At 44.3% G+C, this 69,768-nt stretch overlaps 2 protein-coding genes across 2 annotated transcripts; both read left to right on the top strand.

The window, feature by feature from the left end:
- Positions 1-1,458: 1,458 nt before the first annotated feature.
- On the top strand, positions 1,459-53,585 carry CAST (calpastatin). The gene is made up of 30 exons (XM_054517958.1): positions 1,459-1,542; positions 6,550-6,615; positions 14,167-14,238; positions 29,980-30,039; positions 34,306-34,356; positions 34,625-34,681; positions 34,910-35,026; positions 36,049-36,141; positions 36,677-36,778; positions 37,333-37,413; positions 37,504-37,557; positions 38,170-38,265; positions 38,411-38,506; positions 39,209-39,307; positions 40,456-40,539; positions 41,234-41,281; positions 43,297-43,401; positions 43,697-43,792; positions 44,193-44,294; positions 45,286-45,369; positions 45,857-45,904; positions 46,063-46,158; positions 46,692-46,790; positions 47,537-47,638; positions 48,679-48,771; positions 49,215-49,268; positions 49,676-49,765; positions 50,622-50,701; positions 51,827-51,893; positions 52,386-53,585. Exons 1-29 carry the CDS (start codon positions 1,507-1,509, stop codon positions 51,882-51,884), a joined length of 2,319 nt encoding a protein of 772 aa, XP_054373933.1. The 5' UTR covers positions 1,459-1,506; the 3' UTR covers positions 51,885-51,893; positions 52,386-53,585.
- A 2,135-nt stretch (positions 53,586-55,720) lies between these two features.
- LOC118699183 (M-phase inducer phosphatase 2-like) lies at positions 55,721-60,264 on the top strand. The gene is given in 15 exon segments (XM_054517981.1): positions 55,721-55,824; positions 55,999-56,111; positions 56,410-56,455; positions 56,665-56,706; positions 57,092-57,128; positions 57,240-57,332; positions 57,411-57,701; positions 57,704-57,883; positions 58,041-58,214; positions 58,320-58,415; positions 58,753-58,815; positions 58,912-59,010; positions 59,438-59,571; positions 59,667-59,778; positions 59,935-60,264. Coding segments are annotated over 15 exon segments (1,698 nt in total). The 3' UTR covers positions 60,049-60,264.
- The last annotated feature ends 9,504 nt before the right edge of the window (positions 60,265-69,768 follow it).

The following is a 69,768-nucleotide window of genomic DNA, read 5'->3' on the forward strand; positions in this document are numbered from 1 at the left end:
AGGGAAGCAGCTGAGGAGCACTCCCTAAAGACTGGGACACTTTTCCTTCTTTCTTCTTCAGACAGGGCCTCCTGACCCACGGATGTGCTCAGGAGCTGCTGCTGTTACCCCTTCAGAGTAGTGCAACTCCTCCAACAGCTGTTCTGTGGGAACCCAGGAAATTCCCTGGAAGACTCGAGCCCCTGTCTGGGGGAGTCCTTGGCACAGAGCCCAGAACCCTGTGCCTTTGATTTAGCCCTTGGAAAAAAACAGTTACCAGCCTTGTGTGAAGAATTACAAGCCGCGAAAGTTAAAGTAGAATGATAGTGAATTTATCACTGGGTGAAAAATAGATATTTTGGGGTTTTTAGAATGGGGGTTCACATAGCAAGATGGAGGAATCGGGGCATGACCAGCCTTTCTCCTTATTCTTCTTGGCCTCCCTCTTCTGCTGTGGTGCTGACACTTTTAGATTGGTTTAGAGTAAAAGCTCACTGTTCAACATAAGTGATAAGTATTGGAAAGTAATCATAAATATTGTACATGTAGTTTTTCGTATAAAATATAACACCACCCCGGGGGAGGAAGAGGGCCTCTGTCTGTCCTGCTGAGGGGACCTCAGCAAGAAAGAAGAAAAAATTTTAGAAATAAGATTCAATAAACAACCTTGAGACTGAGAAATGAAGAGTTCTGACTCCTTCTTCAACCGCCAAGCTGAGAAAAAAGACTTTTTAACTTATCTCAGGGTCACAGTGACCAGCTAGAGACCCTGAGACTGTTCCACCCACCCAGCCTGAGCCTGGGGTTCCCTGGCACAGAACACCCCAAACTCTGACTCCATTTACTGCACACAACCTGGCAAGACAAACTCGCCAAACTGTGCCCATTCCTGCACACAATTCCTGTGTTTTCCATTTTATAACCTGACCTGCAACACCTTGTATGTGAGGGTTAGCACCACACCAAGCCACGGGATGCGCGGCCAACTTCCAAACCAGCCGTGTTTGTTTCTGTGGTGGGAACGAGCCGAGAAGCTGGGGTGGCACAGCTCTAGGGGAGCTGGCACAGGAGCCAGAGGCTGGTGGAGGAGCCAGGGTGCCCAGGGTGGGGAAGGAGGCACTCGTAGGAACAGGGTTTCCAGTTTGGAGGCAAGCTGGCAGAGGAGCCGGTGGAGGAGCCGGGTGTCGGAGGAGCCCCAAGCACCCTCCGCCCGGCTCCATCTCGGGGGAAGGACAAAATCCTCGCTGGGGGCTACCATGGAGCCTGAAGCCGCCTAGGTTCGGCTGTGGACACCCAAACGCTTTCCCAAGGGGAATCACTTTCGTGAGGAGGAGAAGAAAATCTGCGCGCTCCTCCCGCCAGCCCTCTCAAAACAACGCTATTTTAAAGAAAACTCACTCTCGCCACGGCGGCCCCCCTCGTTCCCCCGTCCCGGCTCTGCCCCGGCAGGAAGGGGAGGGACCCGCGGCCGCTCCAGCCGCCCGTGGAGCTGCGGGACGCCGGGAGCCGCTCCTGCCCGGGATCGGCATGTCCGGGACGGGCTGGCAGCCGCTGCCCGCGGCGGTAAGGCGGGCTCGGGGATGCGGGGAGGGCTCTGCAGAGGAGGAGGAGGAGGAGGAGGAGGAGGAGGGCGGCGATGCCGCTCCGGCTGCCCCCGGTGCCCCGCGGGCCCGGCGGGGGAGCGGCTCCGCGCCGGCACCGCCCTGGGCGCGTCCCGGGCCGGGCCGGGCCGGGCCGGGCCGGGCAGTGCCGGGCAGGGCGGGCAGGAGGAGCAGCCGCAGCGCCATGGCTTTCGCCCGCTGGTGGTACGCCATGGTGAGTGCGGGGGAAAGCCCCGGTGGGGAGCCGGGAGCCCCGCGGGGTGGGGCGGGCGGGATGCTCCGATGCTCCCCATGCTCCCGCCGCTCCCCAGCGATCGGGATGGAGAAGGGGGTATGGAAAGGGGCTGTGGTGCGGATGGAGGCGAGACAGCGCCTTAAAAAAAAAAAAAAAAAAAAAAAAAAAAAAAAAAAAAGTGGTTCGGGTCAGCGGTGCGCTCCAGCATCCCATCCGCTGTCAGGAAGCGACACAGAAAACTGGGGGTGTTGGTGCTGTTAGCAGTTTTGTTCGTCTCCCGAGTAACGCAGGGTCGCGGGGTGATGAAACCGCGCTAGAAAGAGTAAGACGGGATTTTTGTGTGGGAATGTTCCTGTTTTGGGAAGAGCTGCGCTGCGCCTTTTCCCAGGAGCGTGCTCTTCGCGGCAGGTGGGTGGCGGCGGGGCTGCCGTCCCTTGCCTGATCCTCCCCGAGCAAACCACAGCGCTCTGACGGCTCCGTGTGGTTTGGGTGGACTTGGGTCGCTGCTTGTTACTTTGACGAACCCGCGATTGCTTTAAAAGACTTTTAAAAGCCTTTAAGAAACTTTTATGACACGTTACACATAGGAGGAAGCAGCTCGCCTCTGTGTGGAATGGTGAGAGGAAAAAAAAAAAGTTTGCATTCTGTTAAAGTTTTACAGAAAGCGTGTGTTGTGAAATGTTGGTTTCAGAGAAAATATCACTTTAATGCATTTCCTAAATATGTGTTCAGGAAGATGAAACCTCTTGAAGTGATAACTGTACTTTTAAGTTGCTCCATGCAGCTTGGATCAGTTTTCAGGGATCAGTCATTGTGTCAGGTCAAATCAGTGTGGTGGAGGTGGCACAAAATCACAAAGGGAAAAGTTTGAAAATTACTGCACAAAGCTATGGAATGGATTTAAAAGGCCTCCTTAGCTCTGTGTCATTGCATCCAGGGGAAGAAAAGATACCAAGATGTGGCTCTGTGTGATTGGGTAAGAAAACTGCTCCCACAGCTGCTCCTTTGGGAACCCCTGGCTGTGGTTGTTGGCACTTGGGACTGGAGTCCTCTCCCGTGCATGGGGAGGTAGGGGAGGCAGGAGAGGAGGGTGAGAGGGACAGACATAAAGGAGATTAAGGTTTTTACTGGCTGGTGTATTTAAAGCTGGGGTTGGATGCAATGAGAATCTGGATTTCACCTTTCCATTCTTCACCTGGCTTGATTGTAACTCCCCTGGCAACGCCTTGCATCTGACAGTTTTCCAAGCAGTGCCAAAGATCTCTGACTTCCTCCCAGTTCCAGCTGAGAGCGAAAGTCAGATTCCCATCTCCTCAAATGTCTGTAATGCTGAGTTGATTGACTTTAGCTGAGAATCTTGCAAGACTTCACTTCTCACCCAGTTACTGCACGTCCTCCCAGATGCTGTGCAGTGGCCTTAAACCAAAGGCTTGTTAATGCCTTCTAAATCTCCTGAGGTTTAGAAGGAATTTCTTGCAAGCAAAGCCTTCAGTGAGGGTTGGTTTTTTTGTGCACATAGGTGTCTGTTCAGTTGTTAGTAATTTTCTCTGTGCTTTTTCACCAGTTGCTCTCTAGTTTGTGAATGCTGTTTGAGTCAGAAATTTAAAGGTGTGTCTTAATAGTGTGGTGACATTTTTGTGCACTTTAGAACAGGATGAAGATCTCAGGGTAAACCTTCTTGCTCATGACACTTATGTATTTTTGTGAACATGTGATTATGGGTAGGATTGTGTGGTTTTGTTTTTTTTTTTTTTTTTTTTAGTTAGTAAGGTTGGAAAATATTTTGAGCCAGCTTAAAAGCTACAAGGAATTGTTAGCTCATGAGTTAAACTAAAATTGTCACTTCAGCTGTACGCCCACTGTTGATGTGAGAGAGCTGGAGCTGCTCTGATCCACTGCCTTCGTTATGAATCTGAATCTTTGGCACTGTAAGGGAAGATGGGAGGGAGAGGAAAAGGAAAGAATGCCCAAAGAAAAAGTCAGCTTGTCATCAAGAGTTGTGAATATGAATGAGCAGTGGATGTGCACTGTCCCACAAAACCTGAGCTTAGCCTTCTGACTAAGCAGATTGATTTACTGCCTGTTTCTTTTGTTCCTGTTGTTTTTTGTTGTTTGTTTTTTGGAGGCTTTGTGTTTGTTTGGTGGTTTTTTGGTTTGATTTTTTTATTTTTATTTTTGTTTGGTTTGGTTTGGTTTTGTTGTTTTGATGGTTGTTTGTTTGTTTTTGTTTTTATTTTATTTATTTTTGTATATTTAATTTGTTAGTGGAGGGCTCGAAGCTGGAAAATCCAGATAAGAAAAGAGCTGTTAAGGGCATTATTAAATGGGGTCCCTCATCATACCCTACGCATCAACTCTTCAGGGAACCAGCATGATTTCCTCAGGTGTAGTGTGAAGCTGTGCTTTCCCAGGTTACCTCTTCAGGACAGGACAGAACAGGACAGACTTTCCTGCAAGGCAGAACCTTCACAGGCTGTTTTATTGTCTGAGGCCAGGGAATGAATTATCAAGGCTCTGTGTGTACACAGTGCATTACTCAACTTACTGGAAAAAAAAAAAAACGACCCAAACCAAAACAAAACTACTTTGGTCTGACCATATGTGCTTTGTTCCCTAAGTTGGAATAAATATATTTGGCCTCTGAGTCAAACTCTCTTTATTTTAGATGCTGTTTGGCATTGCCTTCTGGAGGGAAGATGTCATGCTTTTAGCGTCTCTCTGACTTGAGTTTAGGGGTAGCAAGGTTGTGGTCCTTGTCCTCATCTGTTCTGCATCCTCTCTGGGCACTGAAGCTGCCCTGGGGTCCCTCAGGGAGGTGTTCTGCCTGAGGCTGAGGGAATCCTGCCAGTCCCCTTCCATCCCTCCCTCCTTCTAGTCCTGGGTCTGGATGCTCTTTGGGTGCCAAGGTCCTGTCTGCTGTGGGTTTCTTTGGTGTGAAGATGAGGAGGTGGACTTAGGGAGGAAGGGTAACACAGATTCAGCCCTGATAAAGGCCTGGCATGCTCAGTAAGAAGCAAGTATTTAGTTCCTACACTCCCTGCTTGGTTTAGTAAAAAAAACACAACTAGAGACCCTACACTTCAATTGGTGTCACTGCTTTTAAAGCCATGTCTGAATTTGAAGAAGGAAACAAATGCAAGCAAGATAATAGCTGGATTATTATAATTATTATTATTAATTAATAGCTGGAGTCAGGATAATACTTGATTTTTGGAGCATTTTGATGCTGAGGGTGTCCATGCAAAAAGAGAGCCTGACCAGCAGAGTTCTCCTTTAACTCCTGAGCCTTATGGCAGTGCTGGCTCTGAAATTCCTGTTCTGTGAGCAACAGGAGACTCACTGGCACTGCTCTTACTGATATGTGTGCAATGTGCTTTTATTGTAGAAGTAAAAAGCACAGATAGCTGGGTAAATTGTGCCTCTACTGGAAGTGCTATTATGGAGCAGTGAATCAATTAATCTCTTACCTGAATAGACAACCAATGGGGCTTGTTTTTCCTCTGAAGAGGCACATTTGGAACATGACTGTAGCATTTTCAATTTTAAAACTCGTTGAGTGTCTTAGTCATAACCAAACTCATTTTAAAAACTTGAATTGTTAGAGGTTGTCCAAAACAATTACTGAAATTTTTGTTGCTGTAGTATTTTTTTTTCAGCCTGCGTTTTCTCCTGCTGATGTGCTGGAACTGATTTCTGCTGAAGATAGTGCAGTGATACATGGATCATTGCTTTCTCCCTATAGCCATGTAAAGAAAAATCTGCAGGAACTCATTACTTAGTGGATTAGCAGGCTCTACCTCCTGCTGCTCAGTCCCGAAAACAGAAGGGAATAAATGGGTCTTGAATCATCTCCTGTCTTTACTTAACGAAACAAACCAGACGTGAATCCTCCCTCCCAGATGTCTCAGTTGCTGTGAGAAGTTGCATCAGCTGAGATACTAGAGGGTAACTGTATTATGTTGCCTTTTATTTTGATTTATGCTTTTTTGCTTTTATTATTTTTGAAAAGAGATGTTTTGAGGGACAATATTCACCACTTTTCAGAGATGCAGACACTTCCAGCATGCTGGATACCAGTGAACAAAATGTGTCTTTCTTTGCATTGCTGCACATGGAAAGCTGCTGGTATTATACATCAGGTTAAGTGAAAGGAAGAGCAGACAAAAGATGCAGGACGTTCAGGGATCCTCAAAAAACTGTATTTCCTAACGTGCATCTGTGCCTGAGCTGTTGGAGCATTTATTTTTTTTCCTGTATCAGCACCAGAATTACAGCAATCATGGTAACAGCTTTCTTTCAGGCGAGGAGGGCTGGGCATAACAAACATTTCAGTGTGTCTGAGGGGAATTCAGATGTTGGAGTGGATTGCACACACCATGTTGGTGCCTCTGAGAGCTGTTTGAAGCCTGTGGTTCGGACATTTCCAAAACAAGCACTGGAGAGTGTTTTGCTGGTGAGGGATGAGTGATAAGCTGAATATCTTCCAGAACTTTTCACAAGAACAGTCATGTACAGCCCTAAGTGCCATGACCTTATGCCTGATTTCTCTTGAAGTTATCCAGCAGGCTATTTTAGAAATCCTCTCCATTAGTGAGAAGAAAAACTTTAAATGTTCCCTGCTGTCATTTTGTGGTAGCTGAAAGGAATCATCCTTGCACTAAGAAGTTTGAGAATTTCTTTGTGTGGAAGATAAGACTTAAGGTCTAAATACACATCTATCTTCTCTGTTCACAGCATGGCGACAAGAAGGCAAATGAAGCTTCTTCCAAGGCAGGAGAGAAGAAAGCAGAAGTGGAAGAGGTAAATCCAAGTGTTTGAATATATTAAGAAAAGTTGGCAATGAATTTCCTCCTATGCTGATTTTTGCCTTTTGATAGCAAAGTGGTAGTTTTTGGACAATAAACTGGTGACTCCAGACAGTCATTATTCATCCCAGAAATGTTTAGTTTTGTCTCATGCTGCTGAGCAGCCTACTGGGAATGGGTTTTTTTTTGGCTCTGTTCATATTTTACCTAATACTTAGTATCCGTGGAAGTTACCTCAGTGAGGTGCCTGCTGTGCAGTGCTGGTACAGTGTGGGACACAGCAGATGGCCCTGGTACTTCAGCTGCCCAGAAGCACAGGTGAAGGGAGTGCACCCTGATGCTTTCCACCTGATGGTTCATCCATCCTCAGCAGAAGCTGTGTGGGAAATAACTTTGCCTGATCCTGTTTGACTGCACTGCAAATCAGGGTCAGTGAATGCTTTTGTTACAGTCCTCTGAAGTAGATGATTCAAGCAATTGCTTTTCTTTCCTGTCCAGAAAGCAAGGAAAACTTCTCCAGCCTGAGAATATGTTCCACCTTTCCTCTCCAGACAACTTGTGCAAATACCATTGTACATTTATGCAATCTTGGTTTAATGCCATATTCTTTGACTGCACATTGTTCTTCCTATTAGAGAAGTGCTGACATTTTCTTGTGGGAAGGGTGGGAGTTGAGGCCTGTAGTTCAGAGTTCTGGGGTTAATGTTTCTGACCTCTTATTGAGAAGATCTGTTTCTAGCAAAAACAAGACTCTTACCAAAATTTATTGTCTGGATACTTCTGCTTTTTGAGTCCTTAGAATACTGCATGTATGTTTCCTCTTGTGAATTTCTTCATGTGTTTTATTTGTTCCATGCACTCTGCAGTCCTTCAAAGTGGAAATAGATCAAAAACCTCTTCCAGAGACCCACTGAGGGGCATTGACTCCACTGTGACTCACACCTACCTCCAAAACACTCTGATTTGTTAAGCAGTTGAGGAAACAACTCAGAAGCTTTCAACAGTTTTCCCAAGAGTCGGCAATAATACATTTTTTGTTTAAAAGTCAGAGATAATACCTATAGTCTTCAATTTTTGAGGCATAAATTTATAATGTATCTGTCGAGAGCTTTGGGCAATGTTGTCTAGAATATTGAGTTTGTTCACCTGCCTACTAGAAAAGGTTCGGCATTAGAGAAATTACAAGAAAATATTGATGTCTTTGAGGAGTTTGTATCCATACTGAAAGGGAAACAGTAAAATCAGTATGGTTGTTCTTTACTCAGAAGTAACAGCAGACAACTCTTGTCTCTCAGATTCTTTGGGTATACAGTGCTGAGGGGGTGAGAGAAGGAGGGCGGAGCTTTGAAAACCAAATTTAGGAAGGGCCTGACACTGCTTTGAGTGGGAGATGCCAGTCAGCCACAGCATCAAGAGGAACTCTGCATCAATACTGTCAGGTTGTGGAAGAGGCTTCTTAACCCTTTCTTCTTAAAGAGAAGGGAGACTTAAAAGTAGACTGAAGAGAACACAGCAGGTTTGCTGTAGATAGAAACTTGTACAGTTATGTAATTGAAAAAAAATAAGGGCAGTTCTTCATCAGTGTAGATGTCAATAAAAGTGATAAAAGTGTATGTGCTGTGTTGTATTAGGCATTTCTCCAGGACAAAAGCTCAAGTCATAGGGATCTGTCTTAAAATCTTGATGTCTTGGTTGTTAGAACCTTACATTTATTGAGTTCACCTTCTGAGGAGAATCAGACAATTGCTGAAAATCTTGGGAAAAAAACCAGCTGAGAATCTCATTTCAGCTGTACTGAAATGTTTTTATTCCTTGTGGGTGTTTGAATGGGGGAAAGTGGAAAATGGAAAAATAGAAACTTCCACAGACAGTGAGGGATTTGATCTGCAGCCTTAGAATAAGCTGAGATTGATGTAAAAATAAAGTACACAGACATTAAGCAGTGAAAGTATAACCTTATGTTTCTGTAGTTGTAAGTGCCTTGAGTAAGTAAGAAACTGTATTGATAAGATGGTGAAGGGTTTATAGTGTAGTAATGTAATTGTATAGAGTAAACTGAGTTTAGAAGTTATAATAGAAACATGTGTAGGTGTGATAGTAGCCCATTGGATAAAAGGACACTCGTTGCAACAGAAGTAGAAGGGATAGGTTAAAAATGCAAAATAAACTTCGTAAGTTTAAACTAAGTTATAATAGAAGAGTTACAATATAAACTAAGTTAAAATAAGTAGTTATATAAGAAGTTAAGTTGTAATAAGAAGGATAAGTTAAAATAGAAGAGTTATAATATAAACTAAGTTATAATAGAAACATGTGTGTAGGTGTGATAGTAGCCTATTGGATAAAAGTACACTCGTTGCAACAGAAATAAGTAAAAGTGATAGGTTAAAAAGCAAAATAAACTTTGTAGCAAGTGCCCATTGGATTAGAAAGTTATGTATGGCCTTGTAACAAAGAACTTGTGACTACTTTGAGCTATGGCCAATGGCTTGCTCTTTAAAATCTCACAGCCTTTGAGACTGATGTTTATCTGGGCAATAAATCGTTCTTAGCCCAACTGTAGTCCCATCCCTTCAAATAAAAGCACCGATAATAATAGGGGAGGTGTTAACAGAAGAGAAATGCTGGCTGTTGCAATTGCTGGTTGCTCATGCAGGTGAAGCTGTGGCATATTGCTGCAGCTGGGATGCAGCTGCCACCCAGCAGAAGTGAGTGGTGTGCTGCAGGTTTCCCAGATCTGTCCCTCTGTTCTCTCACTCTGATGGGACATCGTGGACCTGAGCCAAGGTGTTTGCAGCATGCCATTGCAAAGGGCATGGAATGGTAAATTTCCTTTCTTCCCCTTGCTTCCTTGTGTTCCAAAGCTTTTAGCAGTTTGTCAGCATGTGAGGGACAGCTGGTGTGGCTTCATCTTATTCCCCATCTGGGCATTGTCTTCAGCTTACCTATGTGTGTGCCTTTCTACCAATTTCAGATCACTTCCACTTTTGAGGCCATTGGGGCTCGAGTGCTCTAGAAGCTCTTGGATGCTAAAATATAAATGCTTTCAAGAGTAGGTGGCACAAAATCACTGAAGAAAATCCCAGGATGGTTTATAAAATACACTGAACCAAGAAATCCCTGGCCCACAGATTGAGTCTGGAAGAGTATTTAGAAGAAACATCAACATAGACCTGAACTGTTTTTTACATCACTGGTTTTGTTTTCTTTCCTATCTGCTGCTGACCACTACTAGAGACAGGGGAGTGATAAAACTTATCCAAACTTAGGGAGGCAGGCCTTGCACTGTGGTGAGGCACATGGTCCTGCTGTCCCAACCTTGCTGCCTGTCACAGGGCTGTCCTTGGGGCACAGGGTGTTCTGCTGCACAGCCACATGAAATTCATAAAAATAGAGCAGAACAAGTGCTCACACTGTGTGTGGCTGTGCTCTGAAACCCCCCTGCTCTGTGCTGATCCATGTTAATAATATGGAGAAAGATCTGTTCTCTTTTTACTGTCGCAGAGGGAAATGCCAGGGAGAGATTCTGTGTCTGTGCAAAAGCCCAGCCTGTGCATGGCTGCTGTCTGGATGTGGAAATGTGATGGTAAAAAGGAAGACAGAGTCATATATTGTAGGAATTGGAAGCCCCAGCTTAGAGTGAGGCCATATTTCACCAGGTATGGTGTGAAACAGGACCCTCTTTAATGTGTCCTGGCATTTTGAGTTGTACTTTACAGGAATGTAGGCAGGAACCTGTGCTGCTTCTTCAGCTCATTGTTCTTTACTTATCAGGAAATGTATTCTTTACTTTGAAAGGATGACAGTGATGATTGGTGCTAAAGCATCTCCACCCTTCCAGAATTGATTCTTTGCTCTGAAATCAGTGTGTCTGGGCTACTTTTTAATCCTGGGGCTTGCCACTTAGGATTCCTTGTCCAGAAAAAGCATGAATGCTGAGTAAAGGCATAATGGCTGGTGAAAATCTCGTTGGGGTGCCCACTGCTGGTCTGAGTTGTGGAAGTGCAGGGGAAGGTTTTACCTGCGGTGTTTGTGAGGTTTCTTTTTACTTTGGTGCCAAATTATTTATTTATATCTGCATTGTTTGTTTGTTTTCCTTCCCCTTTGTGCCTCACAGCACCTTGGCACTGGCAGAGGGGATTGTGGCCTTAATTTGTCTTCAGTAGAGGAGTAGGAAGGTTCTGGGAAGCACAGCAGCAGCTTCTTTATCTCTCTCCCTTTTCTATTTCGGTGCTTCTTTTGGCTAAAATGCCAAAGGTAGTTGAAAAATAACATTATTTCAGTTAAATTCTGGTACTTGCTGAAAACTGCTGCAATGTGAGTGTCTGCCTTCAGAAGGAATAGAGGGTGATTGCTCCTCAAGCTGTTTTTGAATGAAAGATTGATAGGGGGAGTCTGAAATGCTGCTGATGGTTGTCAAAAGTATTTGCAGAACAGAGATTGCACATCCTTCCCTTTTGTGGGTTTTTTTTCCCCTCAAGACAAGTGTACTGTAAGCATTCTTACTGCAATCTCACAATGAACGCTTGAATGTTGTAGTCCAAAATGAACACTAAGTCCACTTTTCTGGACACCAGTCTTAACACATGTCTTCCTTTGCAAATCCATTTAGCAGAAAAATGTATATTTCATCTCCCCCTTATTAAACCTGCAGAATTAATATTCCACTCTGAAACAGTGCTCTGCCTTTTGGAATCCACTGCTAACAGTGAAGAGTAGATTCTGAGTATCTGTGTGTCACAGCTTTTTATTCCTTCACACACAATTCTTTATAGGTCCATAACCCATTTAATTCATTCCATAAAGAAGCTGTGCTTTGAAAATTCATTGTCTCTGTTAATACCAGGTTGGGAAGAAAGGTATGGGCACAGCTGCAAGGTAATTCCTCAGTTGTTTGTGTCTGAGAATGTCACAGAAGAAAAATACTCTTCCAGTTCTTGGAGGGGGAGAAGATGAGAACAGCTCTGATGTATTTGTCAATAAAGGATATCTGATCTGGTTTGCATGGAGGGAACATCTTGGGAAACACCCAAACATCCTTATTTTAATAAGGGTGAAAGAAGGATAAACCTGAATTGAATGATAAACATTGAATGATGTGGCCAGTTCTTCTGCCTTTACAAATGTAGTAAGGGATACCTGGATACCAAAGAAGTTGCTGTTGAAAGATGACTCTGGGAACTAAAATATGTATTACTCCATGTGCTGTGGTCAGTATTTACTGAGTGATACTCATTTGATATGGTGGCTTCAACTTCCACATGGCTCTTTTCCAAGTAGTCTTTCTCAGTTGCAGAGGAGAATTTATTTGTTAATTTTTCTTCTCTATCTTTTATTGCTGTTTGGTTTATCACCAAATAATTATCGGCATTAACATTTTTTTCTTTATTCTGTTTTGTTGACTAACACAACTTCATACTTTGAGCAAGGATTTATTTCACTCTGTTAGCTGGTTCTGATTTTGGAGGAGGCTTTTCTTTGGTTGTTTTTATTGTTTTTTAGGGGAACATTGTGGTTTTTTTCTTGGTTTTTTTTTTTTGGGGGGGGGTTTGGAAGGTGGGATTTTTTTTCTGGTTGTTGGTCTGTTTTTTCAGTTTGGGTTTTTTTGGTTTCAGGTGTTCTTTTTGGTTCTATTTTTGAGGGGGTTGTTTGGCTTTTTGAATGTCTATTTGTTTGGTTTTGTTTTGTTTTTTTCAAATTGTTAGTTTGGTTTGGTTTGGTTTGGGGGGGCTTTTTTTGTAGCTCAAACTTGCTGGGAGGTGGGGAAAGCTACCCTTGTGCCTGAAATTTTTGAGTATATTGGTAAGGTGTCATAAAGACTCCCTTCTCTAAAACAGTAGTCTATGGATTTGTGGAATTCTGTGCTTCTGTGGTATTTTCAGAGCATCACAGTTCTGTCAGACATCTTGAAGGTAAAACCATAAACCCTGAGCCAAAGGCTGAGCATGAGGTGGCAGTCAAGATCTGTGGTGCTGAAGGTGTGCCCACAATCCTGATTGCTCTTCAGAGTATTGCCTTTTTCTTTTTTTTTTGGTGATTCTTTTATGGTGAACTTTTTTTTTTTTTAATTTTTCTCTTTGAAAAGGGGAGGCAAGCACTTCAGATTTTGAGCTACTTGGACAACTTAATTAAAAGCTGAAGGATTTGTGGGTAATGTTCATTACAGTCCTCAGTGCACTGTGTCAGAGACAAAGCCAAAGGTGTTCTGCATCTCAGGACTGTCTCTACAAAATTAGAAATGTATCACACTTCCGTCACCTGGCTCCAGGATCATTACCACCTCAGCTGGAGCACTGCTTCCTTCCTTAGGGAGTTAAAAATGCTCATTTTAACCAGAACTGCAGAATATGTGCAAGAAGGCTGTCTGCTCCCTGAGGCATGTGTGGAGAAAATACGGAGACAACGCTGACTGGCACATGATGGAGGGGGCTGTGGTGAGGCTCCTGGATGTCTCTGGGGTGTGTTTGGGGTGTCTCTGGGCCTTGCTGCTGCTTTTTCCTTTCACTGCACCCCTCAGCCTGGGCAGAGCCCCCAGGATCGGGGCAGGTCTGTAATGGGCAGCACCACTGGAGCTCAGTGGCTGAGCAGGGAGGTCCTGAGCTGGAGCACTCCTAACATCCTTTTAACAGGCAAAGCACAGTGTTAGCCTCGGGTTTTGCAGCATCCTGTGGAGTCTTACTGGGATGCCATTTTTTTTCCAGTGTGATCCTGGATGTAAGATCTCTCTTAGTTTCAGTTGGTTCCAGATTTGGGGCATATTTTTTTAATTTTGTGTACGTGGCCCTCTGCCTCACCTCTGGATGTGGCTGCTGAATGTGCATCTTTGCTCAAGCTTTTTGTTTTTTCAAACAAAACCAGGAAGAGAAGGTGGAATTACCTGAATGACAGAGGTCTCTGGATCTCCCAGATTGTTACCATTCTGGTGTCCCATCCATTGAGAACCAGTGCTTCTGACTTTGCTGGTTGAATCTCTGGTCCTTCTGCAGCCTGCCCTGCTTGTTGAAATGTGAAATCTTTAATTGCATTGTGAATCTTGTGCTTCTTAGAAAAAAACCCCATAATTTTGCCCTTAACTTTGTATCTTTACTTCCTTGCCTGAGGATGTTACCTACTGGATGGTCTTTCACACTCTGTCTGGGCAGCAATATCTTGCCCCTCTTATTTTCGTGATTCTTTTTGTATAGATACTGTTGCTTTATCTGTTAGCATAAAATGGAGTCGCCGTGCCACAGGAAATGGCACAGATTTATGTGTTATTCATAAAACACTGCAGGAAAACTCAGGCTGTTCTGGGTGTGCACATTTCTGAGCTCTGAAATGTGCCTGTGTGAATTAAAGCTACGTAGGAGAATTCATTTTTTGATGACTCGCCTTGCAAAAATGTTCTAGGGCACTTTTTTAAGTGCGCTTTTTCTTTTTTTAGTTCTTTGATTTCATTTGGGTTTTTGTGGTTTTTTTTGTTTGTTTGTTTCACAGTTTTACTTGGCTTTTCTTTTCCTTCCTCAACATTTCTGACCTTTATTATGTGTTGTTTTTTTTTTTCTAGAAGAAACAAGCAAGTGCTAATGTCAGCCAGCCGCCCAAAACAGAGACAAGTGGAGCAGCTGCTTCTGCTAAGGTAATGTGTGTACTTAAGGAAATTATATTTTTTTTTTACAAGTGAAGAGACTGTAGTGTGACTCCATCCCCTGCACTGGGATGGAAAATTATTTGTTTGCCCACATTCAACACCACAGGGGTGGCTCCTCATGGCTTGCTAGAAATTGTAACCCGCTGAAAGGAAAGGGGAGCACAAGGCAGCAGAATGCCAGTGTTGACATCATGAGGAAATAAATGGTAACATTCTCCCTTTTCACATGTTCTTTGTTAGTCTCCGAGTTATTTTAAAGAATCCTGGCCCTGTTGATGCCAGTGGACACCTTCATTATTTGACTTTTGGGGGTGCTGTGTTTCTTTTTTCACTCTGAGGTGTTCATTTTTTATTTTTGGCTTCTGTTCTGAACTTGGTGAGTTTGAAGAACTGATAGCTTGTCTTTGCTTTCACTGGCCCCAGAGCAGTCCAGCTGAGCATTCAAGAAGCATTTTAAAGCTGAATGGCAAAGGAGTGCAGGTGATAGTCTCTGAGGGGAAGCAGGGTGCTCAGGTCTTGCAGGGTATTGAAAGAGGGTGTTGAAAATGCTCCTGCTGGGGCTGCACCTGATAGCCATTGTTAGGTGCATAATTGTCACAGGGGATGCAAATCACTTAAAAGAGAAGCAGCAGTGTGTTTTATTGAGGTAAATAAACATTTTTTGATGGAACTTAGTGAAGTTTGACAGTGAAGTTTAACTCCAGCTGGAGTCCAGGGAGAGCTCAGACTGGGCCCATTTTGATGGCAGCATTCAAGAGTGAGGCAGCTGGGTGCTGGTCAGCAGTGCAGACAATATTCATGTCTTTTTTTACTTCTGGTACCGTGTTCTTTACTTTAGTTACCTCGAAATTCTGGGTTTCAGAAGCACCTTTTCACATATTTCTCAACCCACCTTCACTCCCATGTGTGAGCCAGGGGCTTTCCAGCTCCTCAGTTCACACCCAAGATGTGGAGCTGGCTGAGAGGGGTCCAGAGATCCACCACAGTGTTCCATGTCTGGAGGGAGCCTGTTCATGGGAGGATCCTAACAGCAGGAAGTTGTTTCTGCTTTTGAATGGGATTTTTTTACTTTCTCAATCAGTGCTTTTGTAACATAATACACCTAAAGATATCTGCATTCTTCCTAAGTAATTTATTTTTCCTTTATACTCAGTGAGAGAGGAGACAAAGATATAAATTCTGTTGTCCCTTTGTTTCAGTGTTTCTATCTATTACTAAAAACAGCCCAACATTTGTAATTATTTTTCTTTCTAGTCCTTGCACTTTGCCAAGGTTTACTCCCCCTAGTCAACATGGATGTCACCAGCTCCACAGTCCCAGGGATGCTTACATCTAATTTGCTGACTAACACATTTAACTTTTTTTTTTCCAGTATATGTTCTTTGTATGATAAGTAGAAAGAAGTTTTATGTGTGGAAGGCACAATTCATACATGCTATTAAGCCTAGGAACTGGAAGTTAGTGTCATGAAAATAATGCAATGGAATTGCCAGGAATTGCCCTATATTAGGTTTTGGCAACTTAGATTGTGTATTTTAGCAGTACTCTCCATTTTCTGTGACATTCCAGCATGCTTACTGGATTCTGTACTATGATTTTGTACTAGGATTATGTACTATGAAAATACTCACCTCATACTATCTAATATTGACTTTTAATCAGTAGCTAATTCAAGTTCAGCCTTTTCAGTTCCCACTCAGCCATTTCCACCTTTTTTCACTTAGGCTAAATCATGTGTTAATTGTAACTTTTACTCTCAACAATCTCTTGTGATCCTCTAGTGTTACTTAAAATACAGGAAAACTCAGAGATTTATTGTAGTTTTTGCCACCTGTACCTTTTTTCAAGCCATTTGTCTGGCTGTTTTCTTTTCTGCATTTAATTTTGTCTCTAAAAATATCTATTGAAAACAATAATTTTGCAGGGTTTTGGTTTTTTTTTTTTTAAACAGGAATTTTACAGGAAGGGAAGTATTTCTTGAAAAGTCAAGGCAGTACTTTCTGCTTTCCTGCAAAACCAGATCAAATATTTTAGTGCAGTAAGAAATACTCCACCAGTTTTTGGACAGTTTGTGACTGCTGTTTCTCCTATTATTTATTTCCCCCTGATGTAGCTTTAATAATTCTGCTGGTCAGTAGTACTTACTTGCCATTACTTATCCCAGATAAATTTCTAAATCCTTACCAGAGGCAAGGGAGGTGGGATTGTTAAGTTACTCCAGCTCACGCTTTTTATTTTTTTTAACCAATTCCTACCTTATGGTGAAATTAAACTGAAGAGCCAAGAGGGGGTTTGCTGCCTCCACAACAGACCTGAGTAATTTTTCCTTCAGCTGGAAAGTCATAATGACTGATGGCTTGTTTCTTCTGAGCTTTCTGGCTTTCAGATGCAGGAGCTTGTGTGTGGTGAAGGATTGTCACTGTGTCTGATTGTTCAAGGGAGGGCACTCAGCTGCCTGGCTCTGTTTTCATACACTGTCCATCAGAAATGCAGTTCTCCGTGGCTTCATTTTACCCCCCCCCGCCCGTGCTCTCCGTTGTGTCACTCTGGAGTTCCTGGAATTGCAGGCAGTGTTTAGTCACTGCCTCTGCTCCCTGTGTTCTTGCAGGGGTGTTAATTGTCAGCCTAAGTGTCCCTGTGGTGCAAGTGCTGCCCCTCCTGCCTCCTCCTCTGCACTAAGGCCACTCAGGAGGCTCAGTCAGCAGCCTGGACGTGCCCAGTTTTTGTGTGACTCAAACCCAAATGGATAATTCAGAGAGGCTGCACTGAGGCAGGTGTTCTGACCCCTTTGTTTCTGTGACAAACCTTTCTTTCCTCTTTGACGGGGGAGTGCTGTTGGACTGCTGCTTTGCACCAGGGTGGGTTTTCAGTGAGCTCCTGGCTTGGCAGATAGATGGAGTGAAAAGGGAGGGTCAGGTAAGGCTGTCATCATCAGGAATGTTTACTGGGTTGCCTAAGAGCAGCCCCTTCCATGCTCACACTGGCTGCCAAGGTGCACAAACCAGGGCATGGCTGCCAGGATTAGCAGGCGGCAGTGGGGAGGAAAAACTGAACTCAACCTCCTCCCTCTCCTGCCAGCGCTGCTGTGTTCTCTTTCACAACCTTTAATGAAGATTTTGCCAGTTCCACAGCCAGCAGGAAGGCCAATTTCCACCTCAGTGTTCAATCGTGTCTATTAATAGAAGGCACTAATACTTGAACACAGCTGGATCCAGCCACCCTTCCTGGATCTTTGTGTTCTTATATGGTATTTCTGCTGATAACAGATGGAGTTTTTGCTGCTTTTTATGTAGCAGATTTTTTGCATTGCACCTAATGAGTAATTATTTTCTTTTTCTGGCTGGCTGCTATGGCTTGGAGAAGTGAGAATCTGTATTACTTTCCTGGCCTATTGAAGCAGTGCTGGGAGAGCTCAACAACAGTGGTGGAAATGCAGTAATAATTATTTGTTATTTCCAATTTTCAGAGGAAGCTTCTTGACCTTAATGATTTAAGAAATTTAAGGTTAGTTACTTTTAGCTGGCACCCAAATTAACATTGTTTTAAAAAGGAATTCTTTCTGTTTTCTCATGCAACAAACAAGAAAACAAGGCAAAAGAAGAGAAGTTGATAAGTATCTTTGAGTGAAATTCCTACTATTTTTGCAGCAGGCAAATTTATCTAGTTTATCATCAAAAGTGACACCTACTGTCAGTGGTTTTTTTTCTGCTACACACCTTATTAACTGCCACCAAATTTTTATTTTGTGAGCTTTGCAGAGGCACCTTATTGTGAAGGAAGAAATTTTTGAGCATAAGGCATCTGAAGTCACAGGATTGTTTGGGAATGTCCACAGAGATGCATAAATTTATTCTTACATCCCCAGTCATATTGCGAAGGTTGGAAAGGCTACCTCTAAAATTTGAGATTATTCAGAAAAATAACAATTCAGGCTACCTGAGGACTTAGTTTCCATGTTCTCTCCGGGGTAGGTGTGTCTCATGACACAGATTCACAATTTATAGGTGTCCTGCAGCAGGGCTGTGGCAAATCATGGGGCTCTTCCTGGAAGTTGCCCCCAGAGCTGCTGGCAGCACGTGAAAATCAGGAGGGCTATGCCTGTGTGGAGAACAGTGCTGGCTCTCTTGGTGGCAGAGGCACGCTAAAAATAGGCCTAAACATTAAAAATTGGAAGCTGCTGGAGTACAAAAGGTGGTGCGTGGTGCATGGAAGAGCTGGCTTTGTGTAAAGATACAGGATTTGCAACTTGTAGAGCTGTGCAGTGGTCAAAATAGCACAAACCCTTTCACAAAGAAAAAATTCTATACTTCACTCAGAAATGGGATATCTCCTTCAAAAGTCTGCAGATGCTTGTCCCTTTCTAATTCCCTAGCAGGTCTGACTTATTTCTTATTATTTGCTCTAGATAAAGGGCAATACAGAGGCTATTATGAAAAAGTGACTGAAGGTTTTGTTAGTGGCACAGGGCTTTTTCTTTAAAAAAAAAAGAAAACAAACTCTCCCATAATACCACAGGTATTGAGAATTTGATGATATGGCAAAAAGAAATTCAAGAGCAGATCACTATTAGTATTTCAAGAAGTACCCATTAATTTCTAAACTAATAGAGATCATTTGGGTTTGTGTTATGCTTAAAAATAACCCTCCTCAGTCAGGTTTAGGCCTTAAGTGGCCAAACCCATCTCAATTACTTTCAATTAGTAACATCCATGTACTCAGAGAGTCTGGGTAATCAGTCCAAATTTAGAGACTGTAAACTTGTAATGGGGCCGAGGGGAAATGAGCAGGTTCCTCCCCTCGGCACCAGCGCTGAGAAACCAAAAGGTGGGAGGCAAATACTGCATTTTGGATGCTGAATTTAGCCTCACCCCTTGCTTTTGCTGCGTGGTGACAGCTCAGTGACAGCTGTCCCTGCTGGGGCACCCTGGTCAGGCCAGCTCCAGGAGGAGCAGCAGGACTGGCTCTGCTCACTGTGGCTGAGTGTGGGAGCCCAAACCTGCAGGTCTGGGTGCCCTCCCTGTGCTGCTGGGTGGGGATTGTGTGGCTCAGCACTCAGGCTTGCCGAGGGCTTGGCTTGGCCAGCAGCTCCCGGAAGCCACAGCCCCAGCCCCAGCGAGGAGCAGCCGTGTCCTTGCAGCAGAACAGGAGCCACACGTCCACCAAGTGAGTCACCTGTTCCTGCTTCGCTGTCCTGCTGCCCCTGCGTGAGGTTTGTTCTGTTCATGTTGCAGTTTTCTTTCTTTTTTTTCTTTTTTTTCTTTCTTTTCTTTTTTTTTTTTTTTTTTTTTTTTTGTGGGTCGTTTTCTGCCCTTTCTCCCCCTCTTCTGGGAATTCTGCAGGCTGAGATAACACCGGCTGCCAGCTCCGGGGCTTTCTGGCCGTGCCTCCCCTGTCAAGCAGGCTTGAGGCATTCCAGAGCAGCGTGTAGTTAGTAAGCTTTTGAATTTATTTGCTTGAATATACTGGAAACAGCCTTTTCATTCACCACGTGACACAGCGGTTTGGAGAAGAGAGGGACAAGGAAGAGCAAGCTTTGAAAGCAGTGTCTAAGTTGTTCTGTATTTACATTTTGTTTTGGGGCGGGGTTGGTGTTTCTTCCTTGCTCACAGCCCACGCTGTTCTGACTTCCAAGACCTGTGTGATTTTTTTTTTTTTTTGGCATACTAATGCAGAGCCTGTAAGCCTGTGCAGAGTATTGCATAGTCAGGGTGTGGTGATCTGCAAGAGCAACTTCTTGTTTGAACTGTGCTCAGTTATCAGTAGTTTATTGCACTTAAAAATATATGTTTTAGATATGTTTTAGCATATCTAAAATATACTAAAACATCTGGAAAAAAATAATACTTTTCAATGAATGGTATTGTTTCTGGAGTAGTGAAAATTAGATAGGTAGACATTGCCTAATTAATGCCACTATTTGGTTATTGCTGGTAATATTGTCTCTCCTTTGGACACAGTTAAAGTAGTGCATGAAATAGCCCAGAATTTTTAAACACTGCAGACACCTCTGTTGAGTTCTTGATCTCTTTTCTTTTTCTTTTTTTTTTTTTTTTGGTAACTATTTTCCTCAGTGTTGTTTTTTTTTTTTTTTAAATATATATTTATATAATAAAATTTATAATAGCTACTTCTGCATTTCTGCATTAGACTTTCTCTTTTCTAGACTAACATTTGTTACACTCAGTCTTTTATATAACAGTGCTTTCTTGAGTGCTTTTTTGGTTTGGGGCTTTGGGTTTTTTGGGTTTTGGGGTTTTTTTTGTTTCCTTTGTGTGGTTAAATACATGGGGTATGTAGAGCTTGCAGAAAATTCTGTTTCTGATCTTGGAGTTGCAGACATGAGTTCCATGACCAGTTTTTCCTCACAGCTCTGGTTGTACAGCTTTGCACGTTAGGGGGACACTCCCAGTTTGTGTTCTGGGCAAGGCTGTGCTGCCCTGGTGCCCCATGGAGGACTGGGAGTGAGGGTAGAGAAGAAACTTCTATCTCCAGAAAGCAAAGGAGCTGTTTTTTCCCTGAGTTGATCTCCAGCCTCTCCACTGTCAGCATTTCTGCCCTTTGTTTCCCTGAGAGGAGGATCCTTGTGCTCATTAAAACTTCGGGTCTTTGTCCAGAGTCTCTTCTGCCAAAGGGAGAACCTGGCATGGAGACGGGGAGGGTGGCAGCTTTCAGCACTCTTTGGGAGCTCCTCAAGTCTCAGAAACCCTGCTGGCTTTATGGAAGAAGTCAGGTCTGTGCCTGCCTTTATGCCATGCTCAGCACAAGTGCTGGAACCACCTAGAAAATGAACATTTTTGATCCCCAGGAGGGAAGACCGCTGTGAGGCAGGATAAAACCTCAACAAAGTGGAGATTTCATATTTTTTAACTGAACCATAATGCAGTTATTCCTCCAGAGCATGCTGAAGGCCCTTTTGAAGTGATTTTAAGTTGAAGCCAATGCTGAAGCAAGAAGTGCCCCAATCTGCCTCTTTTTAAGTGGAAATAATAAAACAATGTTGAAATTTTCTAAAATTATGTAAAAACAAAGCCCAATGACCCACCACCACCCCTGGTTATGCAGTGTTGCCCTTGGATGATATTTTACCAGCCAAGCTCTATTAAGATTCCCTGACTTGGTAGTTTTTATTTATTCTTCTGTGTTCTCCATTCATTCTGGTAGCCACGTGTGTGTCAGTCCATACAGCCACTCAGGAATATTTTTTTCTTTCCATTTTCTCTGCATTCTGGGAGTGAAAAACAAATTTCCTCTTCTGAGTGCTGCTCTTACATTGGGTATTGCCTGGCTTGATTGCTTCAGTGGAAATAATCAAGTTCATAACCTCAGAGACTTTTAGCCTCAAGATGAAGTTGTGTTTTACGTAACTTCAGTGTCTTTTCCAGCCTCCCCCTTTAGGGAGCACTGCTTCTGTTTGTGGCTCCCTGCTTCTGTTTGTGGCTCCCCTTTGCATCCCAGGCCTGCAGAGCAGAGTGTGGCGTGACACTGCAGACCAAGTGACACAAATCCTAGCTGAGCTCAGCGTGGCATGTGGCTGGCACCTAATCTCCTGTTTTCCTGGTGTTTATTTGTCAGCCTGCAGCTTGCTGCTGCAGACAGCTGTGGAATGTTCCTGGTGTTTGAAACAGCGTGCAGAGAATGGAAACTGTTGGCTGGAGAAGTTGCAGCTAAATGCTCACATGAGGTGAAATTGAAAAGAGGATTTTTGAGCTGCCCACAAAAGCAGGGGAGCTCTTCTGCAGTGACCAGCTCAGACATTACTGTAAATCCTCTCTTGTGCAGAGTGGGAACCTGAGAAGAGGCTTGACAGGACTGGGGCACTGCTTCTAATATCTGAATATGACTGAGTGAAAGTGAAATTTCAGTGTGTGCCAGCTTGTAGTTTATTGTCACAGAAACAGGAAGTTTCCAGGAGGAGGTAATTGAAGAGCATGTCTTAAGGAGAAATAAGAATGAGGAGTTTAAAGCTGATTAATTTAAAGTTGATTAGTTAGTTTAAAGTTGATTACTTTAAAAAAACCAAGGATTGTTCAGCCTGAGATACTGAAGTGGTCTGTTTGCAGACACAGAGAATGTGAAGGCAGAGGATGAAGGCTGCTACCCTGTTTGGAATATTCTGACTTTGTTTCCAGATCACTTCCAATATCATGGAAGGATATTAAATAGAAATTGCCTTTGTATAGAGTAAAGTCTTTAAAGCAGTAAGCCAAGCTGCATGCTGGAGTCTAAGTAATTCCTCATGGCCACAAATTGAACTGTGAGTATGTAAAGTTCTTGCTGTATAAATATTGTGCATGACCTGTGATCAGCTAGCAAACTCTTTCCCTCTGCTTTCAGAAAAAGCAAACAGGCACAGTGCTTCTTGGGATACTTATAAATTTTTTTGACAATTCTAACTTCCTGCATAAAAGTGAGCATAAACTGAGGCATTGGAAGTTAGAGTGAAATAGTACAAAAAATACTTAAAGTGAATTGTCATTGACTGGCCTCAGTTGTGGTTTTTTCCAGCATAAAGCTGTTTCAGAGTCTTAAGAGTTGCTAAAATAAAGGAAAACAAACATGCCAGTATTAAGCCTTGAATTAGATTGCTGCAATCCAGACATCTTAAAACAGACATCTCAGCTAAAGGTGGTTTGGCAGTTTCTAGGAGGTGTGAAGCCTTGTTTTACACTGTGGTAAATATAATACTGGTCTTACTCACTGATTTGCATGTTAACATTTCATTTAGTGTGATCAAATTCAAATGCAAACAGGTTGCTTCTAAAAACACTGCTTAAAAACCTGTTGCATTAAATTTGAGTGGTGTGGTTAACCACCTTTAGCTGATGCATAAAATTCAGTAGTGAAGTATTGAAGAGTTTCATCTCTGTACCAGAATGGCAGAAATTTTATTCTGATATTCAAGGTGAAAGAAACCAGTGAATCTGTGTAATGGAAGTTGTCTGGCTCAATGTTCCATAAGCATCAATAAATGTAGCAGCACCTGAGGCCATATAAGAGTCTTTACAAGCTAATCAGCACCTCAGTCTCCTGGTTCAAGCCCATTCCTTTAAAAAATTGTCATGTTTTTGTTTCATGAGGAAATGGCCGTATTTCCCCTGTGTCTTTTACCATCTTTAAATGGTGGTTGTTCTTGCTTCTGGGTATAAATTAATAATTGTTGCAAATGCTTGTTCTGCGTGGTGAGAAAATGGCAGAATAATGAAATTTTAGGGTTATTCTTTTGCATGATAGTAGCTGCAGAAATTTGAACTATAATGGTAGTAATAGATTGTAGATATTTTTTGGTTATATTCACACCAGCTGAATTTATGAATGCTAAAAGCATAAGGAAGCATCTCTACAGACAACTACATAAGTGTCTGAATAATACACAGGTACTAACTAGAAACCTGCATCCTGCTCTCCCATTTCATTGGGTTCTTAGTATTAAGCCTCCACAAAATTTTCTGAGAGCTTGAAATCTTGAGAAGAATATTGTTTTCTTGATTGATGTGGGTATTTTTTATCTTTCTCTTAAAAAGCTGTTGTTTTTCTTAGAAATATAATAGCAGACCTGCATATAAAAGCAGTGGTTGCAAAATAGTAGAATAGTTCTAAAATTACTTGGGATGGAAAATGACACAGGAGCACTCAAAGTTGTAATATTTAAACTCAGCTGTTATAGATACTGTAGCAATAAAAGATATATAAAGAGTTAATGCTTAATCTTTTTTCCCACTTTAAGTCACTGCACCTCTGACATGATGTGGAGCTTTAAATATACATGTTTATAGATTTATGTATTTATTTGTCCATGTGCATGCACACCCCCTTGGTGCTATCCCTGTCCCACTTTTTGCCTCCCGTGTGTGTGTCCAGGGATGGGAGGGCTGCACAGCCCTTGCCACACATCATCAAAGCCAGTGAGAGGTTTAACCTCTTAACAGCTCAAGTGGTATTTCACACCTCAGCGAAATAACCCATTATTTTTCACAATGGTTCTCTGAAGAGCTTTTGCGGCCCACATCTTACAAGCGCCATTAATTAAAGCTCGGTATTAGGGCCATTCATGGAGAGAAGCAGCCACTCACAGGCAGGTAGATTAGGTTTTCCCTTGCATTACACACCCTGTGAGTTAGTAGTTGTGAAATCATAGGTGTTGTGAGCTCCCAGCCTGAGGAGCAGCCCCAGCTCAGTCATATCAAAAGGGTGTGATCCCCCAAGAGAACTTGGGTAGCTCTTCACTCCTCTGTTCTAGACTGAGTTCAGCTAGATCACTCTAAAAAGGTTTGTACAAGCTCCCCCAAAAGCTGCTGGAGCTGGAGGTGCCTCATTTATCCAGGTAACCTTTGCCTCAGAGTGACTCTTCTCTCCAGAAGGAAGATCTCTGAGCACAGACCTGAAAGATCCTTTATTAAAGGCTAAGTCACTTCTTTGTTTCCCATTTTCTTGGGGCCCTGACTAGAGTACAAAGCATCAGGTACTGACTCACCTTTTCCTGCCACTAATTCCCTCATACATACTTTTTCTTAATTTTTCCCCCTAAACCTGTCCTCATATCTTTCAATATTCATCTCTGCTGCAGTGTGATGGCGAAAATTGTGCTAGCACTTGACCTAGGGAAGCTTAAGCCAAAGAGGTTGGAAGTTACATTTTACATTCATATTTATGTTGTCACAGCAACAGATTGCTTTTCCCCAGATTACTCTTCCCTTGTTTGTTTTTGGTAGGAGAATCTCAGTCTGTGACATTATGGCCTTTGCATGTTTTTGTCAGTATTGCTGACCCTGTCTAGAAGGGTCTGGTGTTGTTTCGGATTTTTGTGTTGCTGCCTTCAGCCTACCACCAGTGTCAGAGATCAGGAGCATTGCTTTATTCAGCGGTCTGAGAGCAAGATTGTAACCCAGTGTTACAGACCAATTTCTCCATTTCATTTGAGAAAATGTCACCTCAAGTAAAGTGAAAAGTTGCACTGACAGTGTGTCCTCCTCTGGAGGTTTGTTGCTTTATTCTTGTTGATTCTTATTTATCTCCTTGTTGCCTGCCATCTCAGCATTTCTGTATGGGTTTCTTGCTAAACGTTTGCAGCATCTCTTCTGGTTTTGAAGAGCCCCACCTGGTGCATTGTGCTCTTTTCTGAGGTTGGGCAATGACCTTCCCCAGCCTGATGAATCTTACAAATTTCCAGAATTTATGATATTAGTTGATGTTACCTCTCACTGTACTTGGGGTATTTTCAATGATTTTTAGGTCTGTGAAACTGAGGGCACTCATGGATTTATTTACCTCTTGTTTTATTTTTTCAGAGGGCATCTGCATCCAGTTCTCTGAGCTGTTCAAATTTTTAATTTTGATGTTATCACCGTTATTTTCTTCTTCTCCTGTTGCACTTTCCATTTTTCATGCAGATTTCTGTAACACTTACAGTGAGATCAGATAACCAATTTTTGATTGTTTTGTTTTGTTAACCCACTGCTTGGCTTCTGTGACAGTTCTCTTTCAACCAGCACGAATATTGCCCTGCTAACTTGACAAATGAGTTTCCAAGGGTATTCCTTCTCTTAATTCTGTCAAATTAGATCTCATCTCTCTTAATCAGTCCTTTCTGGAAAGCCCTTCTCTTTACTCAAGAGCACCTGAGGTCCTTTGGTCAGCTCCTGTGCAAAGACTGATATTACCCCACACTGCAGGGGTAATTAACAGGGATCAGTCTTTTCCTAATTAGTACTGTCCTGTAACCTCTTCCCTGCATGTTGAGTCCCTGCTGTGGTGGTCTTGGTGGTCTTAGGCAGGGAGCAGCTCCTGGTGGGCCATCAGTGGTCATGGATGCTGTGGATTTCCCTCCCAGCTGACACAAGAGTGATGAGGTCTCTGGTGTCGAGATGACCCTGAAGTGTTGGAAAGTCTCTTTTTCCCAGCCCTGAGACCAAAGAAGAGGACAGGATTCCTTGGCTCTGGTTCTCAAGGTTGTTTATTTACTCTTATCTAATACATTGTCTTTCTGACCCGCTGAGGTCTGTCCAGCAGGCCGGGTTGAGGCACACAGACCACCCTCAGGACAAGTGTTAGCTTTTTATACTAAAAACTACGTGTATATTATTTGCAATAATTTTCCCATACCCATCACCTATGTTACACAGTCTGTCTCTACTCTAAACCAATCCAGAAGTGCCACCATCACAGCAGAAGATGGAGGCTAAGAAGAAGAAGGAGAAAGACAGAACATGCCCAGATTCCTCCATCTTGCCTCTTGAACCCCCATTCTAAAAACCCCAAAATTCTACTTTTTCACCCTGTGATAAATTCACCATCATTCTATCCAAACTCTTGTGGCTTGTAACTCCTCACACAAAGTTGGTAATTGTTTCCATGGGCTGAAATGGAAGGCCCAGGTGTCTTTGACTCCGTGCCAAGGTCTCTGAGCCCCCTGCCAGGATCTGGAGTCCTCCAGGGCACCCAGAGGAATTTCCTGGGTTCTGACACAAGAGCTGTATGTTAGCCGTCCCCCAGGCTGGGATCCCTCCTGCACCTCACACAAAGGGCACCAGGGCTGGCACAGCAGCCTCCAGTGTCGGAACTCAGTGCATCCCTCCGGGTGTCCAGAGCTGCTGAGGACCCTGCTGGGGGGCTCAGAGACCCTGGCACGCAGCCCAGAGCACCTGGGGATTTGATTGTGACCCCTGGAGCAGGTTGCCAACTTTGTATGAGGACCTGAAAGTCACAGAGGTTTGAATGGTGTAATAATAAAATGATCACAGGGTGAAAATGTGGATTTTAGGATTTTTGGTATGGGGGTTATGGGGACAAGATGGAGGAACTTGGGTGTGTCCAGCCTTTCTTCTTCTTCTTCTTCTTGTTCTCCATTTTCTGCAGTGCTGTTGGCACTTTGGGATTGGTTTAGAGTAGAAGTGCACTGTCTAACACAGGTGATAGGTATTGGGAATTGAGTGTAAATATGTTACACATAGTTTGTAGTATAAAAGGACAACACCGCCTCGGGGGCGGTCAGAGTGCCTGTGGCTGCCCTGCTGAGCAGATCTTGGCTGGGCAGAGAGAAAATTTTATAGGTAAGAATTAATAAACAACATCAAGACTGAAAAGTGAAGAGTCCAGACTCATTCTTGAGTGGCGTGGGCCGAAGCAGAGACACCCTGCACATCTCGGGGCAGCAACTAACAACAGCAACCCGAGACTCCAGAACCCATGCCTGGTTTCAGGCATCACCCACGGGGGGAGCAGCTGCAGGAAGAGAGGAACCAGCACTGATTATGCTGGTTCTCCCCTCCTCTGACAGCTCAGAGGGCACCCCACTCTCCCTTTGCAGTATCTCCTGACATTCTCTGCCTCCTGGTCTGGTTAAACCCTCACTGTTTGACCCCCCAGCCTTGCTGTGAGGGGCTGAGCACGCCAGGGTGCGAGCAGGGTGTGCCACAGCCACACAACAAAAACCTCCTCCTGCCTCAGGAGGGTTTTGTTGCCAGGTTGCCAGGCAGCACTTCACTATTTACCTGCACAGCTGACACACGTCCTGGTGTTGCTTCACGCCTCCTGCAGTCCCTCTGGGCAGCTGTGGCAGAAACATCTGGGCACATCTGGTGGCAGAGCAGGGTCCTGGGGACAGGAGCACCAGAGCAACGTGGGGTAAGAGGTCGATCCCAGAGCCAGGCTGGTGGTGACAAGGTTGCACAGTGGTGACCACACCAGACAGAGGGCTTGGAGCTCTTGGCATTGTCAGTCTGGCTGCAAACCCTGCTGGCTGAAGGGCTGGCTAAACAAGGACCCTGCTTCTTCCCTGGAGTGGCTCTTTTTGGGGAGAGAGTGGGAAATTGTGGGTCTTTATTGTGGGATAGTGGGGGAAGTGAAGCAACGTGCTCTGTGGTGGTCCCTGTGCTCTTCCCACCTGTCCTGTGCTCTCTTCCAACCTGTCCTGCTTTCCTCTGGCTCCTCAGGGCTTTGTTCCCCTGATTGTCCCCAGGGAGGGTGGCTTGGTGTCCTCCACAGCCCCTGGTCAGCAGCTGTGCATTGAGCTGCTTTCTATTTTCAGGCTGCTCCTCTTCCTCCATGAGTACCTCCCTTCTTCACCTCTTTGCTTCTGCTGGTCACTGCCCTCCAGCTGGACAGGGCAGGAAGAAGCAGATGGGATTTTGGGAAGTTTTCACTCATCCTTGCAGGTTGTGGTGATGCTGCTGTGCTGGGACATGTGAAAAAAGAATTTTTCAGTGCATTTTAAGACAGTGGCTTGGTAGGAGTTTTCTGAAGGCTGGAAGGGAGAAGGGCTCAGATAAATGTTTTCATTATTAAACAGACAGGGACTATGGTGACTAATAAGAAGGTGTAGAACAGATACCTACTTGTTAGTCATGCAGAAGGAATTCAGATTAATTTCTTGCTGAGGAAAGAAAAGGAGAGGAAAACTGTTAAAGAGCAAATTAAGAAAAAATACCTGATGGTGGTAGTGTAAATAGCTTAAATGGTTATAAAAACTTCATTTTTCTGCCCTGATGTAGGAGGCTCTTTACATTCCTATGTTCATCTCCACCCATTTAAAAGTAGTCAATCTGTAGGTATATAGAAGCAGCAATTATTTCTTTACTTTTCTGCAGTGTGACAACTGCAGATTCTCTATAATATATATTTGGAACGATTAAACCTCTTACTGAGGTGTGTGAAACACCAGCTAAGCTGGTGGGGAGACCATGCTGTTGTTGTCATAGTGTGTATTTTAAATTCTGTACAGCTTTTCTCTTATTGCTGAGAAATCCTTGTGCTGCAAAAAATTAGGGAAATTCAATTTTTCCATGTGGAAGTAAGGGCCACCCTGGGGTCTAGGAGTGTTGGCTTCTGTTAATTCAAACTGTGTGTGTGTGTGTTTTCATACTTCAAGTAGCACCGTAAACAGAGACAATGTAAAAAAATGGATAGAAAAGAGAAAAAGTTAAAAAAATTGATAAATTGTGCTGTAAATTTAAATGTGATGTAATAACGTGTTACTGTGACAGAGATGGCAAATCACAGAATCATAGAATACAGCTTTGAGCACATGCAAAAATACAAAATACACCTTTAAGCAGAGGAGCATAAAGCAGGGATAGAGGAGTAGTGTTACTTCTTTATAAAGTATTGATGAGACAGCTGGAATGTTCTGGGCTTTGAAGTTTGATACAGCCACAACAGCAACGCACCATGGTGGTTTTGGATTGGCATCCCTGAAGCCAGGAGAACAGACCATATCCTCTGTGGGGTTCCAAAAAGGTCAGATGATATATAGGAACACTGAGGGACATGTGCTGCTCACATATTGACTACTCCTTTTTGTCTTGACGTATCTGACTTTGATACTTTAAATGTATTAAATGTTTTCTGTAAGAAAACACTAAATCCAAAGGCACAATTTTTGTTTAAAAAAATTTAAAAGGAAGCGTGGATGAATCCTGCAAAGTAAGTATATGTGCTTCAGTGTGAGAGCAGGATTTGAGTTTGTCTTGGTACTTGCTGGAAAATTTGCTGTCAGTGCATGTCAGAGGAGAAAATATAATGTTTAAAGAAGGTCTGTGGGCATCAGCACAGTTCTACAAGGATGTATTGTAGAAATACAGGTCAGGCAAAAGATCTCAAATAATAACTCTCATTTTCAGAAATAATTTATTCTTAATTTTCATCCAGATAACAAGTGAATTCAGATTCTTTATGCTTGCTTGCTACAAGTATTTATTACAAAAGTAAAGTTTGTTTTTTTTATTTTCCTCTTAGAAGCAGTCTCCTTCTGTGGATGCATCAAAACCACAAATTATGAAGCCATCTGAAACTAGGGTAAGAATTTCAGGAGGAAATCATGCTTGCATGGCACATGTGTAAAGCCATGGCATTTAATTTTTTAACATATGGGTCTATTTATTCTTCAGCACCACCAAACTTAAATTTATGCCATGGAATGGCTTCATACGAAATTTAACTTTTAACACTTTGATACTGAGTAACTTTACCCATATTTCTTATCGTAGCTTAGTTTCGTCTGCCAAAAAAAAAAAAACCCAAAAAAAAAACCACCTCAAACCTAAAAAAGTGCTATTCAAAGCAACTAGAGGTTTTTGCAACAGCAATAAAAAGAAAATTAATTGCAATGTTAAATTTTAGCTCTGTCAGTTTTGTGACATGTGTATAGCTCCCCCCAGTGTAACTGCTGGGTCATTTACCTGGTGATGATTTTTCACATACTCAACCAAGCCAGGATGAGCCTCAGCTTTCTCTGTACGTAGAGTTGCATCTTCTCGTTAATCTCCTGTGTTTCTCTGTCTGACAGCTCCCCTGCCTTTGCCCTTCACGCTTGTTCTGTCTTGTTTTGTGACTGGGGCTTCCTCAGTGTCAGGGCTGTGTCATCAGTCCCGTCCTTTGCTTGTTAGGAGAGAGTCATCGTCCTCACGTTGCCTAACAGGAGTTACCTGTGTTGTTCAAACAAATGATTAATGCTTCTCCCCCCACCTCTTCCATTTTCCACAGCCATAACTGCAGAACCAACAAAAGCTGGATGCCAGAGCAGGCCAGCAGGGACTTGTGTGGTGGAAAAGGCTCGGGCTGCCTGAACCTTGTGTAAATGCCAGAAAAGGGGTGCATAGAGGGGTGAGGGTGGGAGAGGTCCCTGTGGGTGCTCTGGTGCAGGCAGAGACAGCTCTGCAGGTAAATGGCCCTGCTGGAGGCCCTGCCAGGCACCTTTTGGGCATCTACAGCGTGTTGGCACAGTCAGAGCTGAGGTCTCGTTACCGTCACAGTGATTATTTTTTTTCCGTTTGTCAAATGGGAAGTTTCTTTGTGATAACCTTTTCCTCTTGTTCATTCTGGCCTGCATCCCCATCTCTGCATTAGCCATTACATTTCACTCAGCCTTTTAAAACCCTTTTCCTCCATGCACACGTACATCTCAGAGCTGAATGGCAATTAAGCAAATTTTCCATTTGTGCACCATCATCATTACTCACAAATGAAGGCATCTGCCAACATCTGGTTTCTCCTCCCTGTTGTGTTTGTGGGCAAACTCATTTGTGTCATGTTCATTACTGCTGTGGTTCTCCATATGGTCTAACCCAGACAGCTATGGTCTTTCCCTACTTGAAATTTAAAACAACTCTCAGAAGAATGTGGTAAATGAGCCAAAAATAGAGTAGCAAAGGCATGCTTCAGCACTGTAAGGCTGGTAAACACAAATCCCTTTGAAACAGTGGCCTGCATTTGCATGTGTAACATAATTAATGTTTTCTCTTAATGTCTGTTGCATTATTAATGTCTTTCTCCTGCTGGATTAAACAAGTCATTTGCATTTTTGACAGTAGACTTCTTTCAAAAGAAGTAAGGTTGCTGAGTCACTTCAATTTTCTAGTCCTAAATTTCTTGCAAATTAACAGATCTTTCCCAATTGCCTGCTATAACCACATCTCATTTGTCCTTCCTGAAGTCTCTCCAGTGTTCCACTGCTCTTAAACATGCTCTGGATCCCTCCTCAACCTCCAGTGAACCCTCAGAGTTGTGCCCTCTCTGAGAAAGCCCTGAGTTCACTGTGGCAGAGGAAGGAATGTGGACTTTCTTGTTCTGTGGGCAAAGCCTGAGGTTAGGTGGACATTTTGGAGGACCAGGGAGTAGAGCCAGCACTCTGTGGATTTGGCAGGGTTGGAGCAGACAGGGTGCTGCCACTGCCACTGTCACCATCACGTCCCCTTCAGCTGCCTTCCTTTCGCACACGTTTGTGCAACTGCACTGTGAACCAGGGAACCAGCGAAAAAATTGTTGTTTTTCATTTCCAGACCATTTCAGTGAGTTTGAAATGCATCCTGCTGGATCCTGGCACAGTGCAGGTGGAAGTAGGCAGTTGAAGGCAGAGAAAAACATCTTTTTCTCCACAGGAATTCAGTGCACGCCATCAGCTGATGCCATGGCTTCAGTCTGTGGCTGCTCACAGCTGACTCTGTTTAAAGGATGGCTGAACAATTCCTCTGAATGGATAGTCTCATGCTAAAATTGTTGGTTTGATTACTTGTTTTTTAGTCTAATTTTTTTAAAAATTGTATTTGAACTTTTTGATTGCTAAAAGTGTATCTAAATTGATGTGCCTCTGTGTGTGAGCAGGTGTTTATAATAATGTGTTTTATTGTGGCCTCAGCTTTTGTGTGCAAGACTTGAATCATATCCTTGCCCATATGGGTCTGTTTATTCTTCAGCTTCACCAAACATAAATTCATAGTATGGTTAATTCTGCATCTTTTAAAATTTATTACAAAAGGATAGTGAATGATGCATACCTCACACAGAACGTGCATAAAGTATTCAGTAAAATAATATTTACAGTATTAAAAAGAAGACTCCCAGTTGTTCATAACTGGTTTGGCAAGTTGAGATTTTGTATTCAATGTTCTGTACAGGTGTTGTTGGGTGTGGGCAGAAGTGCAAGTACATGTATTTTATGGTCCTGCAAAAATAAGGTGCGTTTAGTTTTCTTCTGAAAGGGAGATAAGAAAAACCTGAATTTGTACTCTGACAGCAGGGTGCTTAGAATCCTGAGCAAACAGTAGTCACAGAGCAAGAAGAGTCAAACTCTGTATTTTTTGTACTTCATCTCTGCACTTCTGTCACATTTTTTGCATCTTGCTGCTGAAGGACACCTTGTGTCTGATTGACTCTTTGCTATAGATGTTACAGAAACACACCCAACCTTAATTTATCTTATAAACTATGAAAATTTTGGATTATCCTTTCATTACAGGATTATTTCTTGTACAGGTACAAACATGGATGTGTGTCTTTGAGTTTGCAGTTGTCATTAATAAGGACACACAAATGGGAGCATATAAAGCATGACTGAACCTGAGTTACTGTGCTTTAATCAGGCTTTAGGCATCAAGACAAAATATAAAGCAGGGAGTTTAGGGAGAAGGTGGGAATCTGTCACCTTTAGTGAAATATTTACCTTTAATATCTTTTTCTCACTTTGAGAATTTTTGCTTCTCCCTCTCCATCAATGTTTCCCCTTTTGTGTGTGGAGGTGTGTCCCTCAAAGCTTCAAGACCTTCGCCAGGATTATGCCCAGGCATCTGCATTTAATGTGTGCTCAGGGTTTCCCAGCCAAGTGTCTGCAGTTCAGTGTGGGGGTGTGAATACTTGCGTAACAAAATGTAAACAAACTTAGCAAATTTCTCTGCGTGGTCAGCCAGAAAGCGGAAGCTGGGTGATTCTAAGTGGTAATGAATGTTTGGCAGATGAAAGGCTCTTTCTGTCTTGCTCATCGTGCAGCTGAAGCAGCAAGAAAAAATAGGGAGAAAAATATGATGAGGATGCTGGGTTTCTCCCTTCTCAACAGACATAACAATTCTATAATTTTTCTTTTTCACTTCTTACTGTTGTAATTTATTGCTTGCTGTACTTTGACTGGATTAATCACAGGAATTGGTTCTGTGGCATGGCTGCAGAAGGTTTTCAGGTGTAAGCTCTGGAAGTGCAGTCGTGTAATATTATCCTAGCCAGACTGTCCAGCTCTGTTGTAAAATAAGAGTATTAGGAGGTTACAGAGGAAAGAAAAAATACAAAATTTCAGCTGTATAGTATAAGGATATTAACTGAACATACCTCATCCTGTGTATGTGCTGTTGAATCTAAGTAATTAATGTCTTTTGCATCAAGACTACATGTATTTTTATAATTACGTACTTTGCAATTATAATTATTTTATTGATAAATTAGTGAAAAATAATGCATTTATTTATAATCCATAGAATCTAAATAATATTTGAGGCTATTTCAGAAATTGCTACTGGCAATTTGGGTTTGGTTTCAAACTGGTTATTGTATTTTAACATCTTCCCCTGTCTGAGGAATGAGTGTGTTTGTGGATGTGGATGTTTGCACACATCTGAGTGCTCTTAAATCACTGGTGGCCTCTGTTAGGATGTTGTGAACTGCAAGATTAGTGTGTAGTAGTTAGACAGCATGTGTGCTGACAAGTGTGAACCTGTCTGATCATCTCCTTTACATAATCTGATCCTCTGCAAATAACCATGCATACTAATCTCTGCATAAATGATGTTTATGTTTCAGTCTGCACCGACAACCCAAGCAGGAACTGAAAAAAACACCCAGTCAGACAAGGTAAATACCTACCTTTCACCTTTGCAGAACTGCTGCACTTTGGTCTTTTACTAACTTTGAAAAAAGAGGCCGAACTCTTGGCTATTTCTGTGTCACATGAAACTGGTGTATGACCAGTGACATATCTGTGCATAAACTTCAGAACAGCCCAAGAAGTGTCCTCTTAACCATCTTGTTAGATCTGTCTTGTGTTGTTTGGACTAGCATGGGTCATGTTCTTTAGCACTGAGTGGTGGAAATGGTAAATTATCTCAATATTTTATGACAGCCAGCAGACTCTCAAAATAAACAGCTGTCTGAAGAGAAGCAAAAGGAACCCAATGATGTAAGTGGTATAATTTCGACCTTCCTCTCTGTCTCTCTCTGTCTGTATCTCTGTATCTCTGTCTCTCTTTGAATTTTTTAATGAGCGTTTCTTCTGGCATTTTAATCTTACTTTTAATAAGGGTTTCTTCTGGTACTTTACTTCTGTCTTTCATTTAAAAAAAAATAGTTTGAAAAAACAAAAAGCCAGTCCTCCGTATCCAGTGATAATAGTTTATCTCTTACACAGGGAAAAAACCAAACCACACCTACTGTGTCAACAGCTTCTAAACCAAATAACACAGGAAAAGTAATTACAACTCAGGCTGGCCAGCCTCCAGCAGCAACCTCAACAGAGATACCAAAGGTATTGTAGAAACACAACCAGTTTTTATTATTTAAGTTAATTTTTAATATTTTCTTGAGGGAGTGTTAGGAATCCACATCACTATGGATTGTTTAGCTGAGTATTGTCAAGTGAGACTTTTGGGCCCCCAAAAATCACAGTGAGCTTAAGCTTTTGGCCAAGGAAATAACAGTAAGAACATCACAGTTTTAGGCCTGTTTCTGCGTGTTTGGGGCTCTTCTGTTTTTCTCTCAGTTTTTTTTTAAGCTCCTTGTAGCTTCACAGCTGTCATTGGTTCTTTGTCAGGCTCTTCCCTTGCCCCCTCACTGCAACGTTGGCTCCAAATTTAGCAGGTCAGCCTTGAATGCAAGGCTCTGAAAAAAATTAAAGTGAGGAAGGCTGGGAAAAAAAGCTGGGGAGAGGTCATTTCCACAGGGTAAATGAAGAGAAAATGTGAAGGAAAAGTGGTGGCATCAGGATGTGGATGTTTTGGTCTTCTAGTGTGCACACTTCCCGTGTCAAGGCTGGGGTAACACAAGGGCTCCTGCAGCTCTGGTAAAACACCCATATTTTTAGCAGTAAATGGCAGTGTCCATAATGCAGAAGTCTGCATTTTGTGTGCTGGTGTTGCCCCTCCACCTCCCTGCCTGCAGCAGTTTTCACCCCACTTGCTTGAGCACCTTTTGCTGCTGGGGTTTAATGGTGCACTGAGAGCTACCAGAAGTAAATGACAGCTTTCCAAAGAGACTTGGAAGGGGCCTCAAAGTCTTTCCTGCCCTGCAGATTTCTTTCACTGGCAGAATAAAAGAAGGAGGTAGAGTGCTTAAAATAGGAAGCTTTCTTTCCCATAGCAGAATCTCATTGGAAACAGAGCTTTTATGGTGGTAGCTCACTCTACCCAAACATCTGGGTGCTGTGCATTAGAACCAGCCAGTTCCTGAGTCAGAAAGACTGTGCACAGCCTCAGCATTAGATGTTTTATTCTGTTTTAACACTGATATAAGCTATCTCTTAATTTTTCTCTTTTTCTTCTCCGGCAAAAGTCCAAGGAGATGTCCACGGTGGCCGGTGCAGCTGCTGGGACAGGCACAGCTGGTGCAAGTGTGGTTGCTGCTGCCGACAAATCAAGTACTGAGGTTAGTACACATAGCCCCAGACAAAGGGTTCCCCTGTAATAATGTCTCAGAGGGTGCTTCTCTCTCTGAAATACTTCAATTTTGGGAAAAAATAAAAAGAATGGGTAACTGCTGAAGTACTGATACATCCTCAGTTTATGTGTGATGGTGGAGAGCCATCTGCAGGAAGAAGTGAAAAACAACTGGTATGTTATTTGTGTTTTGTTAAATAAGATTTCTTTAGAAGCTAGCTTAAAATTATACAAGCTTAAAATCAGTTACTACCTATTTCAGTTATATTTGAATATATATGTGTATCCACTGATACACAAATAAAAATATAAATAAAATAAATAAATAAAACACCTTGTTAATGACACTGGAGAACTGAGTTTAGAACCATTCTCACTGAAAAATTTGGCAAGTACACATCCTGCTGAAAGAAAGCTTTTAGGTTTGTTTCTAGGAGTATTCTACAGATTCACCAAATGCTTCAGGTTTTTTTTTCCTCCTGTGTACCTTTGTAACCTCTGTAATGGTTTGCTTATTTTTTTAGCCTGGTATGGATGAGTCAGCACTTGATAGCCTAATAGATACCCTTGGTGGACCTGAGGAAGATGTGCCTACTACTCCTGTTTACACTGGCCCAGAAATTACGGTATTTTACACTTCACATTCTTATTTCTTAGAAGATTCATCCCTAAATTGCATCTGTAGTTGGTCTTCACTGTGTTGATCCAGGATCTGTGAAGGGTTAAAACAGAGTGTGCACAGTTACGTATTAATGTTGGTTTTGTAAATATAGAAATGACACAGTTTTGGGAATTTGTTGAAGAATGCATAACTTTCTAAGTCTGAATGGGACAATCATATAGAAAGGATTAGATTACAAGCTTAATGGCTCAGTAAAACATGACAAAAATGTTGGAATACATAAATATTTAAAAAGCAGTGTAGGTTCAGCAATACATCCTATGGTCTGAGACACTGAAATAGCTTAAATTAGGAATCTGGGAATGTTCTGCTGGATGATGACCTCTGTTGAAGCAGGTGAGGAGGCATGTGCATGACAGTAGGTACTGAAAGACCCTATAGTGTCCCAGTCAATGTTTGAATTTTCTTTTTGGTGGTATTGCTGTAGGTGGCTCTATCAGAAATTTATTTCTGATAAAGAGCAGTACACAAACGTTAATGTGGGAATTATTTTCACAGGAAGATATATATTCAAGATACTTGGAAGAATTGGGCAAACGGGAAGGTAGTCTCCCTCCAGAGTATGTTAAACTGTTGAAGGTGAGTTAAATAGTAATACATTCTTCATGTGTGTCTGTAATATTGGATATTTCTGTTTCCCACTTACTACAAAATTAATTCTCACTTTAGAGCAAAGGATATGGCAAAGACGTGGTCCCCCCGAAACCGAATGAGCAAGATGAAGTAAGACCTTTTTTTTTTTAATATACTGGAAGGTGAAAATAACCCAGTTATCACTGAATTCCTAGGAAAATATAAACGTTGCCTGTTCTCCAAAAGTCTCAGGCAATGACAGGGGGATGTGGGATGCCAAATAACCTAGCTACTGATAAAAATAAATAGAGCTTGGCACAGATGTTTTTAATAAAACTGTAGGAATTTTCACAATGCTGAAGCTGAAATGAGTCAAATAAATGTTTACAGAAATATTGGGCATAAAATAACAAAGAAATATTGGGCATAAAATAACAAAGGGGAGATACTCCTGCAAGCAGGAGTCTCTCTTAATGCCTTCAGCAAAGACTACTTGTATTTCTACACTTGGCCAGAGATTTCTGTCAGCCAGCATAATTTTGCTGGTTGGGAAGTCTGACACACTAAAAATAAAAGCTTATCTGAGACATGAATCAACCAGTGGGGGTGAGCACCTTTATTTTCTGTTGTGTCAGGAACTTGTGCCAGTGAGGTCACTGTGTGAGTAATTGTGGGACACACTCAGGCTGTAAACTGAGCTTGGCCCATGATGATATTTGAAGTTTCTCATGGTCATAACTTGGTTTGCAATTCCTTGCTCAGAAGCCAATGACGGATGATGAGCTTGCAGAGGCCCTCTCATCTGACTTCACCTGCAGTGCTGATTCTGCTCAGGAGAAGAAGACAAATCTGACAGAGGTACTGACACTTTCCTTGCCACTGCATGCATTTATTGTGTGGAAAAATTGACACTGCTATCATAATATTTCATATTAAAGTAGGTAAAATTTCCTGCTTCTTTTCTATATTTACAAATTTGCCTATAATTTCATCTCACTTGCAGAACCCAAATAAAGAAGAAGAAATTGTGGAAGCACAAGCAGCAAGTTCAGTTAAGACCTCAGTTCCTCCTAAGGAGAAGAAAACAAAATCAAAAGAGGTATGCATAATCCTTCTTTCACTGGTTACCTTATAATTAAAATTTACAGGCATATGCTGCTCTTATGTGTTTTTGTTCTTGTAAAATCTTGAAGATTCCCATTTTCAATTGTAAATCCTCTTTGTTATAGAAAATATAGGAATAACAAGAAATGCCATTGCCCAGATTCCATTGTGCCTTAAAGATCTTACTTTAGTGTATCAGATGATTTTCCTTCTGGATTCTGAGGAATAACTATGGTACTTCTCACTAGAGGAAGTAGAGTAGAAATATTTGTAGGAAAATTTTCTTAGCTCTGTGATCTGTGTTTAAAACTTGGATATGATGTAACTTTCTCATGGTTTATGAACCTTCTGTTTTTTCCCTCTGAACAGAGCAAGTGTGACCTTACACTTTTTCAGTTTGCCAAGTCAAAGCATATGAGAATTGTGTTAGATAACATTGTGACACTGTGGTTTTTGGGGTTTTTTTTTATTTCCTTTTTCTTTTTCATTCTTTCCTTAAGAAAAGCCTTGTGTCTGACTAAAGTTGTGCTAATTCTGTCACGTAATTTGGTGTTAAGTTAATTGGGTAAAGCCAAACTAAAATGACCAATCTAGTGCTGGCTGTTTTCTTCATATACAACATAAAACTACTTGAGGTAAAAACCCGTGCCAGTTTAAAGAAATTACAAAGTAGTTTAAACATTTTCTCAAAATACAGGAAATGAACAATGATGCAATGGATGCTCTTCTTGATACTCTTGGAGGCCCTGAACCTGAACCTGAAGAAGATCCTACCCCTATTGCAGAGGTGTCAGAGGTAACACCTCACTCCTTTTTTACCCTGGCTTCCAGGCTCTGGCTGTGGAATCCTGAGTTTCTTTGTTAGGCACTGGACAAATATGCAAAATAACAAGAAAGGGACTTTGATGTCAAAGGCCTAAGGAATGTGTGAGCCTTCAGTGATTGAGAAAATCTAAAACATTCAGAATCCCAAGTGGATACAGGTGGAGTTGAACATAGTAAGGTGGTCTGGAAAATTATGAGCATGTAATTTGTTTGCTTAAACAAGCAAACATACATATATACATACATACATTCATGGGTAGATACAGCTCTGTTTTAGTTTTCTTTTCCCCAGCACTCTATACAATTTATAGCAAGCTTTCATTTTGCACATATTTGCTGTTTGACTTCCAGTGTGTGTGCTCCTTTTTCCTTCAACTCCATTATCTTTCTAATTTGAGTCTTGCCTTCACTATCTTTTGGGAGTTTTGTTTTTCCACAACAGATAGAATTTAAACAGTTGCCCTGTGTTTTCATGTTAAGCTTTAACTTTTTGGTTTAATTTTGCAAACTCTGTCTATAACAATAGTTAGAGAAGGTTTTTTCCTGTCTTCACTTATAGCTCAGACCAAGCAAGCAATGGGGAAATAGTAAAAAATCTTCTGTTGCTGAGCCAAATTTTGACTAAAAAAGAGCTTCTTGTGTTGCAGATTTAGTCACTCTGGGCCTTCAGATAACTTAGCAGATGCATTTCTTCATTAATGAGGCCCAGAGAATTAAAAACTTTGTTTTGGTGCCAGTGATGGAAAAAGACACAGAATTATGGGTTCTGTAATCAGAGTGCTGAAGTGCAAGAAAACCTGACAATTTTGTACACGCAAAAATTCTAAAAGTGCCTGCCACAAAGAGCTCTGAATGCTGTCCAGAGTTTTTTAGGATTTAAAATAATTTAGTTGTTTTCACATATGGCATTGAATCTTAAACCATTATGATATTACTACAGACATTTGATTGGAATAAATTGAGGGATTTTAGTATCTTACTACACAGAATAATTTCATCTGATGCCAGTCCTTTTGTACACAGTAGGCCGGAGAATCCTGATAGTGGAGTTGTGTAAAGGGAGCTTTTATTTTAATTTCTTTAAGTGGTTTTGGTTTTTTAATGTTGTTTCTTTTCAAGGCAAAAGCCAAAGAGAAAAAGGAACAAAAGGCTGGAGAGCGTGATGATACAATACCTCCAGAGTACAGGTTAACACCAGAGTTGGTAAGTTTTTCATACCTCCATTGCTTTGCAGGCAGGGCACTCTGCCTGACACTTTCTTTCATTACAGAGAGGGAAAGAACATGGGGAAAACAAATTAAACTAGTATTTAATCAATGGCTTTCTCCTTGGTGATTCCTGTACTTCTTATTTTCTTGTCTCCCTTTGTGGGTATCACTGTTTTTTCCAGGCACTCTGGGCAAAGATCTCATCTTATCCATGAGATGAGTGAGTAATGTCAAATGGCAAAACCACCCATTCCTTCTCCAAGAGTGACATTTTGTGTTTCTGACATTAAATATCATCCTTGTAAAATCCATCCTTTTGCAGGAGTGCTCTTTGGTATCACGTTGCAATGTAACCTTGAAACACTGATGTAAAATGGTGGGAAATTTGCCCTTTTTTTGTTTTGTTTTGTTTTGTTTTTTGGATTGTCACCCAAAGTGATGGAGATTGATTCAAAGTTAACCAAAACAACAGCAGAACACTTTTTGGTCTCTTTTTAATGTGCTGACATCCCATTTTCTTTTTTTGATCTACATATCTGGCCATGTAAAAATTCCCCAGTTAGGGGAATTCCTGTCACTGATTAATTCTTGAATATGTAATTTACTTTACTTTATTTTGCTGGTGATTACAGAGTATGGCACTTCTTGTAACAAGAGAAAAATGTAAATAATACTTAATTTCCTTCTAGGATAAAGATGGAAAACCAATATTGCCGAAGCCTGAAGAAAAACCAAAGGTTAGAAAACTGACAATATTGTAGGAGTGTGGCTAGATATCCTGTTTTCTCCCTCTCTGTCATCACTTCTCTCTGTACCATGATGTAAGTCTCTTGGTCTGCTTGTGTGTTTTACTTCCTTGCACAAAACCTGCTGGTCAGAAGCATCAGGTGGAAGTTGGTTTTATTGAAATTCACTTGCCTGTGAATGAAGAGCTCGTATAAGAAAAAGGTTTAGAGAGTTCAAGACAGGAGAGATTTACAAAAATTATTGCTGACTCAAAAAAAGGCTGTGTGGGGAGTTAGTATAAAGTCTTCTATAGAGATCTGTTGGAGCTGTTAAGGATAGAGAGAGGTGAAGCAGGAAAATCTTTTGTTTTTCTGACAGTTTCCTCTTGCTAGTGATCAAATATAAGGGAATAAAGGAATATTCCTTTATATAAAGGAATATTTCCTCCTGGAAAGAAGGCAAAAAAGCTGCTGTGGATATTTTCCTAATCACGAACAACCTAGACTTTGCAAAGAGTATCCATCGTGGCCAGAAAGTGCAAGAGAGGATTAAAATACTGAAAGAGACAGCTGCAAATACTAGTTTTAAAGGCACAGGAAGAAAGCAAAGGAACTGTGCACTGAAGAAACTGAGGGCTTCACTTTGAGAGCTGAGGAGTCCTGCCAAAATTTGGAAAAGCAAAGGAAATCTCTGCTCCCCTGAAATGAGGGTGAAGGTCAGGACCAGTTTGAGTCCCTTCTCGGCAGAAATCTGAAGTTCGGGGTTAAGTGTGGGCAAAGTGCTGGAAAAAAAAGACTTTTGGTCTCTAAAAATTGTTATTTCAGGTCTCAGACATGTGATTGTCATGACTGGTGGATGTTTGAGACCTGGACAGAAGGGAACTCCTGCCAGGCCTGTCATGAGGAGGAAAAGGGAGCAGCTGTGCTGTGGGGGGAACTAGGCCCTGCTGCCAGGGGATCACCACTAATATTGAGATCAGTGAACCAAAGTCAGCAAAACTCCAAAAGCTGTGCTAATAGCTGGGAACCACCAGCCACTTGCTGGTTTTCCATGATTTCTGGTGAAGGCAAATTCCTTCCTTCAGGAGTTCAGCTGGTCTTTCTTTTTTTGGGCCTCCACTCTGGGTAGCCTTAAGCAGTGACATTACTCTTAGTGAATAAAATTTACTGCCTAAATGCCTTTTCTTATTCAGTATCTGAAGGAGGATTTCAGGCAATATGAAAAGTGGGGCCTTATGTCTTTATCAAGTGTCTCAGACTTTATCAAGTCTGAGACACTTGATAAAGAATTAGGGAAAGGGAATGAGGGAGGGATTTCTCTCTCAGAAATGTCTTTTTATGCATTATGAGTCTGTCCTTAAGCTGTTAAGTTCCATGCAGCAAGTGAATCAGGCCATCACTGCTAGCAAAGATTTAAACATTTAGGTTTTAACAGCAATTTGGAGGATCCCAGGAACTTCAGGTGTATGGATGTAGAGATACATGGATTGCAGAGGCCTAGTTCACATAGCATCAGTAGATTGTAATATATCACAAACAGCAGGAAACTAAAACTGAATTTTAATTCACCAAAACACACATAGTGAAAAGAACTGAGTTTCAGCAGTCAATGGACCGGCTAAGGGAACCTTCATGGAGCTCTAATTCTGCTAGTAAATATTAGCACTTTCTTCCTATTTAAGGGGTTGCATTTTCCTGTTCAAGCCCTGTCTTGAACATTATATATCTGGTACTCTACATTATGTCTTATATTATAAGTACAATTCTCTACATTATATTGACATGATAACAAAGAAACTTATTCTGAAGTGTGTTTCTCTTAATTTTATGCCCTGCAAAATTAATTCTGTTTTGTTGCACATAATTGTGAAAGGTTATTTCAGTGTAAACTACAGATGTTTTCCTGCTTTATGAGTAGGTGAAATACAGTTCTTGAAAAAGTAAATTAAAAAGAGGCAGTGAGTCACCTGCCTCTCATGTTTTTTGTTTGTTTTTTTTTGTTTGTTTGTTTGGGTTTTTTTTCACAGCCTATGAGTGAATCTGATCTTGTTGATGAATTTTCAAAGGACTTTGCCTGTCCTGCACAGCCTGCAGTACAACCCAAAGCACCAAAGCCCAGCAACATATCCAAAGTAAGTCTTTCTGGTTCACTGGAGAAGCTGACACTGACAGTTTTGCTAAGATTGGGTATTGGTTGTGTTCTTTCAAAAAAAACAATTTTCTTCTCTTCCTGCTTTACCCTTCCCATTGCCTTTAGTGGAACAGGAGTATTGGCACTCAGCTCTTCATTGAGCATCTTCAGCCTTTAAATTTAGACTTTTCTTTCTCATTTAGTACTGTATTTAGAAAAAAATAAGCCGTTTAACGGGCACATTTATGTTTTCTAAGCATATTCACTAAAATACAGTCTAAATTGTTCTGTTTCAGAAGCAATCAGGTTCTGTTTCTGCAAAAGCCACTGAGGATAAGGTGGTACCCCGTGCCACAGCTTGCACTGTGCAGTCTGCAGCTCCTGTGCCTTCAGTAAGTAGTGGAGCCCCTTCAGCTGGAGCTGAAGCAAAATTCAGTGTTTTATTTGTGAAATGGTAGAGCATGTTGTCAGGATGCTCATTTCAGTATTGCGTGTTCTTCCTCCATCGTGGTATGCCACAAAGGCTGAGTGGTTCACAAAATAAAACCAAAACCAAAACAAAACAAAACAAAAAAAAAAAACCAAAAAAAAAACCCTCAAAAAAAACCAAGTCAAGCACAAACTGAAAGGTCAGTGACCTTCCCCAGAGAGGAAGCCAAACTGATAGTTCTGTGGTGCCCTTACTGCCCTAAAGGGGATGCTGTTTGTGAACCTAATAGGGACTGCAGGAGAAGACAAAACCAGGTTTCTTCAAACTAAAAATTGTTTTTTCCTATATCAACACCCATGCAGGTTGGTCCTGTGTCAGATGAAGCACTGGAAGCCTTGTCCAGTAGCCTAGGAAAGAGAGAGCCTGATCCAGATGAGAAAAAGCCTGCTGTGGACAAAGTTAAGGTAGAGAAAAAAAAAATCAGACCTCCAAAGATAGACTGTTGATGTAATTACCTTCAGCACTACTGCATTTCCTCAGGTCACAAACACAGTAGATGTTACATTTTCACTTTTTTTTACAAACAAAATGTACTGTTGAAAGCGGTTCTGTTCTGCTTAGGAAGTACTAGAAGGATTTCAGCACAATGAGTACACTTTCCTAATAATTCTGACTATTGCAGTGCAGTAGTTCCCTCAGTTTCTGAACACTGTCTTTGTTGTGTCCTGCTGAACTGAAGCAGAACTAAGATGCACATCGGGGTAGCACAGAGTATGGTCCTTTTTCTGAAGGAACCAACTTTATGATGAGGGTTTCAAATTAGGAATTATGCATAAAACTTTTAGGGTTTATATATTTAAATAGGGAGCCATAAATAAGTCAGTGAAATCCTGTCCAAGGGAATGCTGTTCATAGGCACAGACTGAATGCCCCCATGTGCCACCCTAAACCAGATGGAATTGGCTGGAGTCAGAAACAGCCCTTCTAGAGGCTGGAATTCTGTCAAGCAGAAGTTCCCAAAGTTGATTTTAGTCCTTTCTCTTAGTTGGCATTTTCCCAGCATAACTTGTATGGGGACAATAATTTTTTAAGTGGGCCACTGATTTTCTCTCTTCAGCCTTCCTTTGCATGCAGCCCAGACAGCTGTTGAGTGAATTTGCAAAAGTGTCAAGAATTAAGACTCAGAGGTACTTTTGATTTTGGTTGACCCTTGCCTATTCACTTACCTCCGCTAGCTTCACTGAAATAGGTAGAGCTACTTCTAATACACAGAGGAAGAAACTGGCAGGGGAATGAGAAAATGCTTTCTTTTAACTTTTGTGAGAGTTGTATCTGGTGGTTGGATTGAATGAGAAAGACTAATTAGAATCAGAGGACTGACGGCTGGAAGCTTGCTTATGTGAATTTCTATGGGTAGTTGTTTTTCTTACTGTGATTCCTATTTTTCCTTCACAGGAGAAAAGCAAAAAGAAACAACACAAAAAACTGGGTGAAGAAGAGGAAACAATTCCTCCAGAGTACAGATTAACAGAAACCAAAGTAATTTATTTAATGTGCTTGGTCTTACTTCCCTTTCATTCCTCAGAATTTGTGGGTGAAACTGAGACTCCCATTTCATTTTGAAATGCTGATGTTTTGGTTCAGTCATTTTTATAATATCTAGAAATTCTGGTTTGTAGTTCCCACAAATATCTATCATCTATCATTGGATGCCTGCATGGGCATGGAAGTGGTTTAGATGCAGGTACCTGCAGATTAATAATTCTGAGATTAGTCCACTGGAGTCTTTCTGTAGTTTCTGGTACTTTAGAAATAAATACATTGTGATTGGTTAAAGCTGTTAAGAAAACCCCAAGGACCTGGATGTCTTAAGTGGCATTTCTGAGTAGCAGCAGTAGATGCTATAGAGGCTGTTGGTTATGTCCCTGTCCCCTGTAACACTTTCTGTTGCTCAGAGAATGCTCCCAGGATGCTTGAATTGCAGGGCTGTTTAAGGGTTAACACAAGGGAATTTTTTTCTTTATAGGATAAAGATGGAAAACCACTCCTACCAAAACCAGAAGAGAAGTCACAGGTAAAAAAAGTGATTGCTTCAAACAACTGTTTCATTCATTACTTACTTACCAAATGTCAGCAGGGCTACCAGTGTTCAGTTGAAAAATGGGCTATGTTACCTGCTTACTTTTTAAGTGATAAAGAGACTTATAATCTTCTTTTTCTTTCCAATGGCAGCCTATGAGTGAAAATGATCTTTTAGAGGGTTTGACAGAAGGATTCTCCTGTTCTCCATCACCACCTGCACCATTACCTACATCAACTGTAGTAAAGGTATGTTAGATTTCTGAAATCTGGTTTTATTTTCAAATTGTTTGAATAATCATGACATTATCTATGTTTTTTTTTTATATAAAGTTCCTTAAATGAAATCCAATAACTAAAAATTTAAAATCCTTCTTGTAGTAAGTTAATAAAAGAGCAGGAGTTTAAAAAACAAACAAACAAACAAAAAACTAGTTATGTGACCTGTCTTTTTACCAGTTGCTTTCATGAGTACTGCTTTCCAGCTGAGTGTACTTTGGGAATATTAGATGGCTTGGTGAAATCTTAGTTCTTTTGGAGTCATGTTAAACCTGTTTAAACTTCAGCTGTGGTGAGGTTTAACCCAGTGGTTGAGATGGAAGAACAAACTGAGATGAGGAACAGTTGCAATGTGTGGGGGGGTGTGTTTCAATCTGAAATAAGCAAAGCTCCTCGAGAAAATTAAATCCTAGAAATCAGCTGTGTGGGTGCTGTGTTTTGGATGTGTTTTTGGGTCTAATGAGTGTTTTTCTCTTGTTCCCGTGTGTGCCTTGTTCTTCCAGAAATCCAAGGGTGGTGCCAAGCCCGCGAGTTCCTCGGATGTGATCTCTGCTGCTACGGTTTCCTCAGTGCACTCAGCAGCCCCTGCACCTTCTGCCACTGTAAGAAACCTCTCCTGTAGGTTCCTACCCCAAAACAAGGGGCTGAGTAGTGAGGAGAGGCAGCATCGTGATCTGGACAGTGTGACCAGTGTGGACTGTTGCAGAATTTAATAATTTATTGCTAAAAATGGCTACTGCAGAGAAGGAAAATGTTCCCCTGGGGAAAAAAAAATGGAGAAAAAAAGAATGAGTGGACACTCCATTTTCAACAGAGTTCCACAGGCAGTACCATGAGCCCCTTTGAATACCAGGGGAACTCTCCATCCTGGTTTTTATTGTAATGTTGCTCATACATGCAGATCCATGCTGAGGGATCTTCCTCTGGTGCTCCCAGCCTGGCTTGGGAGGGGAATATAAAGCTCCTCTTGCCTGTGTTGGCTTTAAGGGCTTTTTTTCTATCCAGCTTCTGTATGTAATTGCAAAATCCATGGTAACTGCCAAACAATAATTGCCACACAATTGCCTGTTATTTCATAGATCTGTTCTCATTACAGCAGCTAGGCTTATTTATATCAAAAAAAGAAAACCATTCAAGATAATTCCAGAAGCCCTTCTTGAAATTGTTTTCTGCAGGTCAGAAATATTCTGTATTTTTCCCCAGCTATTGTGCTACACTGCAAGTACAACAGGAGTGCTCTTTGTTCACTCAAGTTCTACAGTTCATTAGCCAGTACTTACAGTAGATTGATGAATTACATCATTTTTGCAGCAGATGTGCTTTCACAAACGCGTTTCTGCTTTGTTAGGGAGGAAAAGAGATGGATGAAGCCTTGGATCTCCTGTCTGATTCCCTGGGACAGAGGGAACCTGACCCTGATGAGAACAAACCAGTTGTGGATAAAGTGAAGGTAACAAAAGGCGTTATGAAACTTAAGCAATTTGGGAAGAAGGAAGGGGTGGGAGGGAATAAACCAAACCAACAACAACAACAAAAAACAAAAACCAGAATCTGCAATGGTTCCCATATGCTCACAGGAGTATATGGCATTGGGATTTTAGATGTTGTAAGAGTAAGGTTACTGGAGAAAAAAATCCATGCTCTTACATACAGGTATATCAAGCACTTTTCAGTCATCTGGATTACCTGTGTGTTCTGTACATTATATATATAAAAATTATAATTTAGTTAATATACTTCAGCCACTTGAGGGCAAGTGTTGAAATGTTATGGGAGATTTGAAATAATTTTAGTTCACTGCCTTTCATTGCCATTATTCTTATCATCTTTCAGGTGTCTTCTTGGGCCTCGGTTTCTAAAATTGATTTTCTGGCCCTCTTTTTGTCAAGCTTTGACTTTTATAACCACAAGTTCACTTAATCGGGCACCTTTTTAAACTTCCTTGTTTCTGCTGGTTTTGTCTTCATTTAGTTTTTCATAAAATCCCATAAAGGCCCTTCTGCTAACAAGAAAATAAAATTCTGCATAATAGTAGTAATAGTAGTAATAAATTGTAATTTGAAATAGCTAAGGTAAAGTACATTACTGGGAAAAATCAAAATGACCATATGCTGCCTATCAATTAGTTTAGGCTGGAATCTTAGTTGGAGAAAAAAGAAAAAAGACATATTAAAATGTCTGCATTAAGAATGACAAAAATGCTCTTCAGCAGTCTGCTTAAAAACCTCCTTGTGGTGTTCTGTGTGGCATCTTCCTGGTATGCTGCCAAAAATCAGAGCAGCATAAGTTGAAAAATAAATGTAATTTTAAAAACTTTCAGGTGTGAAACACATTTCATAGTAAAATGAATACATGGGGGTTTTCTCAGTAGTTTTAAAATTTTAAAGTGAAAAAGGATATCTGTCCTGACTCTGATATGCCCTCTGCCTTGTTGATTGCTAATATTTCTAACATGGGTAATAAAGTTTTTTTTAAATTAAATACTTTCAGGAAAAGGCTAAATCTGAACACAGAGACAAGCTTGGAGAGAGGGATGAAACAATCCCACCTGACTATCAGAAACTTCTGGAGTCAGGTGAGCAGGTAAGGAAAAACTTTCCTAGTTTTTATTTGCAGCAGTGGAAATTGAGTCTATTTGAGCCAGTCTGTCCTCTTTGGGATTACAAGTGGAATAAGTGAGTGTCTGTACTGAATTATGGTAAAAAACATGGAAATATCCTTCAGTGAGAGTAGCTCTATCCTCACATGCTTATAAGTAAAAAAACAAAACAAAAACAAAAACAAAAAACAAACAAAAAAAAAAGAAGTTTTGATCTTGTTTTGTTGGTTTTTTTTTTTTTTTTCTTTTTCACCTGGGCAGTCTGAACTAATAAATTACTTTGAACTACTGAAGAAATCCATTCAGAATGGTGCAGGTTTATTGGCAATCTCTGAACACCCAGTAGTGCCATATGTAAATACTTGTATTTTAAAACTAATCTGTCTGGTTCAAAATGAGTGAGGATCTGCTTTTTTTTCTTCCCAAGAGTAAACCAGCAAAGCCAACAGCAAAGGATGATGTGAAACACAAAGGAAAGAAGGTAACATTTATGATGGGGTTTATTGAGTGGTCTTTTTTATATTTATGGTATTTATTCTGTGGGGTTTTTTTTCGTGCTGTGAGCTCTAATTTTGTTTCAAAGTTGCCTCACTGTAGAGTTAAGGGGTGATTAATTGCAAATACTCATAAATGAAGCCAGTAACAGGAACAGTAGTGGACAGTAAAACTTTTTTGAGGAGTAACTCTTCGCAATAAATGCAATTTTTATGTACAACTGCATTATGAATGGTTAGGAAATCATGCCTCTTGGGAGCCTCAGATAGATGTCTCTAACATATGTGTGGAGTTCAGTTGTGCTTTAAAGCAGACATACATTCCTGAACCACTGATTTGACTGTGGGAAGCTGGGTTGCACATTTTGTGACTTCAAAATTAAAATTATTGCAGAAACCTACGGATGACAGTGCAGCCATTGATGCCTTATCAGGTGACTTTGATACTTGTGCAAAGGCTCCTGCTACACCCCAGCACTCAAAGGTAGGACATTTTCTGCTAATAACTTGCAAAATAAACAGTTTTTCACTCCTTGCAGTACCTCATTTTAGGTTTACAGGAAGCCTGTCCAGATGCAGGGATTGTCTCTCTTCTGCAGTGGAAGTTGGATGTACTTTGCTGTGTACTAAATATTGTTGAATGTATTTTTGTGTACTAAATATTTGGAAGAAGGAATGTTTGTGGCAATTAGAGCCTTTCAGACAGGCTTGGAGAAGTAAGCTGAGCAGAGAAATGTGGTAACAGTTTTTAAGAGTGTTCATAAACTGCAGAGAGGCAGAGAAAGCTTTGCTCCATGATACCAGGCACTGTGTAGCAATGGTTGTTGGCTGGAGCTGAGACACAGCCCCAGAGGGTTTTGTAGGGAGAAAAGCAGGGAGCAGCAAAGACTTTCAGATGTGTTAGGGAAAACAGTAGAGTTGACAAGAAGAAAGGAGAAGGAGTGGACTGGAGAGGCCCTGCAAATGAGAAAAGGAGCAGCAGCTTTGAAACTGAGGTTCAAACCAGCTGAATTCCTGGGAGGAAAGAGCTGTTTCCAAAGAGCTTTGCTGGCCACTGCAGTGCTTCCCTCAGGCAGCTGAAGGCAGGACCACTGGTGTTTCAAGTCCTGCTTCATCTGCTTGTGAAATCCAGGGCTAAATCTGCTGCTGCAGCATTATTGCTCGGTGGTAAATACAAAATCTCCCCATCTCTACCAGGTTTTTCTGATGCAGCCTCCTGTCAGCATGGCCTGTGCTGCTGCCAGACCCACTCAAAAGATTGTGTTTTGGCAGATGTCAAAGCAGGAGCCACCAGTGCTCTATTCTCCTTGTAACTGTAATTTATTTTTTTTTCTTTGGAGTGTAGGACAAAAGTGGGAAGGAATCTACGACCACTAAACCAAGCTCAAAGGATAAAGGAAAGCCCAGAGACCCTAAAACGGTACAAACACATTTATTGAAGTATGGACAGTCATACAAGAGGGGCAGGGAGGCAGCTGGATTTTGGACTTATGTTACAGGGTTGTTATTTTGGGGGAAGTTTTACATCAATATGTTGAATTTGATCCATTTTTATAAACATGCACAGAGGAGAAAGGCCCCTTTCTATTTCAAGGGAAATAAACAGGGGCAAAAATATATGTATATTTCAGACAGAGTATTGTCCTCTGAGGGGGCTGTTCAGTGCTCCACAGGCTTCTCTTTCCCAGATTTGTAGATCTAATAGTCCCACTTTGCATTCCTGTAGCTGCCTCAGGCAGAATCCCCACCACTTCTCTCATTTCTTGACAGTTTTGAGTAACAGCATTTCAAAAGTGATTAAAAAAGTACTCCAACAACCACAGCCAGGTTCCAAGTCATTATCATAAATTATTTTTTTAAATTAATGAAGGCCTACATACTTTCATAAAAAGAGTATGAATGAACAGGGTGGGGAAAGGCAAGCAGCTGTTTCTATAGTCAAAAAAAAGGGGAAAAAAAGGGGGCGGGGAGGGAGAAGGGGAAGGTAAAAAGGCTTGTTTGGCTTTTTTTATCCAGAAGGAGAGAAAATTGATTCAGGTCAGGGGGAAGCTTGTTCCATCATGTTGTTCTCACAGAGGGTATATGCAGTAGATGCCTGAATCAGGTGATTGCATCTGCTCTGGGAGTTTTACATTTCACATGTCAGTGATGGGATTTCTGGTTGTTGTTGTTATTATTAAATCACCACAGGTGCCTTTTTTGAGACCCCAGAACTGACTTGCAGCTCTCAGTGTAAAACTGAGGGGTGTCTTTATCTCCTCTTCAGGAGGATGTTCTGAGCTTCGGCCTGATCACTGGTGTGGGTAAAAGGGTGTTTAGGAACAGGGAATGATGAGGTCAGGCACAACCCACTCTGTCTGAAAGAAAGCAATCGATGGTGAAAAGGTGAAAATATCTGTACACAGCAGGAGTCACCAATACTCTTGCTAAACTATTTCAGGTGCAGTTTGTATTTATGTCTGAACTGTGACTCTGAGGAGTCTGCTAAAGCCTGATTTCGGGTATTAGTTTGGTTCAGTTTCTCATTGTCTCATCCTCTCTTTAGGCAAAGGGACAGTCCTCCAGCAGCAAATCTGAGAAGCAGAAAACAAGCTAAACGTTAACCTTACCAGGTGAGATTTCTTCTTCCCTGCTCCCTGGGCTACCACAAAGACAATTTCATGCTCGTGAATTAAAGCTGAGTTTTGCTGGCAGTCCTTGAAGAAAACCAAGACATGGTTAAAACTGCTGCTAAATCAAAATGCTTGGGATGACTTTGCACTTCAGAGTTCCCAGGCAGGAAAGTTTTTTCACACCCTTTATCCATTCAGTATGTACAGAACTACTTCATGTAGCTAAACTCCTTTAGGCTGGTGGAATTCCAAGCATTCCAAGGTGTAACATGCTGCTTCCCTAAGACATTTTCATAGAGTAATGAGGATCAAGCACATCTCAGCTGGGGGTTTTGATCTTTAGGATATTGGCCTTGTGTCATTACCTCTACTCTGGACCCATCTGGAGGCTTAGTTCCCATAATTCTTCCCAGATTGTGAGTTTTATTTCCAATTAACAGAAGATGAGCACTCTGACTTTATTTTTTTTGTTTTGTTTTCTCCCCCCACCAGGATCCTGCTGCATCGTGTAAAATGTCTTCTTTCTGTGGGTGGATGATTATTCCTGAAGAACAAAAGCTGATGGCAAAAGCACATAGTTATTCTGGGTGGTTTTTGTACAGCGATACTTGCTGGACTTTTCCTCATCTTTTCTTTTTTCCCAGTAGTAGACTCAGGTTTGTTTCTTTCCCCCAGCAATTCAGTTTATTAGGACTCACATAGTCTGACTTTTTTGTCATTTCCTTCAGCATTCAGGGGGAAAGAATGCTTTCTATTTGCAGGAAATATATTGCATCAATGAAGAGCTATGCCAAAAAAAAAAAAAAAAAAGAAAGAGGAAAAAAAATATCTGCAGACTTTTGCACATAATCTTCACATAGTGCCTGTAAATCTCTGAAGAGTTCATATGTGCTAGCATTTTTTAACGTTGCAGTGGATGCATTAAGTATTCTGGAACATAGCGAGCTTTAGTTACCCTCAGCTGGGCTGTGCAGACTTCTGCTCAGGCCAGTTCCTGGTGGGAACCTGCAGGCCAGCTGTGGGGTGGCTAAAGAGTGAGAAATTGGGGATTAGCCGCTTCTTCCAGCACGTCTGGACATCAAGCAGGTATTTGGGATGCTGCCTTTAGCAGTAGTTAAAACACACTAGGGCAGGACTTCTTTTTTTTTTTTTTTAATTATTATTATTACCATTATTTCCAATCGTATCTGTACTGTTATCTCATAATTTCAGGAGTCTCCTGGACTGGACAAATCACAAATGTAACACAGAGGGTGGGGAATGAAAGGAGGGACGTGAGCCCCAGCAGCGATCAAAGCTCAGGTCCAGGGTCAGGCTCCTTTTTATCTTATTTTGCACTGTTTCCAGTCCTCCTGTTCCTGGCACTCCAGCAGGGAACGCAGGGAAGGGGCTGAAGGTGTTGCTGCAGGGAGCAAAGCCCCATTCCTGCTGTTCCCTGCGAGGACAGGCACGGCCAGGCACCTCTCACGGGCCTCCGTGGGTTTTCCTCCGCCTCCCTGCCCTGCAGAATGTCCTTCTGCTCATCCTGACACGTGCACGGCTCTGCCCTGGGCTGGCAAAGGGAGGCCACTGGCAGCAGAGCCCGGGCTCTGCGGGCAGGGACAGCGCAGGGACTGAAGTTGGGGATATTTAGACTCGTGACTGTACTTGCAGTCTGCACCGTGCCACTCCAATAAAGTTTTTAAGGATGCACTGTGCCCTTCCTGGCTTTTCATTTATCACCGCTGCTCTCAGGCAGGAGAAAGCCTAGAAATAATTTTTAAAAAACCACACAAACGTTGGCATATTAAAATTGAATCTAATGTTTGAAAAAACCCCGCAAAATACAGAATTGCCGAATCAGCTAGGTTGGGAAAGACCTTTGAGATCATGGGGTCCAAGCTATGACTGAACACCAGCTTGTCAACCACACCATGGCACTTGGTGCCACATCCAGCCTTTTCTTAATCACCTCCTGCAACTCCACCACCTCCCTGGACAGCCCCTTCCACTGCCCAATCCATCTTTCTTTACATGTTGGTGACACTTCCCATGTTGGTGACTCCAGGAAAGCCTTCACAAGCTCAGTGTGACCCTGCTACATTTTTTTTGCCCCTTTGTATTTCAAAGCTGCATCGTAGCTGACCAAGAGCAAATCTAACTTTTTGGCTGCTGCTGTGCTGGGAGGCAGCTAGAAGAGCAAGATGAAATTCACTAAAGTTTTTTGTGCCCCAGTAAATTGACAGGTCCTGAAATACCTGTGTGTGAGGTCCCATCTCTTCTGTAGGAGGGCTGCAGTGCACCTGGGAGAACAGGCACATCCAGAATTAAAGGGTGGGGAGAGAGTTCCTGGAGTTCCAGGAAGGCCACCTAATTTTGCCCTCAGAACTGAGAATTTAAAAGCAGAAAGCAGAAATGCCATTTACTGCTCACAAAAGAAATGACTGCACAAAAGGGGACCAAAAAAATACCTTGCAGAAAAATCACCTGCAATTTGAGTTTCTGTGAAATTCCCCATTAGGCTCTTAAGATGTTTTAAAAGCAGCAGTTGACAATACTTGAATAGCACAAAATGTCACTGGCATGACGCAGAGCTTTCTCAGAATTCCTGATTTACATATAAATATGTGTATCTATTTAAAAGTACATGGAATTTGACGTGAGCAGGAGGAAGTGGTGCTTTCTGCAGGGTTTTGTCAGAGCTGCTGGCTCTCAGCAGAGCAGCCGGGTGCCTTCCAAACTCCCATGGAGAGGGTTTGGACTCCTTGGGCAGGCTTGATCTCCAGGTGGGGGAAAAGGGAGGCATGGTCAAGTCAAATGCTTGGGACTATTTCTAGATTATGATTTTTTTTCCCTCTTCGGTCTCTACCTCTGTTAAAATTCCAACTGTTTGGGCACATCCATGAGGAAACTGAGACAGGCTGGAACCACACAGGAAACAAACACCAGGGACTCAATCTCAAAGGCGCGTTTGCAAAAGCAAGGAAATCAAGTGCCCTCAAGCACAAGTGCCAATTAACAGATTTGGGTTAAGTTTAATACAAAAATAAGAGTTTTCAGCAGGAAAACGGAGCAGGCCACTCACAGGTGCCTTGAAAAACAGAAACTCCACCAATAAAAACCCAACCTCCGAGGTTTCAACCTTGCTTTCTTGGGACTGGATGTGGCACTGGCTGTCAGGGATGGGCAACATTCCATGGCCCTGCAGGTGACACACGAGAGCCACCAGGGTTGGCCGAGCGTCCCCTGCAGTGGCACGCCATGGCCACGCCCCTTTCACATCTGACCCCGCCTCCCTCGCGTGACCACGCCCCTTTTCCCGCTCCGAAACCGCCCCCCTCGGCTGCGGTTCCGCCCCCAAGCGCTCCGCGCACCTCCCATTGGCCGGCGGTACCGCCTCGTGCCCGCCGCGGCCTCCCATTGGCTGCGGGTGCCGCTGTTGTTGTTATTGCTGTTACTGCTGTAAACAGGAGCGGAGCGGTGTCACCTGTCAGCTCTGTCACCTCTGGTCACCTCTGGCCACCTCTGGTCACCTTTGGTCACCTCTGGCCACCTTTGGTCACCGCTGGTCAGCTCTGGCCACCTCTGGCCACCTTTGGTCACCTTTGGTCAGGTGTGGGCACCTTTGGTCGCCTCTGGTCACTTCTGATCACCGCTGGTCACCGCTGGTGACCTCTGGCCATCTTTGGTCACCGCTGGTCACCTTTTATCGCCTCTTATCGCCTCTTATCGCCTCTCACCACCCCCCACCTCTCGCCCGTCACCTCTTTTCACCTCTCACTCCTCGTCACCTCCTTGTCCCTTGTCGCCTCTCGCTTGCCGGAGCTCGACCCTCGCTCGTCCGGGCCATGTCCCTGCGCGGCGGCCGCGGGCTGCCCGTGTCCCCGCTGCCCTCCCCGGGCACGGCCCCGCTCACGCCGCTGCCACCGGACGGCGCTGAGAGCCCGGACAGGTGAGGGGATGGCCAGGGGGGCCGGGCTGGCTTTGTCCAGGGACACCCCGGATGGGACAAGGGACACAAAAGTGCCCGAGGGCGCTTTTGGGATGCTCCCGTTCACCTCCTGCCCCCTGGAGGGGGCTCGGGGCAGCCGGGGCACTGACCCTTCCCCGTCCCGACTGCCCGCAGGTACCGGGACACCCCGAGGAGGGGACGCGGGCAGCTGTGGCACCCCCTGGCCCCGGAGCCGCTGGCCTCGGACCGTCCCCGGGACTCGGTGTCCTGGCAGCCAAGGGATGCACGTGAGGGATGCGGCCGCTCCGCCCCACAGCCGTCCCCAAAGTCGTGCCGGGGGTGTCGGGGGTGTCTCGGCAGGGCTTGGCGAGGGGGTGGTGGCGGGGCAGCTTCTGGGGAGCGTTGGGCAAGGAGCCCGTGCCTGGGGCTCAGGCGGGAACCGCTCGGCCGGGGACACCGCGCAGGGTGACGCGCGACATTCCGTGCGGCATCGCTGCTCCCAACGGCGCTGCCACCCGCGGCTCCCGCCCGGCCTCATCCTGCCCGGGACCCCATCCCCACACCCTGTCCCTTGTTCCCCCGCAGGATCGGGGCCGGGCTCCCACACGCAGCAGAGCCCCGCGCAGGAAGAGTGAGTGGCCCCATCCCTGTGTCCCCCGGGGACAGACAGCCGCTGTCCCTGCCTCGCCTCTCCGGAGCAGCAGGGCCCGGTCTCAGCCTGGCTGGGGGCTGCGCATCCGGCTGTGACCCCCAGTCTGTGTCTGGGGGTGACAACCTGGGCTGCTTGGGGGGGGAACGCGGATGGACGCCCCCTAAATCCCATCTCTGCTCTCTGCACAGCTTCCAGAAAACCATCGCGGAGTTTGGGAGAGCTCTCAAAGAGTACGTCAGGGGGCTCTGTCCCTGCAGGACATGAATGCCAGCTGTCCCCGTGCCCACGCTGTCCCAAAAGCCAGGCTGTCCTCGAACTCGGGTTGTCCCTGTCCCTGTCCCAAAAGCCAGGCTGTCCCCGTGCCCAGGCTGTCCCTGTCCCAAAAGCCAGGCTGTCCCCGTGTCCCTCCTGGGGTCCCACTCAGGCCATTGGTGTTCGCTCAGTGCCTGGAAGTGCTGTTGCCCCAGGTCCCTTTGGGAAGCTGTGACAGCCCTGGGGGCGGTCTTACCCCACCCTCAGGACATGGGGGACGGAGGTGACAATGGCAGAAGGGTGGAACACAGCGGTCGGGGACACCTGCAGTCATTCGATGCTTTCCTTTCCCGGCTCTTGCAGCAGGAATCTCCTTCGCCAGAGGATCAGCTCCTTGCCGGTGAGTGCTCCAGGATCCTGCCGGGTGTCCGGCCGAGCCGGGACGAGGAGGATGGAGCCGGGAGAGAGGGCAGGGCTGTGCAGCACCGCTCACCCCCTGGCTGTCCCGCAGCAGCGCCAGCTGGAAGCCAGCCCGGTGCTGAAGGACATCTCCCAGCTCCAGGTGCGCAGGGACAGAGTGAGGCAGAGCGAGCCCGAGGATGAGGTGAGGGGCGCGGTGACACCTGGGGGGAGGTCAGGGAGGGGACACAGGGGTGCTGACGCCGTGTCCCCCCCGCTGCAGGAGGGTTTTGTCCCCAAGAAGCTGCAGAGGCTGGGCCAGCGGAGCCGCCTGCCCGCCGGCCACGGGGCTGCCAGGAGGGACCTCCTTGCCAAGAGCCCCAGCGGCGCCCCAGAGCTGCTGGTGAGAGAGGCTGGAGCGATCAGGAGGAGCCACGGATGGGTGATCATGGGCAAAGTGGCATCCGCCGCTCCAGCCTGCCCTGGAGGCGTGTGCCTGTGGGAGATGGGCGGGCTGGGGGGTCCTGGGGGCACCCTGACTCCAAAGCTGCGAGGCACTGGGAGGTGGATGGACCTTTAGGTACAGGACCCGTCCCTTCCTGAAGGGTGGGAAGCAGCTGGAATCCCCTTCACGATCTCCTCTGCCTCTCCCCTCGGTTCCCCTAGCTGCCGCTGTGGCAGAGAGATGCCACCGTGCCCCAGGGCATGGAGAAGCCGGTGACCACGCCAGTGATAAAGAAGGGGGAGGCAAAGCTGGTACGTGGCCACCTTTGGCAGTGGATGGAGCTCCAAAGTCCCCTCCTGGGGGCTCCGAAGGGGGGTCCATGGGCTTGGGGCAGCTTGGTGAGCAGCCCCAGCCCTGGAGCTGGAGGCTTGCCAAACCCCCAGGCAGCAGCGCGGGCTCTCCCCACAGCGTCCAGGCAAGCGTGGCCAGGGCTGGCAGCTCTTCCGCTCGCCCTCGGTGCCCGGCAGTGTCGCCGAGCCCCTCCCGAAGCGAGGGCTCCGCTGGGACGGGGACAGCCCTGCCAATGCCCAGCGGCAGAGCAGGATGGCCGGCAGCCCTGAGCAGGAGGCGGCGCTGGAGCCGGTGGGTGATGGGGAAGGTGCGGGGGCAGAGCCAGCCTGTCCCTGGCAGGACTGTGCCACAGCCCCTGCTGACATCTGGGGGTGTCTCTGGTCGGTGCCTCCGCAGGGAGTGTGGCTGGAGCCCTGCAGGTCTGCCCAGCTCCAGGAGATCGAGAACCTGCTGGCCAACGATGACCGGGAGCTCATTGGGGACTTCTCAAAGGTAGGGCCACCAGGATGGGGCAGCTCTGAGGGCACTGCCCCGTTGTTCTGAGCAGGGACCATCATCAGAGCCCCGCAGTGCCGCCAAAGAGAGCCCAAAGCGAGGTGGTGGCCCTTGCTTGGGCACACGGGGCCTTGGGGCTGTGACCTTGCAGGGGGTGAAGAGCCCCCATCACTGCTCCTCTGCTCCGTGCCCGTGCCTCAGGCACGTTTGTCTGTGCCTTCCCTGCCCGGGGCTGCAGAGCCGGCCACGGGGGCTCCTGGGCTGAGGGGACAGTGCCACCAGCCCCGTGAGGTGCCCCCGGGACAGAGCTGAGCCCAGGGTTTGTCTCCTCCAGCCTCACCTGCTGCCCACGGTGGAGGGCAAGGACCCGGGCCTGAAGTACATCTCCCCTGAGACGGTAAGAGGACACCGGCCCTTCCGCAGCCCCCCCGAGGGGCTGCCTGCCTGTTCTCGGCCCCGTGTGTCCCCTCTTGGTGACCCGGTCCCCCCGCAGCTGGCGGCGGTGCTGTCAGGGAGCTACAGCAGCTTCATCGGGAGCAGCATCATCGTGGATTGCCGGTACCCCTACGAGTACGAGGGAGGCCACGTCAAGGTCAGAACGCCCTCACCGTGGCCCCGGGGCTGGGAGGAAAGGGGAGTGTCCGAGCCCCAACCAGCCCCAGAGGTGCTGAGCCCACCCCGGGAGGTGCGGAGAAAACAGGGATTCAGGATGCCCCGGGATCTGTTGAGTAACCTCTGAGAGATTCAGCAGCCCCTCCAAAGATGCTGAGCTCTCAGAGAGGAGTGAAGTAGCCTCTCCAGAGCCTCTGGAGGGGTTGAGCAGCCCCCTGTGAAGGGTCCTGAGCCACCCAGAGGGGTGGAACAGCCCCTGAAAAGCACCAAGCCGCTCTAGAAAGGGTTGATTCCCAAGTGGAAAGAGGAGCATGACAGTGAGGGAGGCTGGGGGCAATGTTCTTGGGTCCCTGGAGAAAATGAAGTTGGAGGCAGAGGGGAAAAAGGCGCCTGGTGTCCCTCCCCAGGGCGCTGTCAACCTGCCGCTGCAGCGGGACGTGGAGGAATTCCTGCTGGAGCGCCCCATCGTGCCCCAGGAGGGCGGCAAGAGGGTGATCCTCATCTTCCACTGCGAGTTCTCTGTTGAGCGGGGGCCCAAAATGTGAGTGAGGGCTCACGGGGGGCGCACAGGGGTGTGCCTGCCAGCCCCCCGGACCCCCGGCCGGGGCTGATGCCGAGGGCTTTGCCGGGCCACAGGTGCAAATTCCTGCGGGAGAGGGATCGCTCCTGCCACGAGTACCCGCGGCTGCACTACCCCGAGCTCTACGTCTTGAAGGGGGGGTACCGCGAGTTCTTCTCCCAGTTCCCGGTGAGTTCCTGCCGGTGCCCCCGCGGTGCCAGGAGGGCAGGAATTGGGAGGGGATGGATGGGGGGCAACAGGGCAGCGGGGAGGGGCGGCTCTGGCCCTGGGCATCTTCCCTGCCATGGGAGGGGATCTCGGCGCTGATGGAGCCGTGGGTTGCAGGGCCACTGCGAGCCCCGGGGCTATCGGCCCATGGAGCACCCGGCGTTCAAGGAGGAGCTGCGCAAGTTCCGCGGGCAGAGCCGGCGCGGGCGGCGGGCGCTCTCCATCCTCTGAGCACCCCGGGAGAACGCCGGAGCTGGGATTGTGGGAAAGGTTCCCTTGGATGGGGATGCACCTCAGCTTGGGCCGGCTTATCAATGAGTTTGGGGTGTTACTTAGTGTTAGGTTTGGGTATATAGTGTTAGGATTGGGTTTGCATTTGTTTATTGCTATAAATATTTTTGTCTATTGTTATAAATATTTTTGTGTGTGTTGTTATGATTTTTTGGTTGTTAGTATAATTGTTTATTGTTATAAATATTTTTGTCTGTTGTTATAAATATTTTTGTGTTTGTTGTTATGCTTTTTTTGGTTGTTGGTATAATTGTTTGTTTGTTGTTATAAATATTTTTGTGTTACTTGTTATAAATATTTTTGTGTTTATTGCTATGAAATTTTGGTTATTGGTATATTGATATATTTGGTATATTGATGTATTGATTTTTGGTTATTGGTATATTTGCTTATTTGTTTGTTTGTTCATTATAAACACTTTTGTGTTGACTGTTGTGAATATTTTTGTGTTTGTTGTTGGGGCCGTTTGTTCCAGTCTGTTACTAAACTCCTCTTGCAGGAGAACAAACGCGGCTCCTGAGCTCTCCAGTTTGGGGTCAGGGCTCATTGGGGCACTCGGGAGCATCAACCCCTCAAATTCAGAGAAACAATTCCCAATGACCTCTTAAAATATGCTGGGGGGGAAAAAAGATAATATCAAAGCAAATTAACTTTATATAAAGGGTTGCCGCAACAGTTTGCCTGTCACACAATGCATTCCCTCACTTGTAAATATGAAGGACTATTTATTTAATTGCTGATACCTTTTACATTTCCCTTGAAATGCTAAAAGGTTGGCCTTCTTCTCTTTACAGGCTCATAGGCCCTCTGGTATCCATGGCACCTGCTTTGCTATGGATCTATGTCATAGTAACAAAACACCAAACCTGATTCTTTCTCCAGGAATTTTTATATGCTAAAGCTTCAGTGGGCTTTGGTGCTCCCCAGCTACCATAAAATAATGATCATAATATTATATCACTAAGTAATTTTTCATTACAGAGAGGAATTTAACACCCCACGAAATGGGAAATATAATCTACACTGCCACTCGTTGTGACGTGGCTGTGAAACAACAGCTGAATAGCAAGTAAAACCAATGAGTATGATAATGCTTCATCATAACCCCGTTTTAAACAGGCTGCTGAGTAACTTTGACATGGAAACAGCATGACAGCAAATGCATATTCCCTGAAACTCACTGAGTGTTTATCTGAGCAGCGTCACAAAGAAGCCAGGAAGGAATTTTCATTATAGCCTGCCAGCAAGAGGGATTTCCCTGCAGGGTGCTGTGCTCAGACCAGTGATGAAGAGTAAACTTTCTGTGTGGTACCCTTGTCCCAGCACAGCCAGGATGGCATGGTTATAAAAGCCACCTGCAGAGGTTTTAGGCTGCCCACAGCTCCCCTCATGGACCTACAGCCACCCAGTGTTAGGCTCAGCTCTGTAAAATCCTCCATAAATAATTGCCTTTGACCCATGCTTATTATTCTGGGACACTCCTGGCCTGCTCTTTACCCTATGCATGGTCAGGAAACCAAACCAGACCTGCTCATTTTGCTGTAGATCCTTGCAAAATGAGTTTTCTGGGACTGCTGGATCTTGCTAGCAGCTCAGAGCACATTAGTGAATCTAATTTAACATCCTGGCAGTGTACAACTGCTTCCCACAGCATGCATGGACACACAGCAGTCCCTGGATTTGGAAGCCCCACAGCAATGCTGCTCCCACTATTCCAACTGGAGGCTGAGTACAACTCTGTGAAAGGAAATGGTGGCATTTTTTTCCTCCTCTGGTTCCCCCTGCCAGAGCACACCGCTCTTCCTTACATCTGTTCTAGGCCTCTAACAAACCAGCAAAGGGCAGTTAGTGCCCTGAGAGCTCATGACATGATATCTTTGACCAAAAAAAATAATAATCCAAATAATCTCCAGTCTTCAAAGGCATTTCATGGAGCAGCTCCTGCTGGGGACGGCCCTGTTCTGAGTGAGCTGGGCTGTGTGACTCAGCGTGCCCGGTATGCAGGCCGCCCAGGAGTGTTGCTGTGTGATGCAATAGCCTGTCTCAGGTATCCTGGTTCTTTTCCCCAGGTGTGCCCCCACCCTTCCCCTCCCCTTGCCCCCTGCTGACTGCTGTCCATCAATCTTGGCATTCCAGAAGGCCATTGAGTGATTGGTAGAGTTCAAAAGATGCCTTACACCCCTGGAGGACATTGGGCCATCCTGGTGTCATTTGACCCCTGAGACTTCTCCCCCTGCACCTGGTTGGTGGGAACCCTACCCCTTTCCTCCCCCTCTCCCCAGGGATAACAGGAACAGGAACCACGTGGTTTGAGAGGTTCTGTTAGAGCTGTTACTGCATTCAGAGGCCTGTGGGCCAGGAATAAAGCTCTGGATTGAAAACCTCTAGCAGAACCCGACTCCTTTCCTTCATCCTCGCCTTAGAGCTTCTCTGCCAAGCAAAACCTGAGCTCCTGCATGTCTGAACTTGTCTCTAGTGCCCAGCTGCAGCATCCAGCTTAGCCAAAGGTGTCAGTGAGGTGAAAACACCACAGTTGCTGCCTTTTGGTCAAGCAGCAAGGGCCAGACGAGCCCAGGCACGTCCCTTCTGGCTATATTGGTAATCAATTCCAATACAGGAGTGCTGCCAGAAATAGGAAGAATAGAAGAGAAGTTTGCTTCTCAGCTATTCCAGAGTCAGGAGATGATCTCTCCAGGCTCCTGTGTGACCAAATTGAGGCTCCTGCTCTCCAAGAGGTGCAGAGGATCAGCCTTTGGCACAAAGCTCAGCTTCTTCCTGTTTCATTTACATAAAGAGTAGGACAGGGTCAGAACACCCATTTCCTGCTCCCCAGATTTGTGTTACCTTATCATGCCCAAACCATACTGTGGAGTTTTCTTCTTGCTGCCAATCTTTAACCCTTCAGGATCTGGGAAGCTGAGGGGTCAGGTCCATCATTCACTGCTCCTCTTCTAAGAGGGCACACAAGAACACACAACACTGCCTTTGCAGAGGTGCAGAAATGCAACTTTCAACCTTTCTGTAATCCTCTTATTGTCTCCCAGGCTCACACACCCTGCATTTCGCTTTGTACCTTACCTCAATCACTGTAGTCCTAATTTTTTCTTTTCTTTGAACACACAGGAGGTCTTCATGCCACATGTAAAACTCAGCCTGGCCTTCTGCTGACAGTTTCCTTCTCCATCATCTGCCTTAAGCCCCTTCTCTCCCCCACACTCTCTGCTGGTTGTGCTTCCCTCTCTTTTTGGCTGTCCCATCATTCTCCAAGACCAAGTCCATGGCCCCAGCCTTGCACACCACGTATGATCCACACCTCTCCTCTCTTGCGGTCTCTGCTGCTCAGAGTGACCCCAGGAAGAGTTAGAAAGTCTCTTTTCCCAGCCTGGCAGTCAAACAAAGAGTCAGAGCTCTTCATTTCTCGGTCTCAAGGTTGTTTATTGTTTCTTAGCTATAAAATTCTTTCTCCTGTTCTGCTGAGGTCCACTCAGCAAGACAGTCCAAGGCACACCGCCCGCCTCAGAGGCGGTGTTAGATTTTTATACTAAAAACTACGTGTGTGCATTATTTACCCTCACTTCCCAATACTTATCATCTATGTTAGACAGTGAGTTTCTACTCTAAACCAAACTAAAAGTGCCAGCACCACAGCAGAAGATGGAGGCCAAGAAGACGAAGGAGAAAGGCTGGATATGCCCAGATTCCCCAATCTTGCCTCCTGAACCCCCATTCTAAAAACCCCAAAAATCTATTTTTCACCCCGTGATAAATTCACTATCATTCTACTTAAACTGTCATGGCTTGTAAATCTTCATACAAGGTTGGTAATGGTTTTTTCCAAGAGCCAAATCAAAGGCACAGGGGTCTTGGGCTCTGGGCCAAGGTCTCTGAGCCCCCTGACAGGGTCTGCAGTCCTCCAGAGCAGCCAGAGGAATTTCCTGGGTTCTGACACTCCTCCCCCCCAGACCTTCCCTCCAGGTCACTTCTCCTCCATCTCAGACCTGAGGTGTCACACAGCACACCCCAACTCTGCTCCTGAAACCTGGGACAAAGTTCCTTCCTTTCCACCTCTCCCTCTTTCTCTCTGCCATTTGTCAAGCCAGATATAAAATCTGTCTCACAGATTAAACATCACCTGAGAGAAGGGAAAAAAGAATGGAAGCTGTCTCCAACTCTGGCTTGCCCTGATGGGGAAATGTATTGAAATCTCTGTCCTGCCTTTTATGAGATCAGTTGATGACCTGTTCTGCAGCTGTTTTAAACAATAAAATAGCTGTTCTGCAGCTATTTTAAGCTTTAATCTCCTTGCTTTCTGCTGGCAACAGTTAAAGTGGGTGCGTTGCTACTTCCTTAACATCCCTGCTCCAGTTCCTCTCTCTGTGGAGGAAAGCAGGGGTGCCACTCCATAAAATGTCTTGTTGGGATTTTCAACTGCTCTTGACTCTGACCCCCTCAGCAAATAAAGGGGAGGGCAGAAAGGCACTTTCAAGTAGTTTTAACCATCTCACCTTAAAATTAATTAAACAAGGAACTCTTATGTAGGGTGGGTTTGAACTTCACTCTTAGGTACCATTGAAGTGGAAGTGGAAGATGCAGGGTCCCTTGTTAGCACTTCATTCTCCACAAGACAACAAAAAACACAAATAGAAGCGGCACTTTGTTTCATCCAGAGGCAAGACCCAGACTCAGGTCTTGTGGTGATGTGGCAGCAGCCCTGGGATGGTGCAGGCCATGTCAAAGCCAGCAGAAGTGCTGGCAAATTGACACCCTCCACCTTTCTGGCTGGTCGTTGCTCCTCAGACCTTTGACAAAGTTGTCCAAACATGCCCAACAACTTCTGTTGGCCTGAGCAAAACTGCAGCTGCTTCAGAAGAGCTCAGAGTACTGGAAAGCCACCAGCCAGGCCTCGGCCCCAGGGGTTGAATTAAAGGCTGTGGCCATGGCATTCCAGAAATTTTCTCAATAGCACCCGACAATTGAATACTGTCACACCTGATTAATTTCAAATAGTTGTTAGTAACTTTCCTTAGCAGTTCTCCGTTTCAGGACTCAGCAATTCTCTTGCGAAGAGCGCCGCAGCCACACACGCCCCCAGGAGAACGGGGTAAAAACACTTTTAAAAATAAAATCCCCGGCGGATGAATTAAACCCTGGGACTCGTTCGGCCAGCAAAAGGCGTGCCGGCTTTTCCAGCCAGGGGAAAAAGCTGCATCGCCTTCTCCTCGGGCCGGGCCGACCGAAGGGACACAGTGCCATCAGCTGGGCGCTGGCAGCCACCATCCAAGCGCTTTCCCAGCCAGGAAGGGTGGCAGGAGCTCGCCCCTCCCTGGAGAAGCTCCTTGCACACACAGCAGCACACGCAGAGCCCGTGCCCGCCCTGGGTGAGGAGGGCAAGCCAGCACAAAACCGGGATTAGCGGCTCCGGAGCCCATTAAGAGGACAGCAGCTAATCCTTGCTGCAAGGAGCTTTAGGGACCTTGTGTCCTGCAAGGTGCACCAGCATTTATTACCTGGTCTGGGCTGGGATTGAGTTAATTTTCTTCTAGGCTGCTGGGCAGGGCTGGTTTTGGCTCTGTGCTGGAAACAGTCTTGATAGCCTGGGTGTTGGAACCCAGGGCACAGGGAATGTTTCTTTGCCTGTCCTGGGAAGTCCTGATCCCCAGGTGAACACTGTTTTTAACCATAATCCATGGAGAAAGCTGCCAAGACTTTGGGATGAATTGGAATCTATAAGGGTGTGAAGTAGATTGTAGTATAGGTTATCACAGGGTGAAAAACTCAGAGCTTTGGGGTTTTAATATGGACGTAGATAGAAGACAGGATCGAGGATTTCGAGTGTTGTCTGATCTCCCTCTTGTTCTTCTGTGGGAACCCAGGAAATTCCTCTGGCTGCTCTGGGAGACTCGAGACCCTGCCCAGGGGGCTCAGAGACCTTGGCCCAGAGCCCAAGACCCCAGTGCCTTTGATTCAGCCCTTGGAAAAAAACATTACCAACCTTGTATGAAGATTTACAAGCCATGACAGTTTAAGTAGAATGATAGTGAATTTATCACGGGGTGAAAAATAGATATTTTGGGGGTTTTTAGAAGGGGGCTCAGGAGGCAAGACAGAGGGATCTGGGCATATCCAGCCTTTCTCCTTCTTCTTCTTGGCCTCCATCTTCTGCTGTGGTGCTGGCACTTTTAGATTGGTTTAGAGTAGAGGCTCACTGTCTAACATAGGTGATAGGTATTGGGAAGTGATGGTAAATAATGTACACACGTAGTTTTTAGTATAAAAAGATAACACCGCCCAGGTGCAGGCAGAGTGCCTTGGACTGTCTTGCTGAGTGGATCTCAGCAGGACAGGAGAAAGAACTTTATAGATAAGATCCAATAAACAACCTTGAGAATGAGAAATTAGGAGCTCTGACTTTTTGTTTGACTGCCAGGCTGGGAAAAGAGACTTTCTAACTCATCTTGGGGTCACTCTGACCAGCTAGAGACCTCGAGATTCTTCATCTACTCCATTTTATGCTGTGTTGGGAGCACAGAATTATTACTTAGAAAGAGCCGCAATGCAAATGTTGCATGAACAGAGAAATAATTAGTTATTGGTAGAAAGGCAGAAATAAAATACATTCTAAGAGTTAATTGGACAAAATAGTTTTAAAAGACCTTGAACCTGTGTGTCTTGTGACTTTTGGTGCCTTTCTCTTTGTACACTAATTCTGGTGTGCAGATGGAGTGCTGAACTCTTGATAAGAGAAAAATAAACAATAACCTGGAGACCAAAAAAACCCAAAAGTCCCATCCATCTCTCAGTCCTGGCACAGAACTTTTTAGTGGTCTCCCCATCAGGGGGATCCTCAGGAAGGGTTTCCACACCCAGGGATCCATTTGTTACTGCTGAAGAGAACTTGCACAGCATCAGGTCCTTTCCTGCTTGCCAACAGGGGGGTTGCACAGGGATTTGGGAGGAGGCACAGCTGGGAGAGCTGATCCCATCTGACCAGAGGGATATTCCAGACCATATGGTGTCGGGGTCAGCAGGCAGAGCTGGGGGGAGAAGGAGGAAGGGGCTGTGTTTGGAGGGATGGCCTTTGTCTTCCCAAGCCACCTTGATGGAGCCTGGCTTTCCCGGGCATGGCCAAGCACCTCCCTGCCCATGGTGAATGAATTCCTTGTTTTGCTTTCCTTGTGTGTATTTTTAAAGATTCAAATCCTCATTTGACACCATATTTATACTGGGAATGAAGGTAGGACTAAGTGAAGAGCAATTAAAAATCTCAGGGTTTGTGGGTTTTTTGTCTCATCCCACAAGTTTTCTCACTTTCACACTTTTGATTCTCTCCCCCATCCAGCTGGTGGGACAGTGGGTACATGGCTGTGTGATGGTCGGTTGCCAAGTGGGGTTGAAACTACAATATGTCTATAAAACTAGAAAGGAAATGGATTTTAATGGGAATTCCAGGGGAGGAAAAAAAAATCTGTATTGATCTTAAACTTTTTAACATTTTTTATTTTTTTTTAACTTTTGAACTTCTTTAAACTTAAACTGTATTTATGTTGTCCCATGAGCTTTATCACTTTTACCCTTCTAATTCTCTCCCCAGTCCTGTGGCAGGGGCAGTGAGTGAGCAGTTGTTGGCCAGGGTTCAATCAGTGACATCAGTGGTGGCCCTGGCCCTAGCAGCAGTCTGCCATGGAGGCAAAAGCTTCTGCCCACAATTTGCTTTGGGACCTCTGAAAAGTAAATGGGAGGTCCGTGTGACAAGCTGGAGAAATAGTATTCCTTAATTTTTAATGGCCAGAGGAGTGCAGCTGAGTGTATAGCCCAGCAAAAAGTGCAGACAGCCTTGGAAACCTCATTAATTATGCTCCTTGTCTTCCAAACCACAACTGGCCTCTCCACTGGAGTATGCCAGCACATCTCTCCCTGAAGGGGAGAGCTCTTATTTTCTCTTCTCTTCTTACCTTCTGCTACATGAAAAAACGAGGCAGCTGCAGACCCTTTTCCCCAGGTGTGCTTGCCAGGTGAAAAAAAAAAACTCCCTTCCTCTTCTTTTCCCCTCTTCGTGTTACCTCTGCTCCTCTGCAGTTTATCTCCTCACTGCCTGCCTTCTTTCTGCTGCTGGCTGGCTGCAGGGCTTCTCAAACCCGGTTTTAAAATGTAAAGTGACTTTCTGACTGTGTGGCTCTGAGCCAAGCCTTCACAGGCAGTGGCTAGGAAAATGCACTTATTCCCTGTCCTCTGAGGTGGGTCAAAGCTTATTCCAAGAGGTGCTTTGGCATGAGAGCAAAATAAAGCTTCAGAAACTGACAAAATGATGCGATTTGAAGGACTCAAACTTCGGCTTCACGGGTGGGTGGCTCCTGACCAGTGTCCATGGAATGAATCTTTTTGTTCCTTTCCAGCAGCTTTCATGAACTCCTCTGGCTCTGCTTAATTCGAGTTATACAGGAAATAGGTATATCCTATTTATAGAGGAAATATTTATACAAATATTTTTACTCAGACTCTCTGGGATGAGCCACACTCCCAGTACCCAAATCTTTTAAACTGCTGGGACTGAAGCTGTTTCAGAGCACACAGTGAGAGAGGCCAGAAAAGAAAGAAACCCACAGCAGTTAAGTGAAATTGAAGACCAAACTCGACCGAGCCGGGTCCCTTTGAAACTCACCCAATGGAATCATTAGTAGGAAAATGAAATTCACAGCAGGGCAGTGTCCCAGCCATGGCACAGGCCTTGTCAAGGCTCTGCTGTGATACCACAGCAGCACAGGGCAATGCATGGCATGAGCAGAACTGATTTTACTGGGCTTGGATATCCCCTTTTATCCCCACAGCTCACGAAATTTAATGCCAGGCCAATTTTCAAGGATGGGGAATGTCTATTTTCTTTCAGTCCTGGCTACCATGAGCTCTGTACCAACTTGTGGCACTGAAGGGTTGTTACCTGCAGGCTTGGATGTCCCCAAAATGAGCAGCACCTATTTCCCCTGCAGCCACATGCAGTTTTTGTTACCACCCTAGTGCTCTGAACAGGACTGTGACCCAGGCACAGCTCTGAGGGGCTCTGTGACACCTCTGGTGCCATGGCAGAAGTTTGTCTCTAAAGGGGACCAGGCTCTGACAAAGGAGCTGTCCTAAAAACCAGATGTGAAATGGTGTGTGGTGCTCAAGGGAAAGTCATGCATGGTGGCAATATCCAGAGTGTGAAACCCAGGGAAGTGGGAGAGAAAAGGAATGTGGAATTTAACAGTAAAATGTGCTCTGGAGAGCACAAGGTGTCTAACTGATTAGTTTAGCTATCTAAACTCTATCATTTCTTCTGGAATATTTTTAATTGTAAGAACAATTTGTAAGAGCATAAGGAGTACCAGGAGCATGTACAGGTGTTTTCAACAAAAACCCACAAAATTAACCTGCAAGGGGCGGGATGTTTATGTCCTCTGGAAGAGGCTGTGGTTCAACACCAGGTCAGAAATTCTCTCCTCCAGGAGCTACAGGGCCCCTCTGGGGCAGCCTCTCCTGCATCCACTGTCTGTCCAGCTAACTGTGCTTACAGGAATCAGGCTGCTACCCAGGCAAACAGCAAAATTTCCAAATCCAAGTGCTGTGACTGACAAAGGAAGTGCTCCATGCCACATTTGGTTTTTTGTGGGTTTTTTTTGTTGTTGG

The sequence above is a fragment of the Molothrus ater genome, chromosome Z (assembly GCF_012460135.2).
Source record: "Molothrus ater isolate BHLD 08-10-18 breed brown headed cowbird chromosome Z, BPBGC_Mater_1.1, whole genome shotgun sequence".
Lineage (NCBI taxonomy): Eukaryota > Metazoa > Chordata > Aves > Passeriformes > Icteridae > Molothrus > Molothrus ater.

Bases quoted from the DNA above. Each gene is read 5' to 3' on its own strand.
- CAST (XM_054517958.1), top strand. From the start codon at position 1,507: ATGTCCGGGACGGGCTGGCAGCCGCTGCCCGCGGCG. The intron at 43,793-44,192 runs GTAAGTAGTGGA...ACACCCATGCAG, and splicing joins CTGCAGCTCCTGTGCCTTCA to GTTGGTCCTGTGTCAGATGA. The intron at 45,370-45,856 runs GTAATTTATTTA...TTTTCTTTATAG, and splicing joins ACAGATTAACAGAAACCAAA to GATAAAGATGGAAAACCACT.